General features: G+C 66.7%; 7 protein-coding genes and 1 long non-coding RNA gene across 11 annotated transcripts in view; 2 read left to right on the top strand and 6 right to left on the bottom strand.

Annotated features, from left to right (window-relative positions):
* KAZALD1 (Kazal type serine peptidase inhibitor domain 1) overlaps positions 1-759 on the bottom strand; it is a 7400-nt gene extending 6641 nt beyond the window's left edge. Inside the window, exon 1 of the mRNA XM_062580202.1 lies at positions 698-759. The gene's annotated coding sequence lies outside the window, so the exon portion shown is untranslated. The remainder of the gene's footprint in view (positions 1-697) is intronic.
* Positions 760-9005: 8246 nt separating this feature from the next.
* On the bottom strand, positions 9006-12589 carry SFXN3 (sideroflexin 3). Its single transcript, XM_062579644.1, has 11 exons — positions 12512-12589; positions 11708-11874; positions 11356-11526; positions 11099-11197; positions 10753-10828; positions 10246-10331; positions 9708-9835; positions 9560-9609; positions 9414-9463; positions 9264-9311; positions 9006-9189 (listed from the first exon to the last, which is right to left on the bottom strand). The coding sequence occupies exons 2-11, from the start codon at positions 11869-11871 to the stop codon at positions 9093-9095; spliced, it is 969 nt and encodes a 322-aa protein (XP_062435628.1). The 5' UTR covers positions 11872-11874; positions 12512-12589; the 3' UTR covers positions 9006-9092.
* Positions 12590-14198: 1609 nt separating this feature from the next.
* PDZD7 (PDZ domain containing 7) lies at positions 14199-21211 on the top strand. The gene is made up of 16 exons (XM_062580437.1): positions 14199-14394; positions 14695-14835; positions 15373-15547; positions 15877-16053; positions 16163-16310; positions 16524-16584; positions 16894-17319; positions 17651-17854; positions 18093-18134; positions 18362-18513; positions 18627-18718; positions 18858-18949; positions 19045-19116; positions 19447-19944; positions 20282-20382; positions 20655-21211. The coding sequence occupies exons 1-16, from the start codon at positions 14199-14201 to the stop codon at positions 20802-20804; spliced, it is 2727 nt and encodes a 908-aa protein (XP_062436421.1). The 3' UTR covers positions 20805-21211.
* Positions 21088-30864, bottom strand: LZTS2 (leucine zipper tumor suppressor 2). Of its 3 annotated transcripts, none has more exons than XM_062580441.1 (5): positions 30846-30864; positions 24844-25329; positions 23765-24334; positions 22946-23215; positions 21088-22761 (listed from the first exon to the last, which is right to left on the bottom strand). In XM_062580441.1, the coding sequence occupies exons 2-5, from the start codon at positions 25288-25290 to the stop codon at positions 22108-22110; spliced, it is 1941 nt and encodes a 646-aa protein (XP_062436425.1). In that variant the 5' UTR covers positions 25291-25329; positions 30846-30864; the 3' UTR covers positions 21088-22107. The 3 variants fall into 3 exon arrangements, with proteins under 3 accessions (XP_062436425.1, XP_062436423.1, XP_062436422.1); XM_062580439.1 differs by lacking the exon at positions 30846-30864 and adding an exon at positions 29161-29225; XM_062580438.1 differs by lacking the exon at positions 30846-30864 and adding an exon at positions 27944-27983.
* A 2839-nt stretch (positions 30865-33703) lies between these two features.
* TWNK (twinkle mtDNA helicase) lies at positions 33704-38694 on the bottom strand. Of its 2 annotated transcripts, XM_062580050.1 has the most exons (6): positions 37405-38694; positions 36827-37067; positions 36572-36679; positions 36067-36208; positions 35148-35215; positions 33704-35057 (listed from the first exon to the last, which is right to left on the bottom strand). In XM_062580050.1, exons 1-6 carry the CDS (start codon positions 38663-38665, stop codon positions 34961-34963), a joined length of 1917 nt encoding a protein of 638 aa, XP_062436034.1. In that variant the 5' UTR covers positions 38666-38694; the 3' UTR covers positions 33704-34960. The 2 variants fall into 2 exon arrangements, with proteins under 2 accessions (XP_062436034.1, XP_062436033.1); XM_062580049.1 differs by having other exon boundaries at positions 33704-35215.
* An 838-nt stretch (positions 38695-39532) lies between these two features.
* On the top strand, positions 39533-40563 carry MRPL43 (mitochondrial ribosomal protein L43). The gene is made up of 3 exons (XM_062580113.1): positions 39533-39682; positions 40086-40192; positions 40331-40563. The coding sequence occupies exons 1-3, from the start codon at positions 39552-39554 to the stop codon at positions 40543-40545; spliced, it is 453 nt and encodes a 150-aa protein (XP_062436097.1). The 5' UTR covers positions 39533-39551; the 3' UTR covers positions 40546-40563.
* A 95-nt stretch (positions 40564-40658) lies between these two features.
* On the bottom strand, positions 40659-41885 carry LOC134142704 (uncharacterized). The gene is made up of 3 exons (XR_009958942.1): positions 41767-41885; positions 41496-41653; positions 40659-41397 (listed from the first exon to the last, which is right to left on the bottom strand). It is a non-coding gene; the product is annotated as an uncharacterized LOC134142704 (long non-coding RNA).
* Positions 41886-41916: 31 nt separating this feature from the next.
* Positions 41917-55944, bottom strand: SEMA4G (semaphorin 4G). Its single transcript, XM_062580111.1, has 15 exons — positions 55928-55944; positions 49356-49571; positions 47246-47394; positions 46789-46851; positions 46581-46679; positions 45865-45958; positions 45536-45649; positions 45171-45337; positions 44842-45011; positions 44168-44312; positions 43856-44078; positions 43657-43772; positions 43407-43558; positions 43269-43333; positions 41917-43110 (listed from the first exon to the last, which is right to left on the bottom strand). The coding sequence occupies exons 2-15, from the start codon at positions 49480-49482 to the stop codon at positions 42236-42238; spliced, it is 2559 nt and encodes an 852-aa protein (XP_062436095.1). The 5' UTR covers positions 49483-49571; positions 55928-55944; the 3' UTR covers positions 41917-42235.
* Between the last annotated feature and the right edge of the window lie 8311 nt (positions 55945-64255).

Here is a 64255-nt window from a genome sequence, read left to right as displayed (position 1 = left end):
ACGTGAGCATCCCTCAGCCCCCGAATTACTCCCCAGCCACCCTCCCCTGGCTGGGGAGACAGAGTAAAATTCCCAGCACCTGCACGGCACCCGGCGTGCGGGAGCCGGGGCTGGGGAGAGAGCCCAGGCGTCCGGGCTGCCCGGCTCGCCTTCGCCAGCAGCGAGCCGCCCGCCGGCCCCCTCGGCAGCCCCAGGCGCCTCTAACCCCTAACCCCGGTGCTTCCCTGGCCCGCTGCCCTCTAATGCAGCCCACCGCTGGCGTGGGGGGTGATGGGGGGGCAGCCAGGCCGGGGGGGTTTGCAAGGTGGCCAAGCCCCCCCCCATCACCACCCCCAGCTGGGGGACGAAAGCCTCCTTTGGACCGCAAAGCTTTGCCCCATCTAGCAGCAGCCCCCCGCGGGCAGGAGGGGGCAGGGGGTGCTGGAGCAGAGCCCCCCTCCAGCCTTGCCTGCCCCGAGCCTCCAGGACGAGCGCTCGGGAAAGGCTCCGGCCCCGGATGGGGACGGGGGGCCAGAAAAGGGGGAAAATCCGCACAAAGCTGCCCGCCGGCTCGCCATGCCTGGGGAGGTTCGGAGCCGGCCAAGGGGGGCTTCGGGGAGGGCGGGGGGGGCCTGGCTCAGCCCAGGGGAAGGGGGAACCCACGGGTCCCCCCAGGCGCGACGGGCGCTGAGCCACCCCGCCGCTCGCCGTCACTTACCCGGGGCTGCCGGCGACAGGCAGGGGGCCGGCTGGGCTGCTTGGGGGGCGACGGGGTGGGGGGCTGGGGGCTCTCGGCCGCCCCGGTGCAGGCGCCGGCGCGCAGCAGCTTCGGCAGCGGGGCGCCTCCGGCACGGGCCGTGATGTCAGAGCCGACCGCGAGTCCCCCCGCCCTCCTCCGGGCCCGCGTCCCGGCCCACAGCCCCCCCCTCGCCGGGGTCCCCGCCGCCCCTCCGCTGCGCCGGCCTGGGGCGGGAAGGGGGGGGCCGGGGCTGGCCGGGGTGTCCCTCCCCCAACCACCAGCACCACGCAAGGTCCGGCACAGCGAGGGCAATCCAGCGCCGGACCCTCCCGGCTTCGCCCCCGCCAAACTGCAGGGCTCCCCAGGAAACCTCGACGGGGGGCCGTGAGGACAGACAGACGGGAGAGCAGAAGCCCCCCCGAGGAAGCCCGCTGCGGCGGGGGACGCGCTGGAGGAGCCAGCCCCCAGCGCCCCTCGGGAGCTCAGCGCCCGCCTGCTGTGTCCCGGCCATGAAAGCAGCACGAGCATCTCGCGGGCTTGCAGTTTGGGTACGAAACGCCGTCCGGGACGGAGAGGGTGCTGCAGTTAAACAGGAGGGAGATGCTCAGCCCCAGGTGGGGGGCGGGCAAGGAGAGGGCATCGGGGCACGAGCGGCGGCGGGACGGCCCCGAGCCACGGCACTGCGAAACCCGAAGGCGCGGGGCTGGGGCCACCGAGCCCGCCAGCAGGATGCCTCGCCACTCCGTGCCTCAGTTTCCCCGGCTCCGAGGAGAGGAGGGGAGGGTGAGCCTGCCGGCGGAGCCGGAGCCGTGCAAAGGGCTGAGCACGGAGCCGCTGCGCATCTGCGCCCTGCTGGGGCAGCCCAGGGCCTGCTCCCCTCCTCCAGGCGAGGGATTTGCGGGATTTGCTTCCACGGCGAATCTCAGGCAAAGCAAAGCCGTTCCGGGACCCCTCGCAGGATCTGGTTTCCTTTATTGCACTGCAAAAATCTGCTTTTGCTTTCCCAAACCCTCCTACAAATTCGTTCTAGGTTCCAGGGCTTTTGCTCCGTCACGTTGCAAATCCAGCCACGGCTAACGATGGAAAAGGCTCCAGGCTCCGGCCCCCTAAACCCACCTTTTCCAGCCAAAATTCCCCCTCTGGCCGCCCACGGCAATCCTGCCAGCTCTGCCTCCGGCCTCTCCTCGCAGGACCCCCCCAGGTGCTGCCTCCCGCCCCAGGCCAGGCGCCCTCCCTTCCCCAGGCCCAGTGGCCCCAGCTCCGGCTCTTTCCCCCGCATGCCGTCGCCTGGAAGCTCCCGTCCCCCAGGGCTTCGCTCGCCCCAGAAGAGCTTGTTATGGCCCGTGGGTAGCTGCAAGCACCAAAGCGGCTCAGCTCCATCCCGGAAAGCAAGATGGGGCTCAAGCCTGGAAGGTAATTAAACCTCCAGCTTAACGAGACCGTCGAACGCGCTAATAAATGGCAGCAGCTAAGAATTAGCGGTGTAAGATCCAACCCGTGCTTAAGACGGAGCTGCGTTCGATCACGCCGCCGTTGGGCCGGCGCATCCCGCTGCGACGTTCCCGGAGGGCCCCGGCGCCCCTCCAGGGCTCTGCCGCGGGGGATGCGCCCGGCTCGCTCACGGCCGGAGCGAGGTGGCCCCGGCCGCCCGGCCGGGCTGCTGACGGCACGCGAGGCCGAGGGGGAAACAGCAAACTGGAAAAAAAGCTAAACGACTCGAGGCGTGTTACGTCAGGGAGGCTCCGCAAGCCAGCGTCAGGCTTGGCTGCGCTCGGAGGCTGGCAGGGGGACGGGAACACGGGTTACGTCACGGCGAGAGCAGAAGCGTCGGTGGGAGATGCCGGGCTCACGGCGCGGGGTTTGCGCCCGCTGCGCTGTCTGGAGCTGTAAAGGTCTGATACTAATAATAAACCAAATTTCCCTCGTTCCAGCTCAAAACCGCTGCTGCTCCTCTCTGTTTCCTGCCTGAGACGGGCTGGATCCAGCCAGCCCACCCCAAGGTCGCGTGGCTTTTGGCTGGTCCCAGACATGTGCCAAAGGTCAACCATGGGCACAAGCCATAGTGGCCACTGGGCAGCAGACAGGTCCCACCAGCCCTGTGTGCCAGGAAGCAGCTGGGCTCAGGTTTCTCCAGGCTTTTCCAGAGCAAATTCCTCCCAGGAACAAGCCTGTCAGCAAATTCTTCGGGAAACGGTTGCAGCTGCGTGCAGGAGGGAAGTGGGTTTCTCAGGCTCCCAAGGAGCGCTGGCTGGGTGGCGAGGGACGCTGCAGTCCCCGGGCCCTCAGCAGCCCATCTCCATCTCCAGAGCATCCCCCAGGTCTGGCGAGCAGCTCCGTTCCTGCGGAGAAGGTCGGGGAGACGGCTCAGAGTGGCCCCACGTGTGCCCCGGTTACACAGGACCAGCTCTGCCATCTGGTTTCCAGCTGGGACCTGCCGTTTTACTCAGCCACCTCCAAGCTCTGCACTCAGTTCCTGTCTCCCTCCCCAGGTGACTTTGGGGACCTGTCTCCTACCCCTGTCCACATCTACTGCCCAGGATGAAGAGGCTCCTTGGTGCTGCTGAAGGATGAGGGGCTCACACCATCCTCTTTCCTGAGCTCCTAGCTCTGCATCTCCATCCCTTCAAGGGCTCAGTTTTCACCGCCTCTTCTTGTCCTCAGATCACAGGGACCAGGCACTTTTGCATGGAGCAGTACTGTCACCCCATGAGGATCAGCCCCCAAAGACAGGGTGACCCTCACCCTGTGCCATGCATTTGCCAGCCCACCACAAGTCCCACCTGGGCAACCAACCCAGGTGCTTAGCACCCAGCCTGGTGCTGCAGGGACAAAGGGGCCATTTTCTGGTGCTGCTGCTGGCCCTGCCTGGGCTTGGTCCCGTCCCCTTCATATCCATCCTGGTTGCCTCGTGATCCTTCCTGGTTGGAGCCACTGAGCTGCAAGGCCCCTTTCCCTGCTGGCTCAGCAGGGGCTGGATACAGCTCAGCTCCTTCCATAGAGGAATCCCTCGGCTTTCGCTGAGGTTTTTCCACCAACCCCGGCCAAGAGCAGGTCATATAAACCGGGGCCAGGAACCAAGACCCAGCAGCAGTGGCCACATTCCTGGGTGGCTCCCAGGGACCATCAGGATAAGCCTCCCCCCACCCCGTCTGTCCCCGTGGGCTGACACTGCTCTGCCAAGTTTGACACATCGGGGCTGGGTTAGCCCTGTTCCCACCACCCTGCTACATGCCAGGAGCTCCCCAGCAGCCCGACCCCAGAGCAAACAGGAGCTATTCTGGGCTCTGTAGGACAGGGGCACCCAGCCCGGCTGCTGCCCCAAGGTTGACCGGGTGGCAGCAGAGAAAAGGGAGAAGCTCTTTAGAAAGGGGTGCATGCCTCTACCCCTCTTCCTCATGTTGGGCAAGGGTGTGCAAAGAGAAAGCAAAGCAACACAGTTCACGCGCTTGGAGCGTGTCAGAGACCACCCCAAAGGCACAAGCCGCATTAAAACATAAGGGGAAACTGAGGCACAGAAAACCTAGAAGTCCCCTAAAGTCACCCTGGGGAGCCCAGGACCCCCAAATCTCCCTCCCAAGCTTCCCACAGACGTACGTGCCACAGCACATCCCCCACCATAATACCTCTGTGCAGAAAGTCAGTGCAGGGATTTGCTCCAGCTGCAGATGAGCCCAGCTTAGAGAAAAGGTCCCATCCAGATGAATGCCCTGAACTGGCTTGGCGTGCAGCCACAGGCCATCGGAGAGGCAGGCCAAGCCTTGGGGCAGCAGCCTGGGCTCAAAGAGCCTCAGAAACATCATCCAGGGAGAAGGTGTGAGAGCAGGCTGGGACCACAAGAGGTGGGAGGAGGCTCAGGAAGCAGAAACTGAGGTCAGACGCCCAGGTGCTGCATTGCCCAGGTGCCTGTGCTGGAAGCTGCTGTGGGCTCTACGCACCAGGAATTAATGTAGCTATGGGCTCAGCCTGGCTGAGCTGTCTGTGCCTCCTGGTTATGAGCCCAAAGGACCATTAGGAGCAAGGGGGGGGGCAGGTTCCCATGGCAGCACCCCAAGCCCCTTTCCCCACCTGCCTCCCCCTTGCTAATGCTTTTAGCAGCCAGACAGGGGGCCAGAGCCCCCCAGAACAGGCCATGGGACTCACAGCTGGGGAACTCGGGGAACTGGGCTGGGAACCAGGCCGAGCCAGACCCTGCCTAGGGCTCACCCACCGCCCTCTGCCCCTTCTTAGCTCTGCGAGGCTGGGTCTGGCCATACTGGGGGGGGGGGATGTCCCTGTTTCGCCGGGCTCAGGGGCCCAGAGGTTGCAGCCTGTGCCCAGCCCCTGCACACCTTGGCGCCCTGCAGCCCCCGCCTGCCCCCCGCCCGGGGCCCGAAGGGGCTTACGCAGCCCGGGAGCCCGGCAGAAGCAGGCGCAGGGTGCAGGCAGCAGGCTCTGGGGTCTTTGCTGCCACCTCCAGGGCACTGCTGGCCTCGTCCCCTGTCGCTTGCTATGACACCCCGTGCCTGCACCCCGACTTGGCCCTGCAGCTCAGCTGAGCAGTGCACGGCCACACCAGCCCACTCAGCTCCCTGCACCCCAAAACACCCCCTATGCACCCCACTGAAAAGAGTGTCCTGGGCCTGGGGACCCTGCCGGGCTGCAGAGACCCTCTGCTCAGCCCGCCCTGGCTGCACAGGCTGCCTGGCCCCTGGATGGGCGCTCAGGAGGGGGCTGCCAGCTCGTCTGCACCCACTGTCCCCACCATCCAGCCACCCCCCTGCCCTCAACTTCCTGCCCCAACAGCTGGCCGCTGGGCAGACTGGACCATGGGGTGCATGGGGGCACCCCCATCCCATCCCATGCCCCGGGACGGGGTACGGCAAGGCTCTCCAGCCCCAGGCGGCTCCATCCACGGGACGCCGGAGCCAGGGAAGGTCACCCAGTGCCTGTGCCAGGCCAGGGCCCCGGCCCCCCCCCACCACCGGGGATGCTAACCGGGGAGGGGGCTCCTGCCCTCCCTCCCTGCAAGTGGCTGCCCATTTCCAGGCGTCATTAAAGAGCAATTAGCTGGAAATTAAGCTGAGAACAAGTATTGATTAGCTCATTAAGGCTGGGGGAGCCGGCTGGGGCGGTAGGAACTGCTGCCGCTCGCCCTCATTATGGGCAAGGTTAAAGCTTGTGGTCGGGCAGCTCATTAAAAATGCCGGGGACCGATCGATGCCCCCAGTCCCGGCCTTTCGGGGCCCGGCCTGCGACCTCTGCCGTGAGCTCAGGAAGGGGCCCTGGTGTCCTGGGCGGCTGCCGGGGCTCCCCCCCCGCCGGAGGCAGCGGCGTCGCCCTTGGGCCTCGTGACACTCCCCCCCCCCCCCCCCCCGGCGTTCGCTGGTCGGGGGCTGCTCTCCCTTCCCCCCTCACTGTATAACGCCTGCTCGGGGGCAGGGGGCCTGTGGGGACAGGTTCCCCCCTCGCCCAGCAAAATCACTGAGTCCCCAGGCTCACAGCAGCGCTACCAGCTCTGGGGCTGGATAACCAGCACGGTGCAGCTCAGTCTGTGGGGCAAATCCAGCCTGGGGCTGCTCCCCCAGCAGAGACGAATTTGCCAGGTCTCAGCCCAGGGGGACCTGCTGGCACTGGGGTGGGGATAGGGGCAAAGGAAGGGGCTCAGGGATGGGATGAAAACAGGGACAGACAGACAGACGCCGAGAGGCTCTGCAGCAGAGCCCTCCCTTCTGGAGGAGCCCCAGCCCCACAGCTCCAGGTGCTCACGGCAGCTCCGGGCATCGGGGCAGACCCAGCTGCACAGAGCCCCTGCGTCCCCATCCCCGCATCCCCACCCATCCCCATCCCATCCCCAGCTCCACTTGGGCCGGCTCCCAGCCCGTGCACGCAAGGAGGGTGTCCCCGCGCCAAGCGGACGGCCTGTGCGGGCTGCGGGGGAGAAGTGGAGGGGTGTCATCATTATTTTTGTTTTCCTTGCGCTGCCCTGGAAATATATTGTATTCTCAGCTAATCCCGTTCAATTACAGCACAATAAAACACATAATAAAAACGTAATTCATTTTTCCTGAGTGCTCCATCTCCCCGCGTCTTGGCAAGCTATTAAAAATTTGTCTTCATTTTTCTGGCAAGAGCCTTGTACCTTTTCATCTTTAATTTATGAGAGCAGAATAGCACTGACAAGCCCTTATTGCACGGCGAGGGGCTGCATTATTTATAAGCCGCCAGTGGCTGGCTCAGGGGAGATATTTGCAATATGCCGGGGCTAGCAGAAGGAAGGGGCTGGTTAACCCCCCCCCAAACAAACACACCTGCCCAGATCCGCTCCCCGATCTGGAGTGGGCACAGGGTGTGTGCCCGGCCCCAGCGGGGCAGAGCCCAGCAGGGTCGCTGGCGTCCTGGTGTGGGCCCAAGGGAAGGTCCGGGTGCCAGTGGCCCGCGTGCCAGCAGAGCAAGACCAGACCGCGACATCCCTCCCCTGCGCCGCCCCCACTGCAGGCAAGATTTGCAGGAGGGGAAACTGAGGCACGGGGGCGCCCGACACCCAAGGGACAAGGCTCCGGGCACCCTACCCTTCGAGGAACCCCCCGGCACGCAGGTGTTTCTGAAGTGCCCGACACTCTCCCACGCCACATCCAGCGGGCTGAGCATGCCGTCACGCCGGGCCCCTCCGCGGCCCCAGCGGAGGGACCGTCCTGCCCCGGGGACGGCGTGAGCCTCGGCCACCGCGTTGCCCGCAGGAGCCAGGACGAGCTACCCGCCTGCTGCCCCAGCAAGGCACCGGGAACTTTACCAGCCAGCTTCGGCACCCGCCCGTCTTCGGCTTTGCAACGACGCTGCTTTTCCGCCCGTGTCCGATGCGGAGGCTGCGGGCTCGGGGGCCATCCGGAGGGCAGCTGCTCCCAGCCCTCCTCTCCGTACACGGACACCCGTCGCCCTCTCTGACCGCCCCGGCCCGGCAGCGAGCCGAGGAGGGCCCGGGCGCTGCGACGCGCTCCCTGCCCGCCGCACGCAGCCCGAACGCGGTATAAAAATAGCCCAGCCGGAGAAGCAGACACTGGCCGGAGGGCCACTGGACACGGATTTAACCCGAGCACCGCGCGAGCCCGCGGCACGAGGGGGTGGGAGCGCGGCAGCGCCCGGGCGAACGCCTCCCCAAAGGGGCAGCGTCGGGCTTAGCAGGCCCCCCCGCGCAGCGGCGAGGTGCAAAGCTGCCTGTGCTAAAAAAAAACCCTCCTAGCAGCTGGACAGGCTTAAACTCGAGCTGAACCATCGCGGGCAGCTGCAAAGGCAGCGGGCTGGAAGGCAGCAGCAAACGCGGCGCCCCGGCACGCAGCCCGGCAGCCCATCCTCACCCCCCAAGGGTGCCCGGGACAGCCCCCGGGGAAAGCAGCCAGCGCCAGGCAGCTTTCGCCGACGTGGGTATTGGTCATCGATACGCTTCTCTCTGGTTTTGCTTTTGTACAAACAACCTGCCTTTATTATTTGGTAGATGTAATTTGTATATAATACGTATAACAAAAATCACTGGAGGAAACCACGGTGTGCTTAAAGCCACGTCAGAAGCTCCCTCTGAAAGCAAGCGCTCCGAGAAGGTGTAGAGTAACCCCGCGCGGGGAGCCAAGCCTTGAACAAGGATGACGTTAAAAAGAGGATAAAAAGGGGCCATTTGCGGAGATTAAAAATGTACAGTTTGCTCTGGCCATCGAAGGGCCAGAAAGCCAGATTAAATCGCTGCCCCGGAATAGCCCAGGCAGAAGAGCGCAGGGAGAGCTGTAAGCACGCACCGGGGCTGGGAGAGACACCGCCGGGTTCATCAAGCCCCGGCGTGCACCCAAAATCACTCACCCGGGCTTTTCCTTTCTCTTTTTTTTTAGAGGGGGGCGGAACGTGGTTGCACACACAGTTACACACAAGCACAAGGAGCACGCTCGGGTGACAGCTGGGAGGGAAAGCGAGGTCCCGGGAGCGGGGCCGGGGCTGAGCCGGGTGCCGCGAACAGCCAAAATCGCGGCCGAGCGGGGCGCAGACTCCCCGTCCGTCGGCCATCGGGAGCAGCTTTCGGGGCGGCCCCACCGGAGCACGCCACGGCGCCGAGCCCCGAGCCGAGCCCCGTGCCTCCCCGCAGCCGCGACGCCCGGCGCCGCGGGCCGCGTCCCCGGGCTCGGGCAGCCCCGCGCCAGCCTGCTCCAGGGCGCGAGAGCACGGCTCCGCGGGCGCGGGGGGCCCCTCGGCATCCCGCTCCGAGGACCTGCCCGAGCTCGTTCGGGAAGGACCGGCACCACGACGCAGACTAACGCCCCGGACGCCGGGACCTACGGACACACGACAGCCAAGGGAAAGCAGCGGCGTCCCCGGAGGGCCGCTGCGGGGCCGAGCGCGGCGGCGGCGGCGCGGCTCAGAGCCCCTTGTTGAAGAAGACAACCTCCACGCCGGGGTCCTTCTCCCGGATCCGAGCTCGCGCTTGGGGCTCCAGGCGGCTCACGCGCATGGAGCTGCGGAGGCGAGGCGGACTCAGCGCCCGGCGCCGGGGCAGCCGGCGCCGCCGCCCGCCGGGCCCCGTCCTTACCTTTTCTGGGGGAAGAGCGCGCAGCACAGCGGCGTTGCGAACACCAAGCTGCGGAGAAGTGAAAAGCGCGGCGGGCAGAGCCGTGGGGGGGGGCGGCCCCCGCGCGCCCGGCTCCCGCGCCCGGCCCCACACCAGCACCCCGGGGCTTACCAGAGTCCCACCAGCCCGACCTGCAGGGGCGCGTTGAGGTACGGGTAGCGCTGCCAGGGACAGGCGGAGGCTTCGCGTTAGCAGGTCGGCGCCCACCGCCGCGGCGTGCCAGCCGCCCCCCTCCCCGTACCCGGACGCGGCCTCACCTTCAGGAAGGCCCTCTTCTCCAGGGCGTTCATGATCACCGGCGGGATGGCTGGGGCGGAGGAGAAGGCGGTGAGCTCCCGGCGCCCGGAGCGGGGGGGGGACCGTCGCCGGCCGGGCCAGCCCCCCCCGCACGCCGCGGGCACTCACCCATGGCCGGGGCTGCCATGCCGATGCGCGACACCACCACTTGGAAAATGGCCTTCTGCGCCGCGGCCGTGGACTCGCCCAGCCGGTTGCCCTCCTCGTCCGTGACGGGGATCCCCAGCTTCAGCTCCCTGCAGGGAGCCCGGCGGTGAGAACGGGGCCCCGGGGCGCCCTGGGCGCGATGGGGCCGGGCCGGGGCACGGCTCAAGGGCCCCTCGCCACGGAGGGCTGGTCTGTTCCCACATTCCCTCCCCCTGCGCTGTGTAATCGGTGTCGAGGGGGGAGGTCGCAGCTGCAGACCACGTTTACACCTTGGTGGGGTCCCCAGGGCTGCCCGGCGATGGGGAGGGGGAGCTCGCAGCTGGCACTGACCAGTAATCCCTCGGGATGCGGCCAGGGCTTTGCGCCCTCTAAACCAAGCCGCCCCCAGGCCTCAGGGTCACGCGAAGCCTGGGGCACCGCCGCCCCGACGTGTCCCGGCAGGGCCTGGCGTACCCCAGGGCAGCAGCCCCAACGCTCCCGCTCGGCCCCGGCGACTCACCGCTGCCGCATCAGCGGGATGTTGATGCAGTTCGCGGCAGCCACAGCTGCAAAAGGCACATAGCGGCCGATGATGGCTGGCAAGTGCTGAAGGAGAAGAGGGGCACGTCAAGGAGAGGCTTTACCAACAGGTCCCTGCAGGACCCCGGGGTGTCCTAGCCCCGCTGGGGCAAAGCCATTCCCTCCTTCCCCTCAGCGCCCAGCCCAAAGGGTGGCTGATCCCCATCGGGTGCGCCATGTCCCCTCCCAGCCCCAGGGGGGCCCAGGGGTGAAATCAGCCTGGGGAGACCCAGTCAGGGCTTCCCCAGAAAAGATACGCTATCTCTGGAGACATTGCTGGGAGAGGTCCCTTATGTTCCCCCCCCAAGGTGGCCCCTTTTCTCCCTGCCCTAGGCAATGGGGTGAATTCCCAGCTCAGCTCATGTGGGGTTAGGTAGTGGGTACACCCCATGGGGAAGTTCTTAGCAGGGCCACGAGCCCTGATCAGGGGTGGCCAAAGGTCTCTTACCTTGGTGAGAGATTTGAGCCCCAACGCAGTGACAACTGCGCCCGTGGTGGCGCTCACGTAAGCGGTTCCCAGCTGGCTGCAAAAGTAAGAGGTGACATCGGTGAGCCCAGGTCCCCACCAGCCCACCAACCCTTGGGAGATAGGACACACGGGTTCCTCTCCCAGTTCTGCCACCGACCCACCAGACAGCCCTGCTCTTGTCCCTTCACCTCTGGGTGCGCCAGGTCCCCATCGCCGCAGCTCATGGCCCCCTGCTATTCAAGAAGCTCCTTGCGAGGCACAAGAGGTGCCGCCAAAGCCCCCAGCATTTTGGGGGTCCTGGGGGGCAATGCAGAGGGACGCTTACCTGGGGGTGATGGGTGCATCCCCGCTGCGGTTAGTGTAGTTGACGATGGCATTGAAGGACTGGTTCACCCACTGCCAGAAGAGCACAGCTGGTGTGGTCCTGCCAGGGACAGTGGGGTGCTGGCATCACCAGAGGCTCCCACCAGCCCACGGTCCACATGGCATGGGTTCCCCCCCCCCCAGGTATGGGGCATGCTCCCCCTCCTGCACCCCGGGGGCATCGAAGGCAGCCGGGATGGGCAGGGAGGGCCGCGGTACCTGTAGAAGGTCAGCATGCACCCAGTGATGGTCATGTTCATGGGCACCTGGGCCGACATGCGCCCAATGAGGAGCATCTTCTCGCCAGTGTCGGGGTGGAAAGCCGAGTCGTAGACGTACTTGGCCCGCCAGAGCTGATCCTCCGTCAGCCCCGGGGGCACCCTGCCTGCTCTGCGAGGCAAGGGGCAGAACCAGTCAGACCCCCACCACCATCCTCCCCACCACTGCCAGCCCCATGTGGCACAGCTCAGCACTCCAGAGGTGCCGGGCGATGCCATGGGGCACGCCGGGCTAGCACCTCAGCCCCACGGCCCCATCCTGCCCGGGCTCCAGGGCTCAGTGCCCCACGCACCTGTAGTCCTCCACCACGCGGCGGGCCTCCTCCAGCGTGGCCCCGGAGAGCAGCAGGTTTCGGGGGTCCGTCACCATGAAGAAGTGCTTGGCCCGGCCCTGGAAGGTGCTCTGGTCCCAGCGGGGCTCCCGGATGTTGATGGTTGCAGGTAGCGCCGGGGCCATCGTCTGGGGACACGTTGGGGGGGGGAGGAAAGTAGGAGGAGGCACCCATTGCCCCCCCACCTAGCCCCTTTTGGGCTGCTCTGGATTTATCCCCCAGGGGAGGGGACGGGGGAGCTGGGGGTATCTTGTTTCACAGCAGGGCTGAGGGGGGACCCCCAAGCTCACCCGGCACCTCCCAGCTCGGGAGGACCCCAGAGTTGCCCCCCAACATTAACCCCCCCCCCCCCGGATATATCAGCTAGGAGCCCTGCAATCCCCTCCCCTGGGGGGGATTGGCACTAATCTCCCCTCCCCCCGCAGGCCCAGCCCGGACGCCTGGGCCCCTCTCGCAGTCCAGCCCGGATGCCTGGGCTCCCGGTGAGGATGGGGGGAGGGGGGCCGTTAGCGAAGTCCGGTGCCGGGGTGGGGGGCTGGGAGGGACTGCAGGGCGGAGGAAGGGCGCCAAGAGGAGGGATCGGGCCCCAGGGCGCCGAAACAGCCCAGTCGCCCCCCCTCCCCGCCCCGTGACATTCCCGTGGGGTGAGTCACCCTCCCCACGCACACGCACCCCGCCACCCCCCACGCCGGGGCTGGAGCGGGGCCGCGGGCGGGGGGGCCACAACCGCCGCCGCCCCCCCACCTCCCCCCCGCGGGCACTCACGGCTTCCTGCGGTGCCTGCGCGGACGCGCGGGGCGAGGATGGCGCCGGCCGTGGGCGCCCGCCCCGCCGCCGCCCCCGCACGGCCCGGCCCGGCCCGGCCCGCTGACGTCCCGCCTCGTCACCGCCGCCGGGGCTGGCCCAGACGGGCCCAGCGCGGCCCGCAGGCCGCGGCCGCTCAGCCGGAGCCCCGCGCCCGGCTACGTGCGGCGCGGCACGGCGCGGCACGGCGCGGCACGGCAGCATGGGCACCCTCGGGGGGGGTGGCGTGGGCGCGCTCGTGTTGGCGCGCGCGCGCGGGGGGGTGTGCGTGTGAGCGCACACGCGTGTGCACGGGGGGTTGCGGGGCTGCCCCTGCGCCCGCGCGCGTGCAAGCGCGCTTTGCGCTCGTGTGCGGGGCGCTGGGCGTGCAAGCGCGCGCTGGTGCCGCGCGGGCCAGCGCGACACGCGCGCGTGCAAGAGGCGCCCACGCCGCCGAGCAGCCCGCGCCTCGGTTTCCCCGGCGGCGGGGGCACGCGGGGGCGGCCCGCTGCCAGCCCCCCCCCCCCCGCGGTGCGCGCTGCCGGCCAGGTGCGCATCACCTGAAACCGCGGCCACGGCGGTGTCGGGTTCGCGCTGCTGGCGCCCGCGCCGCGCCGCGCACCGCCTGCGAGGTCACGGCGAGCCCACGGCCGGGGAGTGGGGGGGCTTACGGGGGGGGGCAGCGCCGCCGTGGCCGGGGGAGGGAGGGCTATGGGGGGGGGCACACCGGCCTTAGTCACCCCGCGCTGCCCCCGTGCCTCAGTTTCCCCTGTGCCCGGTGGGGAGGAGGGGTGTGGGGCAGCCCCCATGGTGGGGGGCGGCGCGGCGGGCTTTGCCCCGTGCACCCCGCAGGGTGGGGACTCCCTCCGCCCCCCCCGCCACCCCGCGGCAGCGCTGGGGGGGGGGCAGGACAGCCCCCTTCCCCCCCCCGCCGCAGCGAGGACAGCCCCGGCCAGGCCTGATTGACAGCTGCAGCGCCCTATGGCAGCGCCGGCCGCGCGGGGCCAGCCAATAGCGGCGGGCAGCGGGGGAGGGGGGGCGGGAGGTGATGCCCCCCCGCACTGCTCCTGCCCCCCCCCCCCCCCCCCCCGCGCCGCGGCGGCGGCTCCGCGGGCGGCACCGTGGGCGCAGGTGAGGAGGGCGCGGGGGGGACGCGGCCCCCTGCCCCCCCCCCCCCCGGGGCGCGGGGGCCCGGCTGCCGCCGCCGCCGCGCTCGGGCCCGGCGGGTTTTTCCCACGCGTGGAAATCCGCAGCGGCTCTAGCCCGCTCGGGCGCAGATCCTGCGCAGAGGGGTCCGGGGCTGCTGCCCCGCGCCGCCGCCCCTCAGCCCAGCCCAGCGGTGCCCGCGGTCACCCCCCCACCCCCCGGGGGGCTGCGACACCCCCGCGGCGGCGCTGCGATGGGGACGGGAGCGGGCGGCGGGTTCACGGCGCCCCCGTTGCTTGTCGCCGCTGCAGGTCGCGCCGCGGCGCCCCAGCGCCGAGCACCGGCAGCGCCGAGCACCAGCAGCGCCGAGCAGCCGCCCGCCGCGGCCCCGCGCTGCTGAGCGGGAGCGGGGCCCCGGCCCGGGCATGTGCTGCTGGGCCGTGCCATGCGCCCCCCCGGCCGGCGGGCCCCCCCGGCCCAGTGAAGACCCGGAGGCGCGGACGTCGGGGTGCCCGGCGCCGCCATGGCGCACGGCTCGGACGCGGGGCTGTCGGAGATGACGGCGGCCAGCCGGTCGCGGAGCTCCAGCAGCGAGGCCAGCCTGGCCGCCCACTGCCTCCTGAGCAAGCAGAGCCGCCTGCTCAACGGGGCCGCCCGGGGCGGCAGCCGCGCCGCCTCCCCCATGGGCCGCGTCATCCTCATCAACTCCCCCATCGAAGGTGCGTGGGGCGCGGGGCGCCCTTCCGCGCCGAGGCCCGCGGAGGGGGTGGCCCGGACACCGGGGTCCCTGAGTCTGGGGGAGGGTGGCCCGGCAGGGGAGACCCCCAGCCTCCTCTTTGGGCAGCGGTGGAGCCCCTGGCTCCGAACCCAGCCTGGAGGCCTGGGTCCTTAAGCTGTTGCGAGGCGCTCAAAGAGCCACGTCCCCATGTTGTGCTCCGTTTTTCCGACACGGAGCCGAGCAGGGCAAAAGCCTCTCTCCCTGTGTGATCGGCCACGCGTCCCGGCCCCTGTCCCCACAGCCAGCAGCAACGAGAGTGACATTATCAACGCCATCACGGTGGAGAAGAGCGTGGACGGCAAGCTGGGCTTCAGCGTCCGTGGTGGCTCCGAGCACGGGCTGGGCATCTTCGTGAGCAAAGTGGAGGAGGGCAGCGCTGCTGGTAAGGGGGATGGGGCAAGGGACACAGGTGGGGACAGACGTGTACCACCAAAAACCCCCCAGGGAGTTCCCATGGACGTGGGCACCATGCAGTGCACCATCCTGCTGCCTGTGGGAGGGACCAGCTCCCACCACTGCAGGTCCCCAAGCCCAGCACCCCAGTACCCCTGTTATGGCACTGCCTGTACTCACCATTCGGTCCTCCACCTTCTCCGGCTGCAGCAGTTTCAGGCTGCCCACGGAAAAGGGCTGGGACAGAGGCATGGGCAGCCCTGTGCCGATGGCTCTGAGCTCCAGTGGGCCATCCCTGGGCCACAATGAGTTGACAAGTCTCCCATCCCCACTATGGCCTCGATGCGATCGCTGGGGACCTACATCTCCATCCGCATGGGGGTCACTCCCCCAGCCTGGGTGCTCCATGAGCTGGGGCCTCCCAGGTGCCCCTGGCATCACCACCACACCAGACTTTGCGTGCTCCTGGGGCCAGCACCATGCCCGTGTGGATCGGGTGCCTGGCTGAGCTGTGTGCCCCTCGCAGAGCAGGCCGGGCTGTGCGTGGGTGACAAGATCACAGAGGTGAACAGCGTGAGCCTGGAGAACATCACCATGAGCAGTGCCGTCAAGGTCCTCACCGGGAACAACCGCCTCCGCATGGTGGTCCGACGGATGGGCCGTGTGCCGGGCATCAAGTTCTCCAAGGAGAAGACAGCCTGGTGAGCAGGGCATCCCCCGCACCTGGACCCCCAAAGCCCAGCACCATGGAGGAGAGCACAGCGGGGATGCTCTGAGAGAGCTGAGCGTCAGGGCTGGTGGGTGGCAGGACAGGGGAGGCCCACGATGAGGCACAATGATCTGTGGGGTAGGAAGGACTGGAGCAGGCGGAGTGGGTACAGGCCTGCGTGGGGGACTGGCCCCGTCCCTAACCCCAAAGCCATCCTTCCCCTTTGCTCTCCTCGCTTTGGTGGTCCCAACGGCCTCGAGGAGGACGAGAGCTGGACCCCAGAGCCTCCCTAGCTCCCCGCAACACCATGCCATGCCGCAGGGTGGACGTGGTGAACAGGCGCCTGGTGGTGGAGAAGAGCGGCTCGACACCATCAGAGAGCGGCTCCGAGGACGGCCTGCGGCGCATCGTCCACCTCTACACCACCTCCGACGACTACTGCCTGGGCTTCAACATCCGCGGCGGCAGGGAGTTCGGCCTCGGCATCTACGTCTCCAAGTACGGCCGCCTCGGGTGCGGGGGGTGTGAGGCTGCCCGGGCAGAGATGTAGGGCAGGAGCAGGGATCTGGCGAGGGCTCGGCCCCATCCTGCCCCCACGCTGCCCTAGGGTGGACCCCGGGGGGCTGGCGGAGCAGAACGGCATTCGGGTAGGAGACCAAGTCCTTGCAGCCAACGGAGTCAAGTTCGAAGACATAAGCCATAGCAAGGCAGTGGAGGTGCTCAAGGGGCAGACCCACATCATGCTAACCATCAAGGTACCCTTGGGTGACGCAAGGTGTCCGTCCGTCCGTCCCCGTGCCGGGCGCTGGCCTGGCGCCCACGGCGGGGTTGACGCTGCCGCGGGGCTGGTTGGGTTTCAGGCTGGTGGGGGGTGGGGGGGGATGCATTATTCATGGCCGGCACCGGGATCGGGTTCGCCCGGGACAGCCGGCGCTCGCTGACCCCACGTCTTCTCCCTCTGCGCCTAGGAGACCGGCCGGTTCCCTGCCTACAAGGAATTGGTGGCCGAATACTGCTGGCTCAGTCACTGTAAGGGCAGTGCCGTGTGGGCGCTGGACCCCCGGGCTGGGGGCTGGCACGCACCAGGGGGGCGGGAGCCCCTCGCAGGGCTGCCTGGTGGGGAGGGAGAAGGTCCAAGTGCCACCTGAAGCTCCCTCATCCCACAGCCTCGTGGTCCCCCTGGACCTGTGGGCTCCCCTCCTGGTCCTCTTAGGGGACGTGGTGATCCCCATGCCATGACCGACAGCGCGGTGGCCCCCACGCGTCCGTGTCCCCCCATGGAGGGGCACCCGGCGCCCCACGGGGTGTCACCCCTCGTCCCCCTCGTGCTTTTTGCAGTGACCAACGGGCAGCTGCAGCAGCTCTCGCAGGCCTCGGAGACCAGCTCCTCCATCTCGTCGTACTCGTCGGGGCCGGCGCCGGGGGCGGTGAACGGGCTGGGCACGGCGGCCCCGGCCCGCACCGTGGACGTGGCCATCTCCACGGAGGACGGGCCGCGGCGGGGCTGGGGCCAGGGCCGGGAGCGCGCCGAGCGGGCCATGCAGACGGAGCCGGCCGCCGAGGGGCTGCCGGAGACGCGGCGCACGGTGCGGCCCCCCGAGCTGCTGCGGGACACGGCCATCCGCGGGGGCCAGGGCGCCCGGGAGCCCCCCGGCCCCGTCCAGCGCCGGCCCTTCGCCCACTCGCCCAAGACGGCGCTGCTGCTGGCGCTGAGCCGGCCGCGGCAGCCCATCACCCGCTCCCAGAGCGATCTCACCGTCGCCGGTAGGCGCCAGCGCCCGGCCCCCTGCCCCCCCCCCCCCCACCCAGGCGTCCCCAGCCCCGGGCACCCCTTAGCTCCCACGTGGGTCCTGCCCCCTGGCACCCTATAGCCCTTGCTGCGCAGGGAGCCCACCCACGTGCCCGCACTCTTCCAGCCGGCGTGCCCCAAAGCGCGGACCCGGTGCTGGGGCTCCCCTCCCTGGCCAGCACCCCCCGGCCGTGCCCCACGGCTCTGCCCCCAGCTCGCAGCCCCTTCCCTGCGTGCCGTTCGGGGCGGGCGGCGGGTACCCTGCTGTGCCCCCCATGCCCGACGTCCCCCCCCTTCTCTGCCCAGAGGAGAAGCGGAAGAAGGAGAAGCCGGAGGGGCTGGGGGTACGGGGGGCCCCCCCCGGCCTGCACCGCTCCAAGACCCTCGTCAACCTCTTCTTCAAGGGCGGCCGCGCCACCAGCCAGAGCTGGGCCCCCCCCGGCCAGGAGCCCCCCGCGCCCGACCGCCGGGCACGCGCCAAGTCCGTGGGGCGCCCCGACGAGGACCGAGGTACCAGGTCGGGGGACGGGGCGGAGCGGGACGCTGCTTTGGGACAGTTTCTCCCACCACCGCCACCACCACCACCGTGGTCACCTCCGCGGTGACCATCCAGCCGCCGGCACCCGGGGCAGCGTGGGCCGGGGGTCCCCGGGTGGGCCGGGGCGCGCGGGGCGGCTTTGCCCCCCCCTCGGCCGGCGATGCCCAGGGCCGTCCCACGGGCGCTCACCCGTCTCCCTCTCCCTTGCAGCAGGCGCCGTGCAGAAGTTTGTCATCCGGAGCCTGAAGCGGGGTAACGGGGGTGCCCGTGGGGGTGGGGAGGTCGAGGCTGCATGTTGGAGGGGGGGTGCGGGGATGCCCCCGCTGTGCCGCCCGCGGAGCCGGGGGCGCGTGCGTGCGGACCGAGCCCGCGGGCGCCGGCGGGGCGGGCAGGGGCCGTTCGGGGAGGTCGCTGCCCCCCCCCCCCCCATGCTCTGCCCCGCTCTCCCCCCCCTCTTCCCGCCCCCTTCCCCCCCCCAGAGAAGAGCCGCCGCGGCAGCATCCTGGGCCCCGTGGCGCCGCAGCCCGCCGCCGGCAGCGAGCCCGACGCGCGCCTGCCGCTCATCCGGGACGCCGCCGCCCGGCTCCTCGGCCCCGACGAGGTGGCGGCCGTGCTTCGCCACTGCACCCGGGTACGCCCGGCGGCTCTCCAGCCCTCTTGGGGGGGGGGGGTAAACTGAGGCACGGGGCGGGTTTTGGGGGGGGGGGACACGCAACCCTGCTGAGGGCTCGTGCTGTGCTGCAGTACCTGCACGAGGGCAGCGTGGAAGATCTGGTGAGGCCGCTGCTCGCCATCCTGGACCGGCCCGAGAAGGTGCTGCTGCTGCGTGACGTGAGGTGGGTGGGCGCCGCGGGGCACCCGTGGGTGCGGGGCCGTCTAGCCTGGCCGGCGTGCGCACGCGTGCCGCTCGGCCCCGGCGGCGGCTGCTGCAACGCGGCCCCCCCACCCCCCCCCCGGCCGCCTTCACCCTCGCAGGAGCGCGGTGGCCCCCACGGACCTGGGCCGCTTCGACAGCATGGTGATGCCCCTGGAGCTGGAGGCGTACGACGCCCTGAGGAGCCGCGCAGGTAGAGCCTGGCGTGGGGCAGCGCCGGGGGGCAGCCAGGCCCCCCCCCCCTCCTCCACCCCCCCCCGGCTGACCCACCGCCCTCCCTGCCCGCAGCGCGGCCGCCCGCCCTGCGCCCGGCCCATCGCGACGTCCCCCCCAAGAGACACCTCATCACACCAGTGCCTGGTGAGCGCCGCCCCACGGCCAGCCCCACGGCCCCGAGGGCTGTGCTGCCGTGGGGGGCACCGGGAAAGAGGGGGCGGGGGGGAAGGCTGAGGGTGGAGGGGTGCGGGGGCGGTTTGGGGATGGAGGGAGCTGGGAGCTCCAAGGATGAGGGGGCCGGGAGAGGGGGGCGTCTGGGGCCACTAGGTGCTGGGGATGTTCTTGGGTGCCGTGGGTCCTTAGGGTCGGGGGAGAAAGGGGGAGCCAGGGGAAGAGGGGTCAAGGGGGGCCCTGGGAGCCGGGGGAAGAGGGGTCGGGGGGCCCAGGGCAGGGGCTGAGCCGCTCCCGTTGCAGACTACCGGGGCGGGTTCCTGCTGAAGCCGGCGGGAGCCCCGGAGCCGGAGGAAGCCGGGGGGCTGCAGGGAGGCCCAGCCGGGCCACGGGCCTCCCCCAGCCCCCGTCGCTCTCGCCCCCGCACCTACACCCCCCTCCCTGACGTGCCAGTGGATGCCTACGCCTGCGCCAGCGGCCCCCCGCCCGCCGCGGGGCCCGGGCCCCCCAACTGGCTGCTGGCGGAGCCCCCGGGCGAGGGGCGGGGGCGTTCGCGCAGCCCCCGACCCACCTGGCGCCAGGAGCCCCACGGAGGGGCCGAGGCGGGCGAGGGCGCCCGCTGCTCCGCGCCGGGGAAGCCCCGGCGGGCCCGGCCGCCCCTCGGACCCCTCTTCGGGGGGCCGGGAGGCGAGGCGGGGGCCGAGCCGGCCGCCAACGGCCCCGGGGAGGCCGGGGAGGAGGAGGAGGAGGAGGAGTACCGGCTGCTCACCGTCACCCTCTCCAAGCTGAAGCACTCGCTAGGTGCGTGGCACAGCCGGCTGCCTGTAAAGGGGGGGGATAGGGACGTGGCTTGGGGACACGTCCCCCTCCCCGGATCCCGGTGCCCTGGCACAGACACCCTCGGCGTGGACGGGACGCCGCTGGCAGGGGATGGGCACTTGAGGGCACAGGGGCCCCAGCAAAAGCTGGGCACTGCCGGTCCCTGCTCCTCTGAGCGACTGGGGTGGGGAGAGGCGTTGCCCCTGCTCCGTGCCCTCACCCTCCAGTTGTGTGGGTCCGACCACAACCAGCCCGGGGGGTCGGGGGGAGGAGGCGGGGGGGGAGGGCCTGGGGCTGGGACATTGCGGCTCTCTTGCAGGGATCAGCATCTCCGGCGGCATCGAGTCGCGGGCACAGCCCGTGGTGAAGATCGAGAAGATCTTCCCTGGGGGAGCTGCCTTCCTCAGCGGCCTCCTCAAGGTATGGGGCAGCTGCCCCTGGGGGGAGCCGGGCATCGCCCTGGGTTGGGGCGGGGGCCAGACTTGACCCTTTGTGCGCACCCCTTTCTCCCTATACTGCACAGCCAAGTGGGGCAGCAGGGAGGGCGTTAGGGAGGGGATGGTCCAGCAGGGACCAGGCATGTGGGCATCCCCTTCCCCCGGTGACATTCGGTGCTGGCAGCCCCAGGCCACCCCAGCAGTGGCCCTGTTTCACCCCGCTGTCGTCTTTCTTTCTCCCCCCACCGGGGCCAGGCTGGGCACGAGCTGGTGTCAGTGGACGGGGAGAGCCTGGAGCACGTCACGCACCAGCGGGCCGTGGACATCATTCGCCAGGCCTACCGCAACAAAGCCAAGGAGCCCATGGAGCTGGTGGTGCGGGTGCCCGTGGGCCCCTCCAAGTGATGCTGCACCCCCCACCCACCCACCCACACTCCGGGAAGCTTTCCCACATCCCAGAGAAGCCGGCTCGTTCCTGCAGCGAGCAGCGGCCGGTCTCAGTGCAGCAGGAAAAGGGGCACAAGCGACGGAGCACCCCACGGCCTGGGCACAGAGGAGCTGCCCACGGCAGGACCCACACAGGAGCACCCAGAGGCAGGTTGGAGATGCAAGGTGGGGGCAGGCAGCACCCAACCCCGCGCCAGACACACAGATGTGAGGCTGGCCTTGGAAAAAAAAAAAAAACACAGCCAGGAGCTTGTTTTTAATTGGCATTTCCGGGTGCTACAAGGACAAGCCAGGCTCTGGAAATGGGACACAACCGAAATAAAGTATAAAAATCCCCCCCTGGAGCCAGGGGCAACCAAGCCAGAGCTGGGCACAGCCAGGCTTTTCCTTTGGTTTGACTCCATGGGCGCAGCTGGGGGCAGAGCCTGCCGCCCAGCTCAGCCCCTCACCACCCTTGGGGGCACCCCCCCCCCCCAGGACCCATGCCTGGGGCCCCAGGCCCTGAGAAATCCCCATAGTGTCCCCAGCCAGCGAGCAGTGCTGACTCCCCCGGGCACTGTGCCCCTCACCCCTTGGCTGAGCAGGCCAGGCATCACAGGGGCACAGGCCAGGCTTTCGGGCGGGGGGGGGGGGTGCAGGGGGTGAGGGCATAGGAAAGGCACTGAGGGCAACGTGCCCCACGGCAGGGGTGATGGGGCCACACACAGGCAGGGTGTGAGTTGGGGGCAGGCGATATGTTTTGGTAGGTCCTATAAAAATAGAGTTATTTAAAATGGCACAGAAACGAATCCCCTGACAAACACACTGGGGGTGAGGGGGGGAAGGCTGGCACAGGCAGGGACGGGCACAACGTCCCCTCTGGAAGTGGCAGAGTAACAGTGCCAGGAGGGAAGGGGGGGGGGGACAACACAGCCCTCCTGCTACGCAAGGTGACCCTGGCTGAAGCCAGCACTGCTAATCCCCTGGACGCTAAGAGGATCAGCAGGAACCGGCTCCAGGCAGCCCCAGGACCGGGCACCCACCTGGCCCAACATCTCCTGGGCATCCCCTTGCCACAGTGGGTGCCAACACAGCCTCACTCTAACACCCTGATGCTGAGGATAGAGCAGCACCTGAGGTCTCTCCTGTCCCCTCCCAGTGCCAACAGTCTCTGCATAGCAGGGGGACAGGGATCCCTGATCCCAGCCCCAAGGCTCCCAAAATCCAAGGGGCTGGAGGCGCCCCCCTACCATCTGTGAGCGGGGCCAGGACAGGCAGCGGCTCAGATCTCAGTGGCCGTGATCTCCTCGAAGGGCGGGTCGGGGGGATCGCAGGGCTCAGGTGGGGGGTCCTCGCCCTGGAGCCGGAGATGCTGGAGCCGCTGCTCGAGCCGCCGGTTGCGGCGGTACATCTGGATGTAGTTGTACTGCAGCTGCTTCTGGTACCGGATGACCCGCTCCTTCTCGCCCTGCCACGTGCTCCGCTCCCGCTCGAAGGCGTCCCGCTGCTCCTGCCCGCGCTTCCGCTCCAGCGCCACCTCGGCCCGCAGCCGCTCCAGCTGCCGGCGCAGCCCCACGGCGCCCCACGCCTCCTCGCCTGGCTCGGGGCATCCCTCGCCCAGCTCGGGGCAGCGTCCGCGGGCTGCTTCCCGCAGCCCCGCCACCTCCTGCTCGAGCCGGCCCGCCTTGGCGCGGAAGAGGTCGGCCTCGCTCTTGCGCCGCTGCAGTTCGTTGGCGCACACCTCGAGCTCCAGCGCCTTGAGCCGGGCGGCCTCCTGCAGCCCCAGGGCCTGCTGCTCGCCCGCCTGCAGCTCGGCGCGCGCCTCCCGCAGCTGGGCCCGCAGCACCAGCAGCTCTGTGCCCCGCTGCGCCAGCTCCGCCTGCGACTCCTTCAGCTGCTGCTTCAGCAGGGAGATCTCCCCCGACTTCTGGCAGACCTGGAGGGGGAGCAGTGGGTCAGGCGCTGGCTGGGCCCCCGCACCCCCCGCTTCCATCTGGAGCCACGTCCCTCCACCCCACCAGCACAGGGGTGCCCCAAAGGCCACTCCAACTGTCCCCCCTCCTGGCTGAGCTTGCCAGCACCAAGCGCCATGATGGACAAGGGGCCCCAGGGCAGCTCACCTCCCACTTGGTCTCTTCAAGCCGTGGTCCGAGCTCAGTGTGCTCCCGCTGGAAGGAGGCGCAGCGCCTCTCCAGCAGCTCCCGCTCCTGCAGCAGCTGGGCAAAGTCCTCCTGCAGCTGCTTCTTCTCCTGCTGGAGCTGCAGGACCTGGAGCTGCAGGACTTGCTGCCCGCGCTGGGCCTGCTGGGCCGCCTGGCGCACCTGGGCCGCGCAGCGCTGCCGGAGCCCCTCCAGCTCCTGCTCGCAGCGTCGCTGCTTCTCCTCGTACACCTGCGCACGGTGCAGACACTGGGCATGCAGCATGGCACCCCACATCCTCCCCTCCCGGTCAGCGTCCCTGGAGTCCCTCATAGGACTCTACAAGGACTTCCCCTTCCCGCTCCACCAGCAGTAGGGAGAACACCCCATCTCCAAGCCCACACAAGAAAGGATACCTTAAGGTCCATAACAAGGGACCCCACAGGCCAGGCAAGGGCAACGCAGCATACCTGGCAGATGGCCAGGGTCCCCACAGTCCATATGAAGGCCCCCCATGGACTGTATAGGGCTTCCCCAGCCCCGCCACCAGTGGGAAGAACCCCCCCACTCCCAGGCCCATACAAAAGATGCACCTCCCAGCTCCATATAAGGAAGCCCAGTCCGCATGAGGGTCCCCAAAGAAGCTGCATAGGGCTCCCCAGCTCCACTGTCAGTGGGGAGAACCCCAATTTGCAGGCCCATACAATCCCTCGGGTCCACACAGTGCAGCCCTGGTTAAACCAGGGTCCCCACAGTCCATACAAGGGCCCCCACAGGCCAGGCAAGGGCAACGCAGCATACCTGGCAGATGGCCACCTCGTTCTCATCCAGGCTGTCGCGCAGCTGCTGGAGCTCGGCCTCCCTCTCCCGCAGCTTGTCCTCCAGCTCGCGCACCAGCAGCGCCTCATCTCCGGGCAGGGGTGAGCGCCCGCACGACCCGCTCTCCGAGGAGGGCCGGCCTCGGCCGCTCAGTGAACCTGTGCTCTTGCTGGAGGACGAGCGCCCGCTGTCCGAGTTGGAGGGGCCAGCCAGCGGCCGGTAGCCTCCCTGCGCGTCCGAGTGGCCGTGTGGGGTGGCCGAGAGGGCGCCCGCCTCCGTGTGCTGGCTGCACCCCGTGCTGTAGGTGGGCAGGCTGGACAAGGAGTTGCGCCCCGAGTCCGAGAGGGTGCCCGAGTGGCTGCTGGTGCGGCAGCTCAGCGAGCCAGGTTTGTCGGTCCCAGTGGCCCCCAGCAAGTGGGTGAGGCTCACCTGGCTCTCTGAGAGCACCGGGACCCCCGGGCGCGTGCCCAGGTTGGCTGGCCCCGGAGCAGTCCTTACTTTGGGTACCACCGGCTTGAAGGCCATGGGCCGGATCAGGGTCTTCTCCACATTCTGCAAGGGAGAGAGGTGAGAGCGTGGTGCTCAGGGGAGCTGCAGCCCTCCAAAGAGGCTGCCTGGCAGCAGGGCTGCCCCAAGCCTCAGTTTCCCTAGCTGCAAGGCTAAGGATGCTGTCAAAGCACCTCCCTTTGCCAGGACACTGGGGAAACTGGGAAAAGGCTGGGTGATTCCCCCAATCCTGTCCCCACACGCAGCAACTTGAAGGTGTCCCCAATCCAGACACTTTCACACCCCAAGGGAGGACAACCCCAATGCCCCACCAGCTGCTCTCTGCTCCAGCCCCCCTCCATGGTGGGAGGGTTCCCAATAGATCTCACAGTGCATCCCTGGCACAAGGAAGGGGATATCAAGAGCACAGACACCGTTATCTCCTCCTAGGACAGCAGCCATGTCCCAGCCCAGGTACAGATGTGCACTGGACACAGGGCTGACAGCCCCAGTATGGCACAGGGTACGAGGGAGAGACCCCAACATTTACCCACCCCACTGTCACCCCACCTTACCTCCTCCAGCTTGCCAGAGACGGGGACAAGCTTGGGAGGAGGCCCACGGATGTTGCCGCTCTGGGCTCGGTCATCCCGGGCCTCATCCGAGTCGCTGCAGGGACTGACAGGAGAGGCAGCTTCCAGCCAGTCTCCATGAAAGCCTTCATTGGCATAAGCATGGGCGACGCCGGGCATGGCTGAGCAGGGCTTCTTGGGGGGCAAAGCATGGAGCAGGGGATCCTGGGGGGTCACTTGGAGCAGCCCGTCCTGCTTGCGGAAGGGACCAGAGGGCCCCCCCTCAGAGGGCTTGCAGGAGCGGTCGTGGCAGGGCCGGCTGGAGATGAGGCTGCCGACGCTGCCCATGGCGCCCCGGGCGGCGGGCGGCGAGCGGGCAGCGGCACGGAGTTGCGCGGCCCCCTCAGGAGCAGCTTCGATGGACACGGGCAGCGTCTGCACGATGGCCATGGCTGGGGGGCCCCGGGCGGGCAGGGGCGCGCGGGCAACCTGCAGGGAAGAGACGCGGCACCTTGAGCGAGCAAGCACAGCGCCTGGGCTCCGTCCCACCTCGCAGCCTGACGGCACCTAGAGGTGCCTTTCACCCGATGGGAGCCCCGGCGCGGCCAGGAGCCCCCCGCAGAGCCCCTGGCCCCAATAACGGGATCCCACAAGGGCAGACGGGACAGGGACCCTGCCATGGGTGGGCACAGGGACGCTCCCGGCCCGCCCCGCAGCCCGGCTGCCGTCTCTAATCTCATCAGCGCGGCATCAAAGGCGGGCGCCGGACGGCCGGAGAGGGAAGCGTCAGGCAGAAGGAGACGTCAAGCGAACCAGAATAAAACAGGGATTAGCCGGGGGGGGGGGGCAGCACAGCACATGCCGGGGCCTCCCGCGCCAGCGATGCTTCCCGGGGCTGGACGCGGCACCCCAGGCAGGGAGGCACGGGGAGAGGACAGAGGGTCCCAGCTACAGGAGAGGGTCCCTCAAACCAGGTCTGCACCCCACAGCCCCGTTTCTTTAAGGGCCCAAGAGGACCGGCCAGCCCCTGCCCCCCCTCGGCCCCCCAGGCGTGAGGCTGAGCTGGCAGGGAGCTGAGCCCCTAAAACGATGGACCCCCCCGTGACGCGCCTTCAGTGGAGCTGCGTCTTCGTGGCCAGGAGAAAGCGCCTGTCTGGCACAAGCGAGCCCCACGGCTCAGCCAAGGGGGCACAGAGCCTGGCAGAGCCTCAGCCCTCAGCAGGGTACCCCTCAACCCAGCATATCGGGGGGCCAGAGCACCATTTGAAGGCCACAAGCACCAAAAACCCACCTCTCCTTTCCAGGTCTGGGATACCCCAGAGAGCCCCCCCCCCCCCCACCACAAGGTTGCCAGCCGGGCCGGGGTGCTTAGGGGGCACACAGAGGTGCCAGCTGCACTGGGACACTTGTAGGGCTGGCAAGAGAGAGCCCCCAGGTTGGGACTCAGGGTTCAGATCCCATCTCCCCTCTCCACATTACAAGTCACCGACATGGATGGTACCTCACAGCCTGAGGGTCCCCCAACTCCACCCCACAGCTCCCATTAAACCAGGCCTGTCCCCCCCCCCCCCGAGAAAAGGGGCAGCATGGGGCTAACAGGGGTACTGCAGAGCCCCGAGCCCCACTTCGCCCTGTGCAGAGGCAAGACCCCAGCGTGGTCTGTGCCTCAGCTTCCCTGGACCTCCACGAAGCACCTTCTGCAGGCTGCTGCCAGCAATGGGTTCATCCACCAGCAGCCTGCCCCCAGCGCCCCCCAAATCCAGCCCCACGCCGCTCCCCAGCCCTTCCCAGTGCCCCCCACCCTTCAGTGGCAGCCCCAGCCTAAGCAGGCGCGAGCTCCGCCGGCCAGCAGGTGAGGGACGCCGGCCAGAGACCCAGCAAACTCACAGCACTTGCGCGTCCAGCCCTGCAGCCCCGCGGGCCTCGGGGTCCACGCTCCCTGCCCCACATCACCTCCCGCCCACACCGCGTGGGGCGGAGGTCAGAGCACCAGCTCCCACAGCCCACACCAGCTGGGACGGAAAGGAGGACGCGGCACCCTCCAACGGCCCCATCCCTCCTCCACGGAGACGCTACCCGAGCCCCACAGCAGCGGGCTGCGCCTCCCGGCGGAGCAGCACACAGGTACCCAGAGGGGCTGTGGGGCCCCGGGCGGCGCCGTGGGGCAGCATCGATGCGCTCCCGCCCCTCGCCGTGCCCTGGCGCGACCCCGCGATGGGAAACCTGCCAGAGCTGCAGGCAAATCCCGCGAGGCCCCGGAGAGCCGGCTGCCGGGCAGCCTGCCTGCCTGCCCGCCCCACAGTGCCCACTGGCACAGCCCCACAGGCAGCGGGGGGCAGCCCCACACAGCAGGTACAGCCGCTTGCTCTGCCCCATAGCCCCTCCACAGCAGCCTGCCCCACCAAACTCTTCACAGCTCCGTGCCCCCACCATTCTCCCACGGCCTGTCTCCGTACCCTGCCCCACAGTGTCCGGTGCCCCCCACGCTGCCCCACAGCATTGTCCATGTTGCCATGTCCCTGTTCTCTGCCTCACAAGATCCAGTACTCCCCACCCCCTACCCTACATCACCCACTACCCCACAGCCCTATACCCCAACCTCCTGCCCCACAGCATCCTGTATTCCACACAAATATAACCCTACACCTGCTGCCCCACAGCACTCGCTGCCCCACAGCCTATACCCCAAAACCCTGCCCCACAGCACCCACTTCTTCACCCCCCTTTGCTGCATACCTCCTGCCCCACAGCACCCACTACCTCACAGCTTTATACCCTAGCCCCCTGCCCCACAGCACCCACCACCCCACACCCCTATACTGCACATCCCCTGCCCCATAGCACCCACTCCACACCCCCCTATACTGCACATCCCCTGCCTCACGGCACCCACTACACCACAACCCTATACCCCAACAGCACCCACTACCCCACACCACCGCTCCGCAGCGCCCAGTGCCCCACCACGAGCCCCACACTCCCTCCATGCCCCCTCCCCCCTCCCGCGGCCCGTGCCCCCGCACCGAGCCGGGCCCCCGGCGGCGGGGCCGGGAGGGGGCGGCGGGGAGGGGACCGGGCCGGACCGGGCCGGGCCGCGACCCACCTGGGCCGGGGCGCCCCATGATGCGCCCGGGCTCGCTCGGCCGCGCCGCGCCGCTCCGCCCGCCGGGGTCGGCCCGGTCCCGCCCCCGGCCCGCCCCGGTCCCGCCGGGCCGCCCCGGTCCCGCCCCCGGCCCGCCCCGGTCCCGCCGGGCCGCCCCGGTCCCGCCCCCGGCGCCCTGCACCGGCTCCGCCGCTTCGCCGTGGGGCGACAGCCCCACGGGCCCCGCGTGTCCCTCCGGCTCTGCCCCCCGGCCCGATCCGCCCACAGCCCCCGCGTGGGGCCCCCCGCGAGGCCACGGAGCCGGAGCCGGGACCCGGCGGGCCCGGAGCGGGCAGCAGCCAGCTCCCGCCCCGGGGGTGCGCTCCCGTGAGCTCCCCCAGCCCCTGCCCCACACTCGGGGGGCAGCACGGCCGGGAAGTCCCCTCGGGGCAGGGAGCAGCTCTGCGGGGCCAGGGCCGGCCCCACAGCAGGGGGGTCGCTGCGCCTCGCCACCAGGTGGGGACCCAGAGCCGGTAGAGCCCCCTGCCCCGCCGAGGCTGCCCCCCGGGTGCCCCCCGCCCCCTTCGCAGCCGCCCGCAGAGGGGCAGAGGGGCAAACGCAGCCTTCGCCAGGGCCTGCAGAGCCGCCGCCTCCTCCTGCCCCTCCGCCACGGGGGGCCGGGCGGGGGGTCTCTGCCCCGACCCGGGCTGCTGCCCCACTGCTGCCCCCCTACCCGCGTGGGGCGTCCCCAGCCCCACGCTCGTGCGGGCAGGGAGGCGTTTGCACCGGGGCCGAGCCTGCCCCGCGGCAGCCGGTCTCCCCACGGCGCAGCGTGAGGTGGGGGGCAGCCCCCCACTCCCCCCCCCCCCTCGCAGCTCCCAGGCGGGGAAAGGCCTCCTCGCTCCGGATCCTCCCCAGCCCGTGGGGCGCGGGAGCGGGGGCCGGGAGCCCGCGGAGGAGCGGGGCGGAGGGCGCCCACCGGTGGGTCCTGCGCAGCCCCACGGCGCGCCGCCTGCCCCCCTTCTCCAGCCCCGGGGAGCTCATGCAGCCGGCACCGGGCGGGAGGGAGGGGGGCTGCCGCCCGCACCCCCCTCGGTCTCGCCCGCTGAGCCGTCACCCGAGACCGATCCTCCCACCGGTGCCCGGGGAGGGGGGCGGCGTGGGGGGCGGCGTGGGGCGAGTGCGGGGGCAGCCCCCCGTGCCCCCCACGGCCGCGCCGGGCGGCCTCCTCCGCTCACCTCGCCGGTCGCTGCCCATGCGTCCGGCCCGCCCCGGTGCCCGCGCGGCTCAGCCGGCCCCTGCAGTGGGGCAGAGCAGAGGGTCAGGGCGCGAGCGGAACACCCCTCCATAGCTGCCCCACACCGCTCCCTCCGCGCCCCACGGAGCCCAGCCTGCTCCACAGCACACCCCCCCCCCAAATCCTCCTCTACCCCACAAGACCCCCTGCTTCGAAGCGCCCCATAGGGCACTGGGGTCCCTGCTGCCCTACAATGCCCCCCCACAAAGTGCCCCACAATGCCCCCAAGCGTCCTGCAGAGATCCCAGGCCTCTGCTGCCCTATAGCCCCCCCCACAAGTGCCCTGCAACACCTCCAAAGGGCCCCCATAGGGCTCCTAGGCCTCTGCTACCCCCCAGTCTCTCCAAAGAGCCCTCACAGGGCCCCACGGAGCTTCTAGGCCTCTGCCACCCCATAGCTCCCCCCAACTGACCCACAGAGCCCCCAGAGTGCTCCCACAACACCCCAGAGTGCCCCACAGAGCTTCTAGGCCTCTCCCACCCCATAGCTCCCCCCAAACGGACCCACAGAGCCCCCAGAGTGCTCCCACAACACCCCAGAGTGCCCCACAGAGCTTCTAGGCCTCTGCCACCCCATAGCTCCCCCCAAACGGACCCACAGAGCCCCCAGAGTGCTCCCACAACATCCCAGAGTGCCCCACAGAGCTTCTAGGCCTCTGCCACCCCATAGCTCCCCCCAACTGACCCACAGAGCCCCCAGAGTGCTCCCACAACACCCCAGAGTGCCCCACAGAGCCTCTAGGCCTCGGACACCCCACAGCTTCCCCCAACCAACCCACAGGACCCCCGGAGTGCTCCCACAACACCCCAGAGTGCCCCACAGAGCCTCTAGGCCTCGGACACCCCACAGCTCCCCCCAACTGACCCACAGGACCCCCTGAGTGCCCCCACAACACCCCAGAGTGCTCCACAGGACTCCTAGGCCTCTGCCACTCTGCAACATCCCCAAAGTGCCCCACAACATCCCCCCAGTGCCCCCACAGGCCCCCTAGGCCTCTTCTGCTCATGGCCCCTCCAAAGTGCCCCACAGGACCCCCAAACTGCCCCACACAGCTCCTGGGCCTCTGCTGCCCCCTCACAACCACAAAGTGCCCCACAACAGCCCCAAAGGTCCCCACGGAGCCCCCAGGCCTCTGCCGCCCCATAGCTCCCCCCTAAGTGGCCCACAAGATCTGCGAAGGGCCCTCACAGCACCTCAAAGTGTCCTACAGAGATCTGGGGCCTCCGCCACCCCATAGCTCCCCAAAGAGCCCCACAACACCCCCAAAGGGCCTCCACAGGACTCCCAGGCCTCTGCTGCCCCACAGCCCTCCCCCAAAGTGCCCCCACAGGACTCCTAAGCCTTTGCTGCCCCACGGCCCCTCCAAAGTGCCCCACAGGACCCCCAAAACATCCCACAGAGTTCCTCGGCCTCTGCTGCCCCACAACAGCCGCGAAGTGCCCCCACGGGACCCCCAGGCCTCTGCCGCCCCACAGCTCCCGCACAGTGCCCCACGGCGCCGCGCGGCCTCCGCCGCCCCACAACGCGCCGCAGCGCCCCGCGCCAGCCCCGCAGCGCCCCCCAGGGCCCGCAGGCCGCTCCCGCCCCACGGCGCCCCGCTCCCGCCGCGCCGCCGCCCGCACTCACGCGCCGCCGCCGCCTCCCGGCCCGGCCCGGCCCGGCCCGGCCCGGCCCGCGCCAGGCCCCGCCCGCCGCCCCGGCCCGGCCCGGCCCGGCCCGGCCCGGCCCCCCCGCGCCGCGCGGCGGGAGCCCGGCAGGGGGGCGCCCTACGGACGGGCGGCGGGCAGCGACGGCAGCGCGGGGCGGCTTCGCAGTGGGGCGGGGCACACTTGTGGGGGGCTCTGGGGCTGTGCGGTGCAGTGGGGGGCTATGGGGCTGGGGGCTGTGCAGCAGGGGGCCGCGCATGGGGGCTATGGGGCTGTGCGGTGCAGTGGGGGGCTATGGGGCTGGGGGCTGTGCAGCAGGGGGCCGCGCATGGGGGCTATGGGGCTGTGCGGTGCAGTGGGGGGCTATGGGGCTGGGGGTCTGTGCAGCAGGGGGCCGCGCATGGGGGCTATGGGGCTGTGCGGTGCAGTGGGGGGCTATGGGGCTGGGGGCTGTGCAGCAGGGGGCCGCGCATGGGGGCTATGGGGCTGGGGGACTGTGCGGTGCAGTGGGGGGCTATGGGGCTGGGGGCTGTGCAGCAGGGGGCCGCGCATGGGGGCTATGGGGCTGTGCGGTGCAGTGGGGGGCTATGGGGCTGGGGGCTGTGCAGCAGGGGGCAGCGCATGGGGGCTATGGGGCTGGGGGACTGTGCGGTGCAGTGGGGGGCTATGGGGCTGGGGGTCTGTGCAGCAGGGGGCCGCGCATGGGGGCTATGGGGCTGGGGGACTGTGCGGTGCAGTGGGGGGCTATGGGGCTGGGGGTCTGTGCAGCAGGGGGCAGCGCATGGGGGCTATGGGGCTGGGGGTCTGTGCGGTGCAGGGCACTGGGAGGCTGGGGCTCTGTGCAGCAGGGGGCAGCGCATGGGGGCTATGGGGCTGGGGGACTGTGCGGTGCAGTGGGGGGCTATGGGGCTGGGGGTCTGTGCAGCAGGGGGCAGCGCATGGGGGCTATGGGGCTGGGGGACTGTGCGGTGCAGTGGGGGGCTATGGGGCTGGGGGTCTGTGCAGCAGGGGGCAGCGCATGGGGGCTATGGGGCTGGGGGGCTGTGCGGTGCAGTGGGGGGCTATGGGGCTGGGGGTCTGTGCAGCAGGGGGCAGCGCATGGGGGCTGTGGGGCTGGGGATGCTATGCAGTGGGGGGCAATGCATGAGGGCTAGGGGTGCTGTGCAGTGAGGGGCCTCGCATGCAGCTATGGGGCTGGAGTCAGTGGGGCAGGGAGCAGTGCTGGGGGCTGTGGCACTCCGCTGATGCCTCACATCTGAGCTGCGCCCCTCACCCCGGCCCCGGGCAGGGACACGGGCCGGGAGCTGCCCCATGGGGTGGCCCCCTTGCTGCCCCATGGGGTGGCCCCCTTGCTCGGGCCAGCAAAGCCCCCCGGAGCCTCCGGTCCATGTGAGCTGCTCCGCGACGCCTGGGGAAAGCCGCCCCGAAGGATTCGCCCCCCCCCAGAGCTTTTTGGGGTGACACTGGTCGTGGGGAAAACAGGATGCTCTGCCCCATGTCTCTGTTTTGCCCCCCACTGGGGGATTTTGCACCTATTCCCACCCCATCCCCCCAGCTGAGACCCCCCCAACCCCCAAACTGGGAGAGGATGGGGAAACAAAATAAAACCAGTACATCAGCAGTTTGGAAAGCCAGGGTGCGGGGTTCCTCCCCAGGGGTGCCCATCTGGGGTCTGCGATGGAGCTGGGAGGGAGGTGGGCTGGGACCTCCCAGGAGCAGCTGTCCCACTGCTTGGGACCTCGCTGCCCCCTTCTCAGCCCTGAGGGGCAAATAGGGAGGGAGACGGGGGTCCTGGGGGTACCCCCGTTGCCCCAACTCGGAGGGTGCAAGGATGCACCCTGCTCAAGACATAATCCTTCGAGATCTGCCCCACTCCCAGTTCTTCAACCCCCACCACCACCGCCTTACCTCCACCTCGCCAGGACCTGCTCCGCCACCGAGATCCTCCTCCATCTTCCTTGCGTCCCTGCCTGTCCCAGGGGCCTAACCAAGCTGTCTCTCCTCAGGCTCCCAATGCCTGCACCAGTGGCACCCAAGGGTGCTCTACCTGCCCTGGGGAGCCGGTGCACCCCAGAAAACAGCAGCTGGGTGTGTGCCGCCTGCCCACCCAGCCCCTCATTATGGCTCAGGTTAAAACTATGTCCTGTGCGGAGGCAGGTAATAACTCTCACGTGCCGAGCTAAACACGGCGATGACGGGCTGCGATGGCCCCAGCCAGCACCCTCCTCCCCACCCACGCTAACCTCCCTGGGCACCCTGGCCAGCCGCTGCTCCCTTGGCTGCCCGGGTGAGAGATGGGGTGGAGAGGGAAAAAGCAGGAACTTCTCCTGGCCCAAGCCCAGGGAACAGGCACGACCAGGCCCCTTACGCTGGAGCCTTTCACGCCACCTCCAAGAACAGGAGAGCAAGGAGCTAATGAAGGACCTTGGCCAGAACCAACCCAAAGGGTGTCCCAGTCCCATCGACCCCCTCTCCCCCTTCCTAGTTATCTTTGGGGTAGGATGTTCTGCGCATCAGCCCAGGGCACGTGTCCCAGGCAGGAACGTCTCTTGGCAAGACGTCCACATAACCCTGTCTCTCTGTTTGTCCCCTCCACCCAAGAGTTTATGGTACCAACCTGGTACCTAGGAAACACAAACCAGTCCTTATTTCAGTGGGGAGGGGAAGTGCTGTCGGGCCCCACAGGCAGATTTCAGAGGGCTCCAAGCACTGGTAGCTCTCCATGCGGCAGACATGCACAGCCTGGCAAAGGCCCCTCAGGGACACTGCCTCCCTGGCCAAAGTCCCCTAGCCAAAGGGTGACATGGTCCCAGGTAGCAAAGGACAGCAGCATGAAACTGCATTCAGATTTCTGCTTTAATAAAACTGTAAGGGAAGAAAAAAGATTGGACCAAGATCCAAGCATGGACTCCTCCTGCCATGGTAAGGACCAGCCAGGTCACAGTATTCATCATTAAACACTCTGGAAGAAGGTCCCTGGGGATGGACTTGAAAGTCGCTGGACCACTGCTGCACATCCAAAGCCCTGGGTGGTAGCAAGGCCAAGAGGAGGGTAGATCACACCATGTGCCTGGCTCCAGGGCTGTCCAAGGCCGCTAGACCAGGGTGGCAATGCCCCTCTCCAGGCAAGCAAGGCTGCTCACCTGGGGTTTTACTGCTGGTGATGCCCACAGGGGAGAGATGGGACAGGACAGACCAGAGAGCCCTGGGGCAAGGGGCAGTAGCCAAGCAGGCAGAGCTAGCAAGCTGCACATCCCACCTGCTGGCCAGCACAAGAGAAAACAAACTCTGCCTTCAGCTCGCCACACTTCCATCCTCGCTGCTGAGGCACCACCACGCCAGGGACGGCAGCTCCCACCTTCATTAGGGCTTCACAAAACTCCCAGTGGAGACCAACCAGCTCCATGCACCCCAGGGCAAGGGCCATCCACAGCATCCCTCTGCATCCTTCTACTTAGGTCCCACTTGCTCTCCCCATCATGGTCAGGACCGAGCACAGCACTCCTGAAATCCCTATCTAAGACAGAAGGAGATCTCTGCAGTCCCTCCATACAGCCCCTCCTGGAGCCCACGACGATGGCCCAGGATCTTGGCCTAAAAGCTTAGCAGCATTTTAACAACCTCCTCCAAACTCAGAGCCCCAGGACTGCAGGTTACTGCTCCCAGCCTATTGCCTAGACTACGGCCCACTTCAGTCCCCAGATGCTTCCAGCACTCAGCACCAGTCAAGTGACCAAAGTGTGCAAGAACATCCCTCTCAGGACACAAAGTCTTTGCCCTGCAACAGGCGCAGCTCTGGCAGCACGCAGGGAGCCAGGATGCCCCGGCTCTCCATCCTGGGGCAGCTGAGGAGGCAGCACAGCAGGAAAGAGGTTCCTCTTCTCCAGCAGGAGCCCATATATCCTTCCACCATGGCCCCGGTATCTCTCCCCGAGATTACCTGCAGCCAAGAGGCTTCTTTGTGCAGGAGGAAAAAGGACAGACAGCAGCACATTATTGCTGTTCCTGATGGAGAGAGGCTGGCGTTCCCCAGCCCCGTGCTCCTAGCACCAACAACACTTTCTCCCAACAGACCAAAGAAGGGATCAGTGGGACTCAAGGTTTCTTGGAAGTCCCCGTGCCTCCAGCTGGAGCTTTCTTGGATGAAGGCGCCTTCTCTTCCTTCATCTTCTTCAGCCTGACCTTGCTTTTGCTAGAGGAGAAGGTGAGCGAGGCCTTGCTGAACTCCAGGGGGAAGACACCTACGTCCCCATCAAAACGGTTCTTAGACACCTGCAGGTACCGCTTCCCAGGTCCCGACACCAGCTTCCGGTCCTGCAGAATGAGGACGTTGTCTGCCTCCTGGCTGGCCTGGGGGAAGGAAAAAGTCTCCAGAAGGGTCCTGCAGACGCAGCCACAGTTGCAGGGCTCAGAGATGCTCATGGCATGCCTTTTGTCTCCTGTAACCCTGTTACAGGGTACCCCTGGCCACAGCATCTGTAGCTTTTCCCCAAAACCAAGTCCTTCCCCCAGTCTGTCTTCTCTTGGGACATGAGGGCACTCTGCCAAGGACAGACAGCTTTGAACCCAAGCTACGACACCCCCCGAGAAAGCATGAACCCCGCCCAGGATCACACTAGAGCACAGCAGCGCCCCTGGCCCTTCTTGCCCAGACATGGGCGCACACACCTCTCTGGGGCCCTGGCGTTTGCCACCCTCCGCCCCAGAGATGCCAAGATCCCTGAGCAGCGCAGGGAGGGCTGGGTGCACTCACAAAGCCCCTCCTGCCCACCACCACAAGGCTGCTCAGCATCATAGCCAAGACTATTCAAGACCAAGAGTATTCAGGGAACAAATCCTGGCCCTCTCCCAGGCTACTTCATTAATTCACACCACGTCCTACTCATGGTCCATTAACATCAATTAACTGCGCTTAAAAGACCCAACAGAGCTTTATCTGGCCCTGGGTCTGCTCCCTGTCTGGAGATCTGCCCACCAAGGCCTGGCCAGATCAGAACTCCAGACACTTCCCTACTACAGGTGATGGGGTCCTGGAGACCATCATCACAGCACCTTTCAGGACCCCAGGGGAGCAAAGGGTGGGGTGCTGGCAGGAGCTGGCCATCACTGCCTGATGCAAAGCACCTACCAAACACACCCCACCCTGTCTCAAGAACTCACTGTGCCTGAGGGACGCAAAAGCTGCCCCCAGGCCAGCTCACCTTGGCAGAGCCGAAGATGGAGGCCGTCTGCAGTTCCTTCTCATCGTCCTCCTTGCGGGGGTGGATGACCAACGTGATGTGGCAGGTGTTTTCCGTGGCAAACTTGCGGAAAGCACCAACGATGTAGTCCTGAGCAGCAAGCCTGCAACGACAGTGAGAGGGGAATCAAGGGCAGGTAGCGTTAAGAGGCTGGCAAGACGTTCCCTCCCGCCCTTCCCCACTGCAGGAAGGACCCAGAAGTCTGGGTTCACACTTTGGGGGGCAAAAGTGTGGGGAACAACAAGGATCACAGAAAACCAGCTGTCCCTTTCCAGTTCTTCCTCCCCAGGGCAGCAATTGTCCTTCAACAAAATAGGACTGCTGTGTTGGACAGGACAAAAAACAAGGAGGACAGGGCCCCTGGTCTGGGTGTAGACTCCTAGACCCTGCCATGACACCCAACACAGCCAGATCCAGAGACAAGGGCGGCTGACGAGGGAGGCAGCGGCGGCTGGGAGAGGGTTACCTGTCGGCAGAGAGCTGCTCGTGCCCCATCATGAACTGCAGGTTATCGACGACCACGTGGGTGATGTCGTACATGTACACGGCGTGCTGCATCGTGTCGATCACGGTCCTGGGGAGGGGGCGACACCAGCATCAGCTGCGGGCAGCAGCAGTGATGGGGGCAACGTGGGGGAGAGCGCAGCACCCGCCACAAAGGGCGAGCATCGCCGGGGGCCAGCGCCGGGCGGCGCAAAGGGGAGGAGGTGTGGGGCCGTACTTGATGTTCTGCTGGCCATGGAAGGTCATGAAGTAGAGGGGGAGGTCCTCGAAGCGGTCGGCCCACTCGTCGTACTGCTCCAGCTGCTCCTCCAGGCGCCGGGCTGCGAACTGCGTCAGCATGATCTTGGCCAGGCGGACGTTGCTGATCTCGAAGCTGCCCCACAGCGTGCACACTCCCTGCATGCACAGGTCCAGCGCGTACTCGCTGATAAACGTCGTCTTCCCGCTGCCGGTCGGGCCTGGCACAAAGGCAACAGGCGGAGGACTGAGCTGGGGGGAGATGATCTGACCCACCCTGAGCGCACCAGGGAACCGCCGAGGGCAGCCCGTCCTCAGCGCCGCTGCCACGAACGAGCGGCGCCCAGGCACCCGCACGTCGCCTCCGGCGCCAGCCGGCCCCGCAGGCCGGGGAGCCCAGCCCCGCGCCGGCACGCCCAGCCCCGCGGCAGCTCCCCACGACGGGCTCGTGAGGAGCCTCCGTCCCTCGGGAGCCGGCAGAGTCGTGGCACTCGGGAAGGTGAAGCCACCGAGCCCACCCGAGAGAGCCCTGCCACCCGGGAGCCGCTCGCCCCTCACCTGTGAAGATGGTGAGCTCCCCTTTGCGGTGGCCTTTGAGGAGCTTGTTGAGCTCGGGGAATCGGGCCCACTTGACACCAGCCACCTGCTCCACGTTGACCAGCTCCCCGAAAACCTCCTCCCGCAGCTGGCGGAAGGAGATGATGGACTTGTGGCTGGCGGGCAGGGCGGCCCGCAGGATCTTGGTGAAGTTCAGGCCCCGTCTCAGGGCTTCCAGGGGCCGGGGCTGCTGCTCGCCGGGACGCACCAGGGAGCAGCGCTTGAGGTTCAGCTTGCGGGCGAAGAGCTTGGCAGCTTCCCAGGAGCGCAGGTCCTCGCCCAGCCACAGCGTGATGCGCTTGAACTGCTCCAGGTAGGGGAGCAGGGTTGGGGGCAAGGAGGTGGGCCCTCGCGGGAGGGACAGGCTGGGCACCCCCGTAGCTTGGTACAGGGCCACGGCATCCAGCTCCCGCCCAGTTAAGACCACTTCTGTGTCTCGGCGGCTGATGAGGGGCAGCCCAAAGAGGTTGCAGTAGGAACCCGACCGAGGGAGCGTCTGTTCCACATACGTTACCGTGTCGCCCTGGGTCTCCACCCCCACAAGCTTCACGCCCTTCAGAGAAGCATCGCGGGGACTGAACCAGGGGAAGACCAGGGACTTAGCAGTCCTCAGGTAACGCACCCCAAAGCGCTTCAGGGTGGCATCTGTCACCATGGAGATCCCAAACATGGTCTTGGTTATGTGGGTCTCATCCTCGTCCAAAAGCTCCCAGAGAGGCAGTGCTCGGTCCCAGACGCAGCGGGCGTCTTCGCGAGCCCGTCTCGTGTCCTCCTCCGGCTCCCCCGAGCTGGGGAAGGGGACGCCGTGGTGCCGCAGCTCCACGTTCGCCTGGAAGTCCTGCCACGTGCCCTCGGCCAGCGTGGCCGTGCACAGGAAGCTGCCCGTGGTCTTGTCAATGAAGAGGGTGTAAGGGGCGCTGGCGGCTGACGGCGGCTGGTGCTGAGGCTCCTGCTCGCTCGTGAAGAGGCTGGGGGTGTGCAGGCAGCTGTAGCCGTCATGGAAGGGGATCCCCTGGGCCCGCAGGTACTGGCGGATCTCAGTGATGGACACGGAGGGAACGGGCACCTCCGGGCACGGCAGCACGTCCTTCTTGTAGCGCCTCTGGGTGAGGCGGCCGGGCACCGCCGGGCTCAGGGAGGCTGCCTTGTTCCTCGCCCCGCCGCAGAGCAGGGGCAGGAGGCGCACGGAGGCTCTGCCGGGCCGCAGGGGCACCACCGCCATCCTGCCCGCGGCCCCCACCCCAGCCTCTGCTCACCGCCCTCCCCCAGCCCCTGCACGGCTCCCGCCCAAACTGCTCCCGCGCCTCCGGCTGCCCCACAAGTCAGCCTGGCCCAGCCCCCAGCCCCAGCTGTTCCCCCCTTCGCATCCGCTGCAGCCCCACACTATGCCTGAGTGCCGATGGCGGGGCCCTCTCCCAGCCCCACACCCTGTCCCATTGCCCCTGCCAGCACCTCCCCAAACCCCAACTCGACCCCCTCGGGCCCTTAGTGCCTTTACACCCACTACAGCCACCCCGCCAGGCTCCCTCGCCTTAAAGCCGCCCCTCCTGCCCCCATGCGCCCCCTCATGTCACCTCTTCTTGCCCCCAAGCACCCCTTACTGCCCCTCTCCTGCGCCCGGAGAGCCCCCTCCTGTCCCCAGGTGCTCCTCCTGCCCCCTCCTGCCCCCAGGGAGCCCCTCCTGCCCCCAGGCACCTCTTCTGCCCCCTCCTGCCCCTAGAGAGCCCCTCCTGCCCCCAGGCACCTCTTCTGCCCCCTCCTGCCCCCAGGGAGCCCCTCCTGCCCCCAGGCACCTCTCCTGCCCCCCTCCTGCCCCTAGAGAGCCCCTCCTGCCCCCAGGTACCTCTCCTGCCCCCCTCCCGCCCCGAGACAGTCCCCTCCGCCCCTCTCCCGCCCCCTGCACACCCCTGGTGGCCTCGCTCCGCCCCCGGGCTCCCCCCTGCCCCGGCCCCGCTCACACCGCCCCCCCCACGTGCAGCTCCACGGACGCCGCCATTGCCTTGACCCGGCAGCCCCCATGCGCGTCACTTCCGGCGGGAGGCGGAAGCGAGAGCCGCGCCGCGCCCCGCTCGGCGCGGTTCCACTTCCGGTTCCGGGTGAAGGCGGCCATGACGGGCCGCGGGACGCCGAGCCGGTTCCTGGCCGCGGTCCTGCACAACGGCGTGGGGCGCTACGTGCGGCAGCTCCAGCGCCTCCAGCTCGTCTTCAGCCCCGCGGCGCCCGACGCCCGCGGCGCCAGGTACCGCCGGCCGCCACCCCCGACCCGAGGGGACAGGGCGTTGGTGACCTCCGACCCGGGCCCGCGGGGGAGGGCGCTGGTGACCCCTGACCTCTGACCCGCGGGTATGGGGTGGAGGATGGCGCTAGCGGCCCCTGACCTCTGACCCGCGCGTGTAGGGAAGGCGCTGGTGACCCCTGACCTCGGCCCACAGGTTTGGGGATGGGGGAAGGCACCTGTGACCTCTGACCCTCGGCGGGGGGGGGGGGAGGGAAGAAGGGGGTGACACCCTGACCTCTGCCCTATGACCTCTAGTGAGGTCAGCCCCCCTGGGGCAGAAGGGACCCTGGAGCCCCGCTGTGGGGCGGAGGCTGCCGGTGACCACGGCCGCTCCCCGCTGCCCCCCCCCCCCCCCCCCCCGCAGGCAGTTCGTGGAGGAGGCGGCGCTGGACTTCGCCCGGCAGCACCCCGACGTCGTGCTCTACGTCAACCCCCGCTCCGGCCCGGCCCCGCTGCTGCTCGCCGAGTACTGTGAGTCCGGGAGGACGGGACGGGCCCGGCGGGCGCGCAGTGAGCTGGGGAGGGCTCAGCCCCGCCGGCGCCGCCCGCCGCGCCGGGGGGGCAGCGCGGGGGTCTGCGGCCTCACCGCAGCGCCGCTCTGCCCCACAGTGAACGGCACAGTGCGGGAGGAGCTCATCGCCAACAAGAGCAGCGAGGAGATTGCCCAGCTCGCCACCAAGCTGGCCAACCGGTCGGGCCTGGACATCATCCGCATCCGCAAGCCCTTCCATACCGCCAACCCCAGCATCCAGGGCCAGTGGCACCCCTTCACCAACAAACCCAGTGCCCTCACCCTGCTGGGCCCCCGCCTGCCACCTAAATAAAGTGTCACCCTGCTGCCACGCGCCTCTGTGCATCTCCCCTCTCCCCAGACAGAAGACATCACGCTATGCATCCAGGCAGAGCTGTATTTATTGCCCCCGGGGGCAACCCCGGCACCTCGGGGGCTGCACGAGGGGGCTGGACACAGGGCGCTGTCAAGGACATGGGGCTTGGGGGGCATTCGAGGCGGGGCGTGGGGCAGCTCGGGTGGGGACGCCCTGCTGCCCAGGGCAGTCGGGAAACCGAGGCCCAGCGCTGAGCAGGAGTGTCCGAACTGGCACCTCCCTGCCAGCAAAATGGGGGAACACAGGAGCCTGGCACAGCCCTCTACCCGTGAGGCCTTGCTCCTCCATGGGGAGGGCTGGGGGTCTGGCCCACTGCTGACCCCAATGGCGCCTTCCCTAGTGCCATCCCGCCATGGGGCCGGGCTCAGGGCAGTGCCCTGAAGTGAGAGGTGCCAGTGAGGAACACGGGGTGGGGGGGGGGAAGGGGCTGTCTCACATCATCCCGGGACGCGAGACGTGCTTGCCCCCGGCCTGGCTGGGCTCGGGGAGGCCGGAGCGGAGCTGCGTGAGGGCATCTGGGGACAGCGGCTCCCCTGGGCAGCGCCGCAGAGAGCGAGAGGCCTCAGGGGAGCCAGGCCCTTCTCCAGGGCGTCTGAGGGGCGCGAGGGGACCGTCTCGTGCCCGACGGCCCCAGCCCCCAGGTCATCCCCGGCACGGCCTGGCCGGGACGGCGGCGGGGGCACCGTGGACACGAGAGGGGGCACCTGCAGCGGGGCACGCGACCCGCCACAGCCCTCCCTCCCGGCGCGGCGGTGGCCAGCCCGGCTCCAGCGACGGCGTCTCGGCGCCCTGCGGAGATTGGGCAGAGCGCAGCGCTGGAAGGGGCTCCAGCAGAGCCCCACGGCCGCGAGCGCTGCCTCCCCACGGGGCCCTGCCCCGCAGCTCACCTGGCGCTGCCGTGCCCTCCTCGGCGCGGGCGCTCGCGACCTGCCTCTACGCTTCGCCCCGCTGCCGGAGGCCCCTCCCGGGCGCGCGGGGACGCCGGCGCCGCCTCCTCGCCCGGGCTTCGTCCCTCGCTGCACTGTCCTCTCGGTGAGAGGGAACCCTGCGGGGGGAGAGGTTGGAGAGCTGGAGCGGGCTGCGCTGCTTGTGCCGCCAGCAAGAGGCCTGGGCCCGCAGCGAGCCGCCCCCGAGCTCCCGTCCCCGCTGCTCACCCACCTCTCACCAGCCATCCGGCTCCGGCACTGGCACTCCGAGGGCTGGGGGACGCCCGAAGGGGCGGGCGGGCTCAGTCTGCACACACGGGACGGCGTCTCTCTCACCTGGACAGACAGACGGAAACCTTCCCTCCCTCCCTCCCTCCCTCCCACCCCGTATCCGCCTTCAGCCAGGCTCTGGCTCCTGCCTCCAGCTCGTGGCCACCATCGGTGGGGTTTTTATACATAAATAGAGCTCCCAAATTTAAATAGATTCTTCTTTTTTTTCTTTTCCCTTTTGTACAGCAAGTCTCAAAAGCGAGTGAAAAGCCAAAGGAACCGCCAAGCAAGCCTGGGTCCGGCCCGGCGCTTCGCTTCGGGAGGTAGTTTCGCCTGAGTCTTGTAACACTGCTGGCAAGGGGTGAGAGAAGGGGCCGGGGCGAGGGCTCGAGGGTCCTGGGGGCTCGGGGACGCCGGGGCCCCCCCAGCCCCTACACGGAGCTCTCGTCCAGCTTCTCCACCAGCTGCGTGTGTTTCCGCTTCTCCAGGATTTTGCTGAGCTCCTCGGTGAAGGAGGCGCTGTAGAGCGGCGAGGCCAGCGGCTCCTCCTGCTGCTGCAGCAGCATGTAGCTGTTGCCGTTCATCTTGCGCAGCACGTTGGGCAGGGCGCCCACGCCGTTGGTGAGCTCGGAGGGCAGCGGCGGCGGCGGCGGTGGCGGCGGCTCCTTGGCCGGGGACGCCGTGGCCGGGGACGCCGTGGCCGTCGGGGCCTCGCCGGGGATGATCTGCAAGCAGCCGTCGGGGTAGGCGAGTCCGTCCTCCTCCTCATCGTCCTCCTCCTCCTCCTCTTCGCCGCCACGGCCTTTGCGGAGGCAGTTGGCCGAGACAGTCTGCAGCTCCACGCTGGAGGCCCGGGGCTCCCCTAGGATGTACTTGCCCTTGCGCTTCTGCAGGCAGGACACGTAGAGGAGGACGGTGCTGAGCACCACGCACAGCCCCACCAGGATGGTGATGGCGGAGATGTAGACGACCTTCACGTCGCCGCCCGCCTGGCTGGCGGCGTGGGGCCGCGGCGGCGGCGTGGCGGCGGCGCGGGGCAGCTCGGGCAGCACGGTGAGGCTGTAGGCGGCCAGCAGCGTCCGGAGGCCGCGCTCCTCGCCGTAGCAGCGGTACTCGCCGCTGTGCTCGGGCAGCGTGTCCGTCACGAGCAGCCCGTCCACGCCGACGCGCAGGCGCTCCCGCCCCGCGCCCGGCGCCTCCGTGCCGTTCAGCAGCCACACGGCCCGCGCCAGGTTGGAGCGCTGGTCGCAGGGCAGCAGCACGTCGTCGCCCCGCAGCACCGTCCGGTTCTTCCGCGGCAGGGAGGCTGCGGGGAGAGGCGGCATCGCACCGCGGGCCGGCGAGGGGGCGCGGCGTGGGGGGGGGGGGCAGCACGGCCCCGAAACGAGCGCCGTCGCCCCTCGGGGCGCGCGGGGGGGGGGGGGTACACGGAGGCCGCCCCCCTCCGGGGCGGCGCACGCTCACCCCGTGCGGCGCTGCTGCTCCGGCATCCCTCGTTGCCGCGCTGCACGTCCTGCACCAGCGCCGCGCTGCGGGACGGGGCGGGCGGCATCAGCGGCCAGCCGGGGGCACGCGCCCCACGGCCGGCCCCCGGGGCCCTACCTGTCCGCCGAGGCCGTCTCGCGGCAGGCCCGGCCGTCCCAGGCGCAGTAGGGGTCGCGGGCCAGGATGCAGTCGTAGCAGGAGGCGTAGCGGGCGCAGGCGGCCAGGGGCACCTGCAGCACCTCGCTGGCCGCCCCCACGTACAGGCTCCTCTGCGGGGGCAAGGCGCTGGCTCAGGGCACTGCCCCCCGCCCCCGGCGTGAGGGCGCCCAGGCCGTGGGGCGCCCCGCGGTGCCCGGACACCCCTCACCTGGGCGTGCGAGATCACCAGGGTCTCCACGGGCTGGGGGTCCCCGAACACCTGCACCTCCTCAATGATGTGAACACCGGAGCCCAGCACCACGGCCTTGTGGATCCAGCCGTCTCCTGGAGGGCGGAGCGGGCTGAGCGCGGCCTCCCCGCCGCGCACCGCGCCGAGCAGAGACCCTGCGAGCTCGGCCCACGCTCACCCGTCCCCATGAAGAGCACGTCGTAGGAGCGCCCGTCGAGGGCCCGCACCCTGTCCACCGCCAGCCGGCTGTACGCCACGTTCTTCTTCACCAGCAGCGGCTCCCCGCCGGCCGGCTTCACCTCCTCGAACATGAGCGGGTGCAGCTTCACGAAGTCCAGCACGCTGTTGGGCAGGTCCTGCGAGGAGTTGTAGCCCTTCCTGCGGGAGTGGTCCGTGATGCACTGCCCGGGGAGGGGGGGAGACACGGATCAGGGAGGACAGGGCTGCCACGCGCCCTCGCCCTCCCGCCCCACGTCCCCGGGTCACTCACGGAGCCGGGCCGGGGCTCGGGCACCCTGCCGTCGTAGCGGGACCACTTGCGAGCCGAGTCCTGGTACTCCATGTAGGGGCCCTCGAAGGCTCGCTGCACCTCGGAGATGCTGTAGCGGCACACGGCCGAGGCCTCCATGGTCCTCCTGGGGAGCAGAGCGCGGCGTGAGGCACGCAGCAGGTATCTACCCTCAACGCACCGCCATGGTCCCCGTCTGCGCGCCCAGTATGCCACGCATCTCTAGGGACTTCTCCGGTGTCCCCGTGCAAACTAGCAATGGGGAAGCACCCTGCAGCGGGGAGTCCTGCAGGCTAACGGGGGAGAAGCCCGGAGGATCCAGCATTTCCCTCCATCACCTCCTCTTCTCCGGCCCCGTCCCAGCTCCAGAGCTGCAGCGAGGGCTTTAGTCAACTCCTCGCGCCATCTGCACGGCTGCAGGGACGACAGCCCAGCTTAGAAACCATCCCTCACCCCCAGTCCCTGCTCCCACCTAGGGCAGTGCTGTAAATACCCACGAGGTGTCGGGGTGTGGGGAAGAGACGCCTCCTAATTAGCCACGGAGAGCGTCGTTAGCGCCCGTGCAGACACCGGTCGCAACGGGAAAGGCCACCACCTCAGCAGGATGCGGCAGCAGGACCGCGGGCCCGCCGGGCGCCCGCCCCAGCCCCGCTCACCACTGGGCCGAGAGGGTGAAGGCGGCGTAGAAGACGGTGCTGGGCCAGCTGCCGCCGTCCAGGCTGCACACGCTGCGCAGCACCTCGTAGTAGGGGATGTAGCAGACCAGGCGGGCTTTCATGAAGGACGTCCACTTGCGCTGCAGGATCTTCTTCCCGCCCAGGTCGCTCTGCAAGGGCAGAGAGGAGCCGGAGCAGGGGGGATGAAACGAGCCAAGCTGCGGTTTTCCCTCGGGGCACGCGTCCCACTCGGCCCGTGCCTCAGTTTCCCCCGAGGCGTGAACGCAGAGCGCCAGCGCTTCGCTCCCCGCGGCCGGGAGCGTCCCTACCTTGCACACGCGGGCCACCCTGGCCACCCGGGCTGCCTGGCTCTTGTCGAAGAAGGACGTGGTCTCCTCGCCGGCCCGCTCCGTGAAGAAGTAGTAGATCTTGTCGTCGTCACCCATGGGGCTGTCCCAGCTCTCGCGGACCAGCACGGAGGCCACGAACTCGGCGTCTGGGCGGCGCCGAGACACAGGTTGGAGACCCGCCGTGGGGGTCTGCGCCCGGGTGCCTCTCTGCCTCGGTTTCCCCTTGCCGGGGAGCAGGCGGGACGAGGCCAGGGCACGCCAGGACGCTCCCCCCGCCTCTGCCCCGAGGCGGCGGGCTGTGTGCGACGCCGGTCCCGGGAGGGGGGACGCCGGGGACGGCTCACCGTCGAGCCAGTGCAGCGGGGACTCCTCGGTCTTCAGCGGCCGCTGGTGCAGGTTCCTCCTGATGTCGGGGAGGCTCCGAAACTCGTAGCGCGTGGCCGTGTACAAGCCGCCGTCTGGGCAGGGCAGAGTGCCCTGAGCGCGGCCCTGGCCCGTGGGCCACGGGGACGGCCCGGACCACCGAAAACCCCGGGCGGAGGGAAGAGCAGGCGCCGGTTTGCTGCTGCAGCCCCCCGCAAGCTGGGTTGTCCCCGAGGGAGCACGGGGGGACACGGACAGGGTCGGTGGCGTCCCCGATGTCACCGGCAGGCCTGGGGAAGGGGCTGCTTACCCACGATGAGGCCGGTGTAGCCACGGGAGGGGTCGTATGGGCATTTCTCCTTGCCCTCCTCGAAGTGGGACGGTAACGTGAACCTGTCGGCGTCCTGGGGCGGCAGGGGACCGCGTCAGCCAGGCGGGGACCCGGAGAGCCAGGAGGCTCAGCCCCACGTCCCCCCTCCAACGGCAGGGCCACGCTCCCCGCAGGAGCCGCCAGCGGGGTCGAGGCAACGCCACGGCGGCGGGGACGGGCAGGGCGCACGGGCCCGGCCGGCCCCGGGACCCCCGCGAGGCCGCCGGCGACCCGGCCAGCCCTGGGTGCCGCCGCCTCGCCGGCGCCGGGAGGGACGTGGGCAAAGGGCGGCCGAGTCACCGCGGGGCGGGGGCGGCCGCCACGCGGGGGCTGAAGTCTCGCCGCGGAGGGACGCGGTGTCCCGGACGCCGTGGGGCGGGGGGGACCCTTGGGCTGGCCCAGGAAGCCCCCGGGGAGGGACGGCGGCACCGGCACGCGTGCCACGGCCACCAGCCAGTCCCCAAGGGGACTCAACTGGAGCGGGGGGCCCAAGGACCGCTTTGGGGAGGGCTCTTGAGACCCGCGAGCCTCAGCGCCGGCCCGGGGCCACGGGCAGCACGGGGTGGCGGTTTTGGGGGGGCGGCTCAGGGGCCTCTAGGACCTCGGTGGGGGCGGGGGGGGGGGGGACACAGCGACAGCGCGGGCCCCGCACTCACGATGGAGGCGCAGAGCGGGTGGAAGGCGTACGTGCCGCAGGCGTACAGGTGCGTGCCGTTGAGCCGCTGCAGGAACCGCACGTGGTTGAAGCACTCGGTCTGCGGAGCGGGAGGGCGAGCGTCACCGCCCGGGCCGGGGGGCGCGGGGGGCGCGGGGGGCGAGCGCCCGGCCACCCCTGCTCGCCCAGCGCCCCGGGGCCGCCTCTACCTTGTTGTTTTTGCCCTTCTGCAGGCAGTCCATCTGCTTCTCCGGAGACGCTTCCCAGCGGATCTGCAACGGGAAGAGGGGCTGTCGCTCCCGGAGCCCCGCCGGCCCCCGCTCCGCGACGGGGTCTGAGACCTCACGGGGGGGGGGGGGGGGAGGGCGAGCGCGGGGCAGCGGGACTCGGGAAGGCTTGGTAACCCCAAACCCCAGCCCTTTCTCCGCACTGCGATCGGCTTTCCGGTGCACGACCGCGGCGTCGCAGAGCCCCGGCCGCGGGAACGCCAGGCCGGAGGGCTGACCGCCTCCGGACACTCCCGCCGTGGGCACGGCTCGTCCCGGGGAGGAGACGGGGGGCAGCGGCAGCCCCGGGGAAAGGGCCGGGGCAGAAGAGCCGGGCACGCGCGAGGGGCCGCGGGGGAAGGCGGCTCTGGGGACGGGAGGGGACGGGGCCGCGGCTCACCGTGCGGTGCGAGCCGTCCGCCACGTCGCTGGAGTTGAGGGCGAAGACGGCCCCGCGGGCGCCCACGTAGAGGACGCCGCGCTCGTCCTCCAGCAGCAGCGTGGTGTAGTTCAGGGCGCGGGCGCTGAAGCGCCGGACGCCGGGGAGCTCTGGGCGGGCAAGGAGAGAGCGGCTCGAGGCGACAGGACCGCGCGCCCCGGGCTGCGCCCAAAACGATCCCTGGGAAAGACCTGGCCCAGCCCGAGCCCAACGTTTCGGGTTTCTGGACCTCCCCGCTCCCTGCCGGGGGCTGATTCCTCGGAGCAACGGGCCGCAGCCATCCCCGGGCTTTACTGCCCCACCGCCGGCGCCGCACGGCCTCACGGGGAAGGGAGCCAAAGCGGCGCGGCGGCGGCGGCGGCGGCGGGGCAGGGAGGCGCGGGGGCCCCGGGCGGCAGCGCCGCGCCGCGAGCTGCCCCCAGCCCCGGCACGGCCCCGAAAACGAAAACCTCTTCTCGGGGCGGGGGGAAAGGTCCAAAGCGAGGGGGGGGGGGTTCTGCATTCAGAAGCAGACCCAATTTCCTTCCTGTTTTCTCTCCAAACACATCTGTTTTCCTCCCCGGACCTCTGCTGAAAGTGCTCGCTGGGGTGTCAGCAAGCACTTCACGCTCCACAGCAGAGGTCTGCGTGAGAGAGAAAACAGCAGCACGGTGAGAAATGCTGAACTTTCTCTCCTGTAAAATACAGTAAAGTCTTTCTTTTTTTCTTCCCCCCCCCCCCCAAACCAGAAATAATACAGCTTTTACTGAGGTCTAGGAGACCTCACCCGAGACCTCAGCCCGAAGCAGGAGGATTAGCGCGTGCCTGCGGGGCGCTTCGGAAGCGCGCACCACGCGCTACCGGGCGCACGGTGCCGGGTGCCAGCTCCTGGGGCAGGGCTAAGGGGAACGGGGAAGGTCTGCTAGGAGGCGAAAGGCTCCAGTCGCTTCTGGCCTCACAGCGGAAAATCCTCACCCTCCTCAAAGGCGCGGTCCCGACCCCGGAGCCGCGAGCACCCACGGCCACGAGGACCCGCCACGCTGCCGGGCAAACTGCTGGAGGAAGCGCGAGCGACCCCCCGGGGAAGAGCGAGGTCTCGAACGAACCCCCCCCCCCCCCAGCCCGAAGGGACGGCGCGAAAACAGCCGAACCCAAACCGCGGTGAAACGGGGCGGCTCGTCGCAGGAAGCCCTGCGCAGCGACACCCGCCGCCTCCACCCGCCTCCGCTCCCCGCCGCGGAAACCGGCAGCGAAACTCGCCGCCAGCAAAACCTCCCCGTCTGCCTTAGCCCGGATCCGGGCGGGAGGAGAGGGAGAGCGGGGGCTGCCCGGACCCGCCGCCGCCGCCGCAGCGGCAGCATCGCCCACGGGCGGCAGGATCCTCCCCCCGCAAGCGGCGACCGTCTCCCACCGAGATGCCTCCCCCCCCGCCCCACGGAGCCCCCTGCCCACGGACGGGCTGCGAGAGCCGCTCGGCTCCCAGCTCCCCATGGGCTGCTCCAAACCACGGGAAGGGAAAGGGAAGCGGAAGGGAAAACACGAGTGGCGAAGCTGGAAAGCCCCTGCCGCACCTTCCGTCTCCTCCCTCAACCCGTCCGCGCCGACCGAGCCGCCTGCTCCCTCCCGAATAACCCGGGAGGACCGCAGGGGGGTCCGCAGCCCGCGGGGGACGCGGCGGGGACCCCCCCCCGGGCGCACATCGGCTCTGGGCACCCAGGACAAGGCCAGTCTCCAACCTGTGGAGCTCGGGGGATCGGAGGGCGCCCCACAGCCGCCCCACCGCGGCCAGGCCCCCTCCCCGCGCTCCAGGCGACGCTCAGGTTGGCGAAGACTAAACGCACCCGCGGTGCAGCAGGAAAGACCCCAGGTCCCAGCCGGCACCACCAAGAGCCGGGCAACCCCGCCAAGCCGCTGGTGCTGCCCACCTGTGCCCTGCCTGCTCCACACCGTCACGGCCCGGCACATCCGTACGGTGTCGCCACCAGCCCTCCGGAGCAGTCTGCCCGCCCGCTCCACCGCGGCGGCGGCGGCGAAGAGCCCGGTTAAGACCCAACTTTTAAACCCGTCCCATCTTTTTCGGGATCGCTCTTACCGTCAAAGGTGACCGTCGTCCTGGGGGTGGCGTCCAGATCGGTGGCCGAGCGCCGGGCCGGGTAGCCCACGGCCGCCGCCGCCGCGGCGAAGAGGGCCGCCAGGAGCCGGGCCGTGCCTGCGCTCATCTTCCCCGGGCAGCCGCCGAGCCCGCTGCCGCCGGCTCCTGGGCACGGGCTCACCAGCCGCCCGGGCCCGGTGCGGCCGCCGGGCGCTCCTGAAACGCAGAGCGGCCGCTCAGACGCCCCGTCCGCCCCGTCCGCCCCGTCCGCCCCGGGCCGCGGGAGAGGCGCCGGCGGCCGCAGCCCAGCCCCGAGCAGCAGCGGCGCCGCGGCCGCGCCGGCGGCCTTCGCTCGCTGAGCCTCATTCAAAGATACTCCCAGAAGAGGCGACGCGAAGGACGCCTCGATTTACCGCCCTCCTCCTCCCCGGGGAGGGCTCACGGCGGGAAGGCAACGCGCCGCGGCCGGCCCTTACCGCGGGGCGAGCGCCGCGCCGGCGAGCTGCCCCCGTCGGAAATTTAACCGGCGCGGGCACGGAGCCAGCGCCGGGGGCGGGGGGGGGCAGGCGGAGGGGGGAAATAAATAAACGGAACGAAATAAAATTAAACGTAAAGGCCCGCGCGGGGTGGGGGCTCGCGAGCAGCCGGCCCCGCGGTCGGCGCTGCGCTTTCCGCCCCCTTCCCGAGGAGCGGCTACACCCATTTGCAAAGGCTCCTTTGCCCCAGATCAGATGCAACTTTGTCCTAAAGGGCAATTAATCAGCTAGCTGTAAGAGCTGGTTAATATTTTACTCAAAGGGAAGGGCTGCTCCTAGCTGGGGTTTTTATTTATTTATTTATTTATTTATTTAACCCTGGGAGGCAGGGGAAGCGCAGGAGGGCGTCGAAACCGCCTTCGGCCTCGTTCAAACCGGCCCCCTGCGCCCCGCTCGCGGCGGGAAGCGCGACCCACGCCAGCGCCCGGGGTTATCTCGCGACGGCGACAGCCCGCGCCGCCCCGAGCGGGGCCGCCGGCGCAGGAGAGGGAGACGGCGGGCGCGCCGTGCCCGCCTCGCGCCCGGGCCGGCGGGGGTTAACGCCACGCTGCCAGAGGCACCGGGTGCCGCAGCAGCGATGCTCTAATTGCTATTGAATCCTTCACCTTTCCTCCAGGCCCAGAGATAAGAGATCAGGCACGCAAAAAAAAAAATAAAAAAAAAAAGAAAGAAAGAAAAACAACTCTGTTAGCAATCCGGAGGGGAGCCGCGAGCGCTTTATGGCTCGTGGGTCCGTAAATCCGCCTGCGGGCGCGGAGGCCCGCCGCAGCCCGCGGGAAGCGTTTCGGAGAGCAGCCCTCGCTCCGCGATCCGCAGGGAAGGCGGCAGAAAGAAACGCGGCCCGCGAGCGACGTGCCGCAAGGCAGCTCTACCCAAATTCAAGCGAGGGCAGCAGGAGGCAGCGGCGGGCAGACGCGTTTCGTTCTCCCCTCTTCCAAGGCGGCGCAACCCGGGCACTCGAGTCCTCGCTCGCGCGGGCAGGCGGAGGCAGGCGGCGCCTCCCTCGCCCCCCGGCTCCCGCCGCCCGCCGCTTTCCCGTCCCCGCGCTGAGGTTTCCCACCCAGGCAGCCACGCGGGCTGCCGGAACGGTCCGACCTGCTCCCCCCTCCGCTGCCTCCGCAGCTCGTGTTTTCCTCCGGGCTGCTCTTGCAGTTGCACGTTTGCAGCAAGTCCTCCACAAATCGCTCGTTTTCAGAGCAGCCGTGGTGCAAAAATAAAACAAAATAAAATAAAAACGAGAAAGGGAGTTATTTGCCTGGCACAGCCAGGACACCGAGACGTCAACCCAGGCGGCCCAAAACATCTGCTCCGGGGGCCTGAAGGCGTTGGGGACCCGACCTCCCGTGTCCCTGGCCTGCTCCCGGGACCCGCCGCCCCCCTCGTGCCGCCAGGCAGCCGCCGAGCGCAGCTTTCCCCCGCGAAGCCGGCAGAGCCGGGCTCGCGGAAGCCTGAGAAATGCCGCGCGATCCGAGCCTGCAAGGTGCGGGAAGCACTGCCCGAATGGGCGCCGCCAGGCAACTTTAATTCAGGCTCTTCCCAACCTCCAAGACTCCTTTGCCTTCGCTAGGGAGCCCAGGCCCGTCCACGGCACCCGGCCGGAGCCGCAGCGAAGCCCGGGGTGCCGGAGAGCCCGGCGCGAGCCGCCCTCCCCGGCCATGGGAGCGTGCTGTGCCCTCGGCCGGGAATTCGCTCCCGGGAGAGGGATCGTCGCGGGACCGGGCTGGCGCTGCCGCGCTCCGCCGGACGGAGGTTTCTCAATAAGCCCAGATTTGGTCAACAGCGGCAAGAAAAACGCTAACTTGCCAAAACTCCCTCGGGGAAAGGGGATTTGCGATCAGCTTGCACGACGGCGAAAGGGGAGGGAAGGGCTGAAAATGAACGGGGCTGCTCCTCTCTGAGTGATTGCTGTTTATTTCCAGCAGCTTTTTTTAAACAAAAATCCAGCTCGGTGCTGAGAGCCGAGCAATGGGGAGGCTATAGAGACTCAGGCAGCTCAGATTTTCCTATTTCGCCCGGGTTTTGGATGCAGAGGAGGGGCAGAGGGGACAAGCACCCTCTGGGGTCTCCGGAGCGGTCCCGTGATGAGCCTGAAGCCCCCGCTCCTGCCGCAAAGCGCCACCGCCAGCGCGGTCCTGCTAATTCCCCGGGAGGCCCCGTGCTACGTTTGCAGTCTGCAGCAAAATAAGGGAGCGAAAGCTCCCGCGAGCCGACGGCGGCGGCTCAGAGGTGGAGGGAGACAAGGAAGGCAACTCATTTTTAAAGCACCCAGGAGAGATGCCGGCTGCTTGGATGTCTTTAGCTGCAGGACGGCTCCGGACACCGTCGAGAAAGCCCCCGGGGACGGGAGGGAGCAGAGGCAGGCGAGCGGCAAACGCCGCATCTTCCGCAAAGCCGGCGGGCACCCACCGGCAGCGCCCCCCGCTCGGGGCCAACGGGCCGCGCAGCAGCCCGGGACGGGGCGCGGGGGGACGGCCGAGCTCTGCCGCTTGCCCCGCACGACGCCCCACGAAGAACCGACTTCGGCTCCCGGTCGCTTTCTGAAGCCGGGTTTGAGCTTCAAAGACGCTTCCTGGCAGTGCCCGCAGTCCCCAGCTCCGGCGCACCGCGGCGCCTGCGCACGGGGAGGATTTCTCCCCCTCGGCCTGGCGAAGCGGCCCCCGATACCGAAGGGAAACTAAGCCTTTCCGGGGCTCAAATGACTTCGGGTCACGTCAGGAAGCTGCGGCAGTCCCTGGAGCCAAACCAAGCTCGCCCTCTTTGAATTCAGGGCCTTGACCACAAGGCTCTCTCCGTTTTATTTATTCGAAAGATAAACTGTTTTCTTTGCAAAAGTCCAGCAAAAACAGATGATGATAAGAACTAAGAACATTTTTATTGGTTCCATCTTTAATGATCTTGTTTTCTTCCGCTTCCCTCCAACAAAACTTCAACTTTGGGGTCAAATCTAATTTGCTGTTCTTTTTCATGTAGCGTTCAAAACTGCTCACTGCCCTATTTGCACCCGCCATGAGACCCCGAAAACCGAGAGCCCCTGGCAGAGCGTTCAGCCTTTCCCAAAATTATTTGTATAAACTCAGCTTTGCTGTATGAAAATCAAACCCCGACTGCATTTGCATAGGCTTGGCTTTGCAACAGGGAAAGCAGAGCTCTCCCGAACTCCATTCGGGATGGAGAAACGAGGCGGTATCGGAAGGGAGTTTTTGCAAACGGCAAAAAGCAAAAAAAAGGAAAGTGCAAGCGGGAAGTCGCCGCCACGGCCCTGGGTTTCGTTTCGCCCCCGGCGGGCCCCGGCGGCGGCTCGGCAGAGCGCACCTGGCTGGCTCGGACCTGCCAAACGCGCCGCGGCAACCTCGCGGCTCCGAGCGCTCGCGGCAACCTCGCGGCTCCGAGAGCTCGCTGCGTTCGTGCCGGGAAAGCGGTGAAAGGTTCAGGCGGGTGCGCGAGGAGGGCGGCAGGGGGAGCGAAGGAGACGCGCGGGTGACGTGTAGCCTGCGTTCGCCGAAGCCAGAAAGGTTGGTTTTATGGTTTATGATTTTTTTTTTCCCTTATTCCCCCCCCCTCCTTCCGCCCCATCCCGGCCGGTTGCAACACGAAAACAACTCCAAAGCCAAGATACGGCTCGCTGCGCGCTGCCCCTTGCCCCGCAGGGCAGAGCGAGCCGAGAGCGACGGCGCGGAGCGGGGACGCGTCACCCGGGCCGCGCGCGGGTGCCTACGCAGCCGGACACGCCGTCGCCCCGGCCGGGAGCGCCCCGGCAGCAGGGCCGGCGGGCAGCAAATGCCGCTCGTGGGGGCGCAGCGGCTCGCGCAAAAGCCAGCGTCGCGGCTATTAATAATGTCACTGCCTCGGGGGGGATCTGCCGCCCTCCTCCTCCTCCTCCTCTTCCTCCTCCTCCTCTGTTTTGGGCAGCCTCTGCCTGCTCAGACGGTGTTTCCCGGCACCAGAACGTCCTTCGCGCCGCTCCTGCCCCCACGCGGGGCTCGCGGTTTCGAAGGCCGTGCCCAAGCCGCCGGGCACCGCCGGGGACGGCGAAGGGAGCCCCCAAACCGCACTCACGCCCGGTGGCACGACAGCTGCCTCAGGCCGGCAGGTAGACGCGGCTCTACCCGAAAGCAGCCGAGCCCCCAGCTCGCCTCCGCTCGGCTCCGGGCGCCCAGGAGCGGCAGCCCGGACGAGCCTTGCCTCCCCGCCCGCGCGGCCCCCCGCGTCCCCGGGGAAGGGGTGCGAGGCGGGGAATTGCACGGCATCGTCCGCGGCGGGCGAGGATTTTGTCCGAGCCTGTATCCCCACATCCTCACTACCCGCAACCGCCCCCAGTCTCCTCTCCAAAGGCTCCACCTCCCCCTTTCCCCCAAACCAGCAGCCCCCGGCCTGTCACTCCCGTGTCCCCTAGTCCTCTCCAGGGTGCTGCACCACCCCGGCTGCCCTGAATCCTGTCCCCTGGCACGGCAGCCCCCCGCGGCACAGCGGCACCTGACAACCCGCTCCCCAAGCACTGGACCCGCTTGGAGACCCAGAGCCCCAGACCCAGCTCTCCTGGACGTGGACCACAGTGGACCAGATCCCTGCCCCCCCTTCCCAGCAGCCAGCACCCGGACCCAGCCCCTGGACTCAGCCTCAGCACCCAGCACCCAGACCCGGACCCTGGACGCAGGATTTGGACCCTGCCTCTAGACCCAGCACACACAGCCAGCACCCAGGTCCAGCCCCTGGACCCAGCACCCAGCCCTAGCACCTGGACCCGGCACCGGCCCCTAGATGCAGCACCCAGATCCGGCGCCTGGACCCAGCACCCAGCCCTAGCACCTGGACCCGGCCCTGGCCCCGGACCCAGCACCCAGCTCCGGCCCCCGGACCCAGCACCCAAACCCAGCTCCGCGGACCGAGCTCGCCGGACCCAGCACCCCAAACGCTACCTACAGACCCCGACCCCGCACCGCGCCAGCGGCTGTCCCCGCTCGCTGCTCCCCAGCACTTGCCTGCGACGCGGCACGGCTCGGCGCGGCGCGGCTCGGCTCGGCTCGGCGCGGCCCGGCGGCTCCCGGCGCAGTCGGCTACGCGCCGCCCCGCGCCGCCCCGCGCCGCCGCGACACCTGGCGGCCGCGCCGAGGCGCGGAGGGGGCCGGGGGGGGCGGGGGGCAGCGCTGCGGACCCGCTTCTTGAGCCCCCCGGGAGCGAAGAAGCGCCTGGAGCCGAGCGGGGCCGCAGCCGCGCCGGGCCCGCGGAGGGAGGCGGGCGGGGGGAGGCGGGCGGCCCCCTCCCGCGGCCCCTCGACGGCGCGGCCGGGTCAGCGGCGCCACCAGCTCGGTCCGTCCCCGCACGAGCGATCTGGGGCCCAGCGAGCCTCGGGAGGGCGGAAAACCCTTGCAAGGACCGGGGGGCGCCGAGCGGCCACGGGCAGAGCCACCTGCTCGCGACCGGGAGACCCAGGCGGCCCGGCCCGGCCCGGCCTGGCCCGGCCCGGCGGCGTTCCCCTTCGCCTCCGTTCAGCGCGAGCCTCTCCCTTTAGTCCGACCCGTTTGGGAACGCGGGCAGGGAATCGTTTCTCCAGGGTCCTCGGAGGCTCCCCCGGCTCCTCCCCGTGGGGCAGGAGCTGCCAGGTCCAGGCCCGCGTTGGCTTCCTCGTCCAAGCTTTCCCGCAGGCCCGGCTGCCGGGAGCGCGCCGGCCGCCCCGTCCCGATCCGCCGGACCCCGCCGGCCGCAGCCCGAAGCGCCTCGTTGCATCAGCCGGCCCCAACCTGCGGCAGCCACGAAGCCGCGCTCCGGCCGCCGGCTCACCCCTGCGCTGGCCCCGCGCCGTGGAGCGAGGGCTCCGGGAATTGGGGGGGGGGGGGGGGGGGGATAAGCCCTTCCCGGCCGGCACGCAGCTCCGGCGAGCCCCGCGCCGCGGTCGGAGCAGCGCTCGCGGGTTGGCTGCGTCGCATTAAAATTACTTGGTGTCGTTCAGAGGCGAGGACAGGGCCGCCGGCCCCGCGGCGCACGTGCCCCCGCGCCCGCTCCCAGACCCGGGACGGAGCAGAGCCAGACGCGACCCACCTCATGCGAGCGCTCTCCGTCCTCCCTCCCTAAATCCTCGCATGCTTCGGCGGCTAGTTATCGTTTCCTCCAGTCCCTGGGCAAAACCGGAGCGTCTCCTCCTCCCTCTCCTCCTCCTCGCCTCCCCGCCCTGCCGCCGGGAGCCGAACCCTGCACAAGCCGGAGCCGCGTCGGCTCCCGGCGAGGAGCTCGCGGAGCCCGGCGGCCCCGCAGGCCCCGACTTGCGAGGCTTTAATTAACCAGCGCCAGTCGTCGGCAGCTGAAAACGCGGCTCTTCTCGGAGCCTCCGCTCGCTCCGCTGCCCGCCGCGAGGTTACCCGAAGGAGCCCAGGGCCCCGCTGGCCGAAGGGCCTTTGCTTTTCCTCGCGCGGCTTTCTCCGGAGCGGACGGGACGGGGACTCCCACCCCTTTGCCCGGGGAAGGGGTTTCAATTACGGATCACCGCGGCATAAATACAAACAAATAAGCAGCTTAGTGGGATCAAATAAGCACCAGCATTAAACTGGAAATAAGCCGGCTGCGTAATTGGGGAGTCCCTCACCCAGCGCTGCAGGAAGGGGGAGGATCCGACGGGGAAGAAGTGAGGGGCCACGTCCCTCCCGGACCCCCCATCCCACAGCCTAAACCGACAACCTACATCCATCAGCCTAATCCCTGGGGTTTGCTCTGCCGGCCTCTGGGGTCAGACGGGAGCTGAGAGGTACGAGATCACGTCGCATCGGCATTTCTGCTCGACCGCTGCTGTGGGAGAAAAACCCGGGGGGGGGAGGGGGGAGCTTTCTGCGCCTCCGCGCTTCGCAGAGCCTCGAGGTCTCCGGGCCGAGCCATACGGACATAACAGGGCGCCACCCTCCTCCCCACCGCCCCGTCTGCAGCAAATCCCGCTCCCGCGGGGTGTCCGGGCCACCGGAGCGCGGCAGGAGCCCTTGTCCTGGCGGGATAACCCCGGCCACGCGCCTCTCCAGGTCACCGACGCTTCCTTTCCGTCCCATCCAGCCCTCCAAACCAGCGTCCTACAGCCAGAGCATCCAGGCAGCGCCCTGCCTGGGGGGCTCGGCCGCCCCCTCCGCCAGAGGCGACGGGCTCCCGCGAGGCCCAGCCCGCCCAGGCTTCAGCCTCGGCAGCATCGCCCGCGCTGGAGGAGCAGAGAAAACCCCAGGGGCGATGCCGCGAGCCCGGCAGCAGCACGCCGGGCTGCCCAGCGGCTGGACACGAGCTCGTCAAACCGGGCTCGTTTCTTCAGAGCGCCATGCGCAAATCAAGCCGAGCGCGACGCTCCTCCAATTAGCTTCGGGGAAAAACACTCCAGCGGGCAAGGAGCATTAAAGGCTTGGGATCCTCTTCCCTTGGAGCTGCTGAGCAAGCTTTCCAAACCACCGCTTCTTCGGGCCGAGAGCCAGCGAGGAACATCGCGATTGCAGGATTCGCCTGAGAAAGCTGCAAGGAGCAGAGTGAGGCCAGTAGCAGAGACGGGACTTTTTCCCCCTGCTCTGTAGAGTTACTGCCCCAGTGTGATAAAATTTGGCCTGTCACCACAATCTCACAGCTTCCCCCCCGCCAAATCCCCAACCTCCTACCAGGAGACAGACTCCTTGTACAAAGGAAAGGGCTTCTGTGTGTAATTTTGCCAAAACATCTCCATCACAGGGAATTACATATCAAATAATAACGGCAAACGAATGTCAGGAAGAACTGCCACAATATTGGAGTCCTTGGTCTTTCCAGACAGACTGTCCCCCAGCGGGGTGCGGCAGAAAAAGCAGCTCAAAAATGTACCAATCGTTAAAAGCATTTAAGAGTAATTTAGCCTGAGTGACAACGATGCTCAAAGCAAGGGTTCGCCTGCGGAGACAAAATGAGCAACTCCAATGTCATCTTTTGTTTTAGCTTTCTTTAAAGTCGGACGGATTGAAAAAGGCTGAGCCGACAGCACTCAGCGCAGCGCCCGTGCCGCAGCACGGACATTGCCCGCGGAGCAGCGCCGCGAGCTTCCCTAGCGCACCCGGGCATCGCGCTCCCGCCCCGATCCGCAAGGAGCCGAAGGGACGCGGAAGGTGGTCCCCAGGGCCACCGCCACTTCCCTGCTGAGTTGCAGTGCCATTTAGGATGATGCTTTTTTTTGCCATGGAAACATCTCCCTCCTAACAACAGATCTATCGGCTCACATCCCAGAAGCAGCCCAGCATTCATTAAATGGCAATTTTTGCTTCCGCGTGACAGACTGGAGTCGACCTTCGGATCCTTTTTCCTTAACTTCTGGGTTAACCCGTCAAAAGCGCCACGCATGCCCAAGGCTCCTCTCAAGTCTCCTCCGTAAGGAGATGAGTGGTGGGATCTCTAGTTACACGTAGCATTTTGAACGCCCAGGGTTTTAGGTGACACACGTTTCTGTGCGGACCCAACCTTGCTTTGAAGGTGGGAGTCCATGAAACTCCTCTGCAGCCCGTAGCAATTGCTTCACCTCCTGCTGGTGCCGCCTCCGCCATCAAAGCAGTTGATGTATTTCAAAGCTTGATTTTTCCTGCCCCCTACCTAATCAGATTTTGGGAAGCTGTAGTAAGATGCCTTGCGACCAGTTTTTGTCCTTAAGTGTTTTTACACCAGGCTGCATTCACATCCTGGTATTTTAGCACATCTCCTGTTAGAAGATTTTACATATAGTACTTTTAAGAGTGAGGTGAGTTTCTTTGATTCATGTTTTTACACACGCATGCAGCGCTTGCAGGGGGCGGTGCAAAGCCCGCGCCCGCGCTGCCGGGCCGGGTTCAGAGCCTACGCGTCCCCTCCCAGCACCGAGGCTGCCTGGAGCCGGCTGCTGCTCCCCCAGCAGGGCTGACTCAGTTGCTCACCAGGCAGAAAAACGCCGCTCTGCGCAGACTCCCGCACGTCTCCCTCGGACAGCCCTTAAGACGCCTGTCGTCAGCCCCGCGCAGAAGTTAACCTGTCTTGGTTTGCACCCTGGAAGCGGGCTCGTTTCAGCCTCCTCTGTTGTGTTTTCCTGGGCCTTTTTGCCATGGGCACGCGGCGCACGGCGTGTGGCTGGGCCCAGGCCAACCCTCCTACCCGGCCACAGCTGCATTTATATGCTTCAGAGAAAACGTGGAATATGAATACTGATCAACTGATCTCACGTGAAGGCTGTTCAGTTCGCATCTCATGGCAGGACAAGTACACTAAGTCCCCCCCCCCCCGTGCCTGCTCCAGCAACGTCACTAAGCTGCTCCTTCACAAGGACATTTCCAAGGCGAGCGAGGAGACGTTTGCAAGACACCCATCATGATCATTTATTCTTGTCATTTCTGACCCCCAAGGTAAGAAGAACATTGCAGCACCGCAGGCACGAAACAAGCTTTGTAGGTCATATCAGTGTGTGAAGTACCGTTAGGAACCACGGCACGAAACACGAATAATATACCCTTTATTCCACCGTACACTTCAATACCATTTAAATAAACGTAAACAGCTATTTGTGGATAGGGCTTGTATAGCACATCTACTTAGGAACACAGGACGAAAAATGGAGCAAGAGCGGTAAGTTTGTTATCTCCCCTATAAACAAGCCAGAATAACCACGGCACTGATAGGCTTCATGACTTGTCCAAGGGATCCTGGGCAAAAGAACAGCAGGGAAATCATTGCAAGTCTTACACTCACAGATTTATGCATTATCCATTAAACTTGAGCTGCAAAACATGAGTCCTTTCCTGCCATCCTCCTCTCTGCAAAGGACAGCAGGGCAGGAAAACGTAATAGGACTCAAAGATTGGAAAGGGACCTCCAAGAACCAACTGGATCATCTCTTAAAATTAGCAAACAGTCGACCTTGATAGCGTTCCTTAAATCCTTTCAGCCAATAATCCCACTGATGGCCAAAAATTATCTGATAACGCAAAGCCACTGAGACACACACAGTGAATCATCACCTTCCAAACATCTTTAACTCCCTTTTGTCTTTGCAATGACACAAGTCACACTCTTAGCTGGAGCAGGGTGAGGTTGCCCCCAAGAGGTAAATTGGACACAGCAACTACAGAGAGAAAACAGTGAGTTTTGCTCTTAAGGTACAACCTAAGAAGAACTTTAAAAAAAACACCCTTATTTTCACTTCTCCAACAAGCAAAGACATCTAACCAACGAGGCTGGGGAGGGGAGAGGAAGTTCTTTTTTGGTGTCTCATTGGGTTTTATTGAGTTCTGCTGAAAAATCTGAACCATATGACTTATTCTTGTTTTTCAGTCTTACAGTGTCATTACAATGATCAAAAAAGTCCCTGGGTTTTCCTCAGTGACACACAGCATTTGATCCCATACACCTCACTAGGTTCCTCTGACCTAGGGCTTGCGTGCAACACCTTCAAGAGTAATTGTCTCCCTCCTCCCATTCCTGAGAGAGAAATCATGAACATGATGGGAAGCTTGGAAACTGTGAAGGACTGCATGACATGAAAGGCCTCAACAACTGCAAATTTAAAATATAAATGCAACTCACCACATCAAACCAAAAGCCCAGCATCTTGGACAGGTACAACAACAGGACAAATGTATGGGAATATCTCCCCAGCACATCCTCTCACCCGCAGGGATCTGCGGTTTGAGACCTTCTGTTTACAACACACTATTTTGTAAACCTTGGTAGATTTTTCTGCCATTAAACACTTTCTAACCCTTTAAGCTTTTAGCATCCACAGCTTCCTGAGGTAAGATCCACAGCTCCACTGTCTCCCTCCGTTTGCTTTGAGCCTTCCTGCTAATAAAAGAACTAGGGACTCTGAAGTCAAATTACAGAGTGGCACTGAACAACTGCTCTCTATTTACCTTTTTTTAGGCCATTTGATTTTACAGCTCTCCATTTCACTCCCTCGCATTACACTTATCTGTTTCCGGGCTGAAGAGACCTAGCCTACTTAGGCGACTGCAATTTGCTTTACTTACATCCCCCCCACACACACGCAGAGATTCCCTCCCAAAGGAATAAATCTGCATCTGCAATATAATCTGTGCTTAAACCATGCTTCAAACTACTTTTCAACAGGATACAGACAGTTGAAACACCCCAGCTGGGGCTCACCCAGGATACTTGCGGGCACCTTGCAGGTCCACCTGCATGAGAACACTCCCCCGCTCGGCAGGAGAGAAGAGCCCCGTATCACCAGCAGCGAGTACGTCCTGCAGCACCCGAGGTTACTGGCGGTTCAAAACGAGAAGCGTCATCTCCAAGATGACTGCCACGCTCGCTCCTGCCAAACTCTTAATTATGAGGGCAGCTGACACAGTTTCTCAGCAAAGAGCACTCATGCACTGCAGCGGAAAACAGAATGAGGGCAAGAGAAAAATGGGCTATAAGAGAAAATCAACTGGAATGAAAAGCACGTTGGGCTGTGCAAACTTCATCACAACAATGCTGGCGCCCAAATACTGAAAAAACAGGTTAGTACACAGGGGAGGCAGGAAACGTAAATGAGATACAGTGCAGCAGCAGCTAGGCAGCTCTCGCCTGCCAGACCTTTCCCCACAGCCTGGGTTAAGGCAAAGCATACAGATTCACAGTTTCGAAGCATGCAAATCAATGTATCTCTGCGAGAGCCTGAACGACGTCTGAAGAGCCCACAGCTGTCCTGCACAATTTACGCTGCCTTTGCAAAAGTCTGCAGCATGAATAAAACCGGAAACTCGGTGCGTAGCTGCCCCCTACCCACCACCAAGCCTAACAACTTGATGCTATTATTTTTTATTCTAACCTCTACCTGGTGGTCAGGCCGGAAAGGAAATGGACCTCCCGCTACTGCCCAAGCTGTAAGCACCAGGCCTTTAATCTCTAAGTAGGATTTGAGAAAAGAGAGCCAGAGACCAAGCTGCAACACCATCAAGCCTTTAAGCCAAGCCACACTTCACAGCACTTGCTGCCCCGTGAAGGACTCTCTCCCCCAGCAATACAAAAGCAGCAAACATTATTTACTCTGTTTTTCTCTAAAGCAGAGAAGTAACATCACTCACCCAGACTCAAGCGGGTGCAGCAGTGAACACAAATCCACAGGAAAAAGCTGGGAAAAGGGTGTGTGAAAATGGCCTCATATTCTGTGACCACAAGCTCTCCCCCCCTCCATACCATACGGGTCAAACCTGCTTTAAAAAGCTTTAGGCCTCCCCCACAAGCTGATGGCAAAGATTAAGCAGCTTTGATGACCATCAAGGGAACACTTTGAGTTACCATCCCCTCCCCTATTACTTAACACTCGCATGAAACTGGGGGGGGGGGGGAACGACAAGAAAGCCAAAGAAGAAACACCACTAACCACTTACCATGCAGTGGCAGGGGAGGCATTCAAAAAGGTACAACGCATCCAAATCCTGCTTAAACATCACATGAAAATACAATCTGAAAGGCAGCTCCAGCACACAGCTTGCAAATACAAAGTATGGGGAACAGCTGTCAGCACCCAGACCAAAATACCAAAAAGAGGAAGAACTTTTTCAACCTCCTTAGTGCAAAGATGAAGAAGTATTACCTGAAAGAAGCAGAACTCAGACAAAAACTAGAGTAAACCTGTAAGGAGAAGCCCTTCTAGGAATTTACCTTCTCTAGTAACCTTCCCATCAACAGCCCACATTACCCCACAGCACTGAAAGTCCTTTTCAATACCAAGATAAAATTGGGTCCCACCAGTTAAGCCAGCAAGGCATCCATTTGGCAAAACACCAAGGTATTTCACACCCCCTGGGGGTGTGAAAGATGGGGAGGGGGAAATAATTATTTTGAGTCTTGTGAAGAGCATTCAGATAACACAGACCACATGGAATGTGCTAAATCCACTGTCCAACCTTTCTGGGCAGCTTCTTTGCCCACATGGTGTTCAGCAAGAGCAAGATAGGCAACTGCACAGCCCTCTGGAAGCTTTAATTAAGTCAGGATCCCACAGTGGCTCTCCTCAGCTCTGTAAACTCCCACAAGCTCATCAAACCTGTTCTCTGCTCTCCAGACTGGCTTCTCAACCCAAGACTCTTTTCTCTTTTTCAGGACACTGAAACAAACACTAATATTCCTGTGCCAACAACTGTTCCTCAGGCACAGTGGGGCATTTTCCACTGGGAATATTTGGGCAAAAACAAGAAGTTTCTCAAGAGTTTGTAGGACCATGAAAAAAGCTCACAGAAAAAAAGTCATCTCCAGCAGCACCCTTTCTGATCTGATTCCTTCAGTGGAAAAAAAAGTTCTGTAGACAGTAAAAGCCAGTTGAAGAAAAAAAAAAAACTACTAAGCCAGGGATCCTGTACTACATACACAGTTTCCCTCCCTGGGAAAGGAAAAGAAAACAAACATACGTGAGCAGTGTTAATATTGTGGTTTGAAGTGCTCCTGCTGGTGATGGGGCCACAGGGGATTCCTCGGCTGGAACACAACCACCTGCAGATATTTGCTTGAATCCCCAAGGGACAGCGTAGCCTCCCTCTGAGTCCACGTGCCTAGCGTCCACCCCTGGCCTTGGCATCTCTGAAGACCCAGAGGTGGCAGCTAGATGATGCTAAGCACAGACACTAGTCAGCGCTCGCTCCTCTGCATCAGTGAATTAACACTGCACCATCCATCCACCCACCCATCCATCAAAGAGGGTCTTCTCCACTACCTCTAAAACCCTATCCTGCAGCAATTTTACCAGCTACTCTTGCCACAAGAACAACACACTTCAAGTCATCTGTACTTCCCAATGAGATTCTCAGCTCAACTAGCAGCTTTGGGGACTTCAGAGAGCCCCTGTAACCACTCCATCAATGAAGCCTACACGACCTATTGACCTGCAGCCAGACCTACCTGCAAGTCAGTAATCACTTCGGAAAACCCCATCTATTACTCAGTTCCACAATGGGGACAATGAGAATGAGAGATGTGAAAACAGTTTTGCTAGCAGGTTTCTTCAGCTTAAAAAAATACAGAAGCTTGTCAGAAAAAAAAAATTCCAAAGACCATAAATGTGTATTTTAGTTAGCCTTTAATTTCTGGACTGTGATTACTGTAATAAAGTGCACCTAATCGCACATGAAATGAGATAACATGACTCAATACAGCTAGCATAATATCAAAAGATAAACTTCAGTGCAAAAATGCTTATCTGAAGACAACCAAAGTAGTTAAGACATTTACTGTGCAATCAGCCTTTTTCAATACATGTAACTTCTGGCTGGGAGCCAGTAAGTGAGCGAGCAAAACACAACAACAACAAATTTGCTATTTCATTTCCAGGAGTCCTGAAGCAGTACTCAGCTCAGCAGTCCCTTGTAAGACTCTTTGGGATCATCTCCATAAAGATACTGATGGGCTCCAGTGGAACCAGGA

This window comes from Rhea pennata, chromosome 7, assembly GCF_028389875.1.
Source record: "Rhea pennata isolate bPtePen1 chromosome 7, bPtePen1.pri, whole genome shotgun sequence".
NCBI lineage: Eukaryota > Metazoa > Chordata > Aves > Rheiformes > Rheidae > Rhea > Rhea pennata.
The sequence above is the reverse complement of the archived record's forward strand: the minus strand, read 5'-3'. Positions and strand labels throughout refer to the sequence as shown.

Coding starts and splice junctions, on each gene's coding strand:
- LZTS2 (XM_062580441.1), bottom strand. CDS start 25,290: ATGGCCATCGTGCAGACGCTGCCCGTGTCCATCGAAGCTGCTCCTGAG. Junction 24,335..24,843: donor TCTCTGGCAAGCTGGAGGAG/GTAAGGTGGGGT, acceptor TCTCCCTTGCAG/AATGTGGAGAAGACCCTGAT. Junction 23,216..23,764: donor ACGAGGTGGCCATCTGCCAG/GTATGCTGCGTT, acceptor CACCGTGCGCAG/GTGTACGAGGAGAAGCAGCG.
- TWNK (XM_062580049.1), bottom strand. CDS start 38,665: ATGGCGGTGGTGCCCCTGCGGCCCGGCAGAGCCTCCGTGCGCCTCCTG. Junction 36,209..36,571: donor GAGCAGCTCTCTGCCGACAG/GTAACCCTCTCC, acceptor CTGTCGTTGCAG/GCTTGCTGCTCAGGACTACA. Junction 35,216..36,066: donor CCATCTTCGGCTCTGCCAAG/GTGAGCTGGCCT, acceptor TCCTTCCCCCAG/GCCAGCCAGGAGGCAGACAA.
- MRPL43 (XM_062580113.1), top strand. CDS start 39,552: ATGACGGGCCGCGGGACGCCGAGCCGGTTCCTGGCCGCGGTCCTGCAC. Junction 39,683..40,085: donor CCCGACGCCCGCGGCGCCAG/GTACCGCCGGCC, acceptor CCCCCCCCGCAG/GCAGTTCGTGGAGGAGGCGG. Junction 40,193..40,330: donor GCTGCTGCTCGCCGAGTACT/GTGAGTCCGGGA, acceptor TCTGCCCCACAG/TGAACGGCACAGTGCGGGAG.
- SFXN3 (XM_062579644.1), bottom strand. CDS start 11,871: ATGGCCCCGGCGCTACCTGCAACCATCAACATCCGGGAGCCCCGCTGG. Junction 9,464..9,559: donor AGAAGAGGGCCTTCCTGAAG/GTGAGGCCGCGT, acceptor TGTCCCTGGCAG/CGCTACCCGTACCTCAACGC. Junction 9,312..9,413: donor GTCGGGCTGGTGGGACTCTG/GTAAGCCCCGGG, acceptor ACTTCTCCGCAG/CTTGGTGTTCGCAACGCCGC.
- PDZD7 (XM_062580437.1), top strand. CDS start 14,199: ATGGCGCACGGCTCGGACGCGGGGCTGTCGGAGATGACGGCGGCCAGC. Junction 16,311..16,523: donor ACATCATGCTAACCATCAAG/GTACCCTTGGGT, acceptor CTCTGCGCCTAG/GAGACCGGCCGGTTCCCTGC. Junction 19,945..20,281: donor CAAGCTGAAGCACTCGCTAG/GTGCGTGGCACA, acceptor GCTCTCTTGCAG/GGATCAGCATCTCCGGCGGC.
- SEMA4G (XM_062580111.1), bottom strand. CDS start 49,482: ATGAGCGCAGGCACGGCCCGGCTCCTGGCGGCCCTCTTCGCCGCGGCG. Junction 45,012..45,170: donor GGGTGGCCCGCGTGTGCAAG/GTAGGGACGCTC, acceptor CTGCCCTTGCAG/AGCGACCTGGGCGGGAAGAA. Junction 43,111..43,268: donor GAGCAGCAGCGCCGCACGGG/GTGAGCGTGCGC, acceptor CTCTCCCCGCAG/CCTCCCTGCCGCGGAAGAAC.